This window comes from Pinus tabuliformis, chromosome 6, assembly GCF_031772625.1.
Source record: "Pinus tabuliformis cultivar Carrire ecotype Pingquan chromosome 6, CPIR1, whole genome shotgun sequence".
NCBI lineage: Eukaryota > Viridiplantae > Streptophyta > Pinopsida > Pinales > Pinaceae > Pinus > Pinus tabuliformis.
In genome coordinates this window covers 1,850,206,583-1,850,278,671 of record NC_142292.1, presented here as the reverse complement: position 1 = coordinate 1,850,278,671, position 72,089 = coordinate 1,850,206,583, and the positions used below count along the sequence as shown (strand labels likewise).

General features: G+C 39.2%; 1 non-coding gene and 1 pseudogene across 2 annotated transcripts; both read left to right on the top strand.

Moving 5' to 3' along the window:
• Positions 1–11,938: 11,938 nt before the first annotated feature.
• Positions 11,939–12,019, top strand: LOC149266409 (small nucleolar RNA SNORD24). The gene has a single exon (XR_016261316.1). It is a non-coding gene; the product is annotated as a small nucleolar RNA SNORD24 (small nucleolar RNA).
• A 3,074-nt stretch (positions 12,020–15,093) lies between these two features.
• LOC149266408 (dnaJ protein homolog 2-like) lies at positions 15,094–52,653 on the top strand (annotated as a pseudogene). The gene is made up of 6 exons (XR_016255138.1): positions 15,094–16,585; positions 19,346–19,761; positions 40,898–40,908; positions 49,855–49,879; positions 50,276–50,952; positions 52,534–52,653. The product of XR_016255138.1 is annotated as a dnaJ protein homolog 2-like (transcript).
• Positions 52,654–72,089: the final 19,436 nt, after the last annotated feature.

Sequence of the window (72,089 nt, the reverse complement as noted above, 5' to 3'; positions counted from 1 at the left end):
CTCTTGAACATGGCACTTATCTGCTTTTCTGTCTGGGTGGGGACATCTCATCTTGTTTTTCACTTGCCTCCATGGATTTGGGTGATCCTGTTTGACCTCTCATCTGCTCATTGCCTCGTCACCATGACCTTTGATCCATTGATGTTAAATACTGCCAAGTCCACTGTCGTGCCGCCGATATGTTCAAGAGAAGTTGACCTCTGCAGAATAACAACCTCCCTCTGATAGCTCACATAATTCTGATTTACCACAACATTCTTCCTCTGTCTCGTGTCGATGATGTGGGAAACACTATGGCCCACCTTCGATCAAGGTCACTTCTTGTCGACTTCAACTCATTATCTAGGAAGTTGATCTAGAGACCCCCTTCCGGTGCCTTGGAGCCTGCATGCCTCAATGGCAGGTTCTTCACGTTCGACGTGAGGTTTTCATCATTGGCCTCTGATCGAATGATTCTACGGGTGTTCGACGCCAGCTCACTGATTCACACGTCGTAGATTGTACCTATAGTACCTTGAGGGCCATTGTAATTATTGGTGGTACCTCTTGCGTTTGTTAACAGTGTTCATTATTGACTGGTAATCAGACGATGTTCATGCATGTTCGACTTCAACTCATGTATTCACATGCTTGAACTTGTACTTTTGTTCAGGTCGAGATGGAGCGCAAGACCCTGGATTTTGTCTGTTGGAATCCAAGCTACGATTTTGTGGATTATTGTTACATGACTCATTCACTGGATGGCTGCGACCATGCCTGAGTCTATTCATCGATCCTCACCAGATGGTTGCGCCCATACCATGGATCTAGATTATTATGTACTCTGTTATGGATGGCTGCACCCATACCACATATATCATGTACTTGAGCTATCAGTTGTATCTCTCTATGCAGATTCTCCGGCGACAGCTGCATGTGTTCTTGTAAAGCATTTCACCCCTCTCTCTCTCTCGGGCCTCGTGCTTTAGGGGGCATCTGTTACACAGTAATTTGTCACCATTTGTCACCGTCCCTGTTACCCCTTTCCCGCACTTTGGAGGACTCATTCTGGGACTTGTGAGAAGTGATATAACTTGAAAACACTTGCATTATGTTCCCTTAAGTATGGACTTCATATGCCTTGAAGACATCTCCTGCAAAATATCCTTAAAAAGTTCCCTTTTTCCATTAGCGCGGATCCACAGTGTATCACCCGCGCCAATGGGGGAAATCCTCCAAAGAGGGCACGCCAATTGGTGCTCTGTCTCAGAGTCTTACCCGCGCCAACCAAGTTTGGGAGAGCTTTTTAACAAACGCACGCCCAAAAGTTTTTTCCTTTCGACTCATGAAGCTTTTCAAGGATAATGCCAATCTCATGGATGTCGAGATTCATCGTATCTCTATCCATAAGAGTTTTCGAGGATAATGCCAATCTCATGGATGTCTGGATTCATTGTATCTCTTCCTCCTCCTCCATCTATAAAATCTTGTTTTGTTGCATTTGACAAGCTAGTTTTTGAGCATAGGGAGAATTATACTGTCAGAAGTCTAAGAGGTTGTTGTAAGAGTCTTCTTTGCATTCATAATCAAAGAGAGAGAGGCTTGTTCCCAATCCCGACAAGCTTTGCAAGACATATGTAGCTGATCACCCAGCCAAAGGAGGATTTGACGTCAGAACTATGGTTGTATTCTCCTTTGTTGATTATCAATAATAGATGACTATCATTATGGTTCCATTCTTGTTGTTCATTGTGATGATGTTGGAATTATATCTTTTCTGACTGATATATAATTGCATCTATTGGATTTTATGCTTGTATTTGTGTCGTTATTTGCATGTGCAGGTGTCCATTCACGGAGATCATGAGGATCGTGACCGGCCGGAGCAAAGGAACGGGAGTGTCAACTCTTCTACAACACTAGCGTTGGAATCCAAGTAGGCTCTCATAATCCACCTTTAATTTGCAATTAGGAACTTGCGTGATAGCATTGTTTGATTGTTGCTAGACCCATTTTGGGCTAGTGGGGATCACCTCTGTCCGCAGAGGGGATTTACCTCTCCAACAAGGGGTATTTCCTAGATCAACCCAGGAAACTCAGAAGACTGATAACTAATCCCCAAACTTCAAAAGAGACCAAATCAAAAATCAAGACAAGAGTAAACAAGAAAAGAACAAGGGCCAAACTCCCCAGCAGAGTCGCCAATTTGTGATGCAGGAAAGTGTTCCCTCTATGGACAGAGGCAACCCCTCTAGCCCTAGAGTGGGTCTAGTCACAAACAAGGACAGATCAACAAAATTTTTCCTTAAACAGTCATAGTTGGAGGTCTACCTCAACCGGTGGTCGATGGAGTTCCTTTGTGCTGCTCCAGCTTCCACTTCCTTCTCCTGACAAGTGATCAACCTGAAACAATGCAAAGGAAATACAACAAAGCACATAACCGGAAAACAACAATGATTTATTTACTCATAAAGTCAAGAAGTCATGAGCTATCAAGTACATTACATACAATAGGAAAACATCATTGATTGTATTAATAATGAAATAAGAGTAAGCTTACAACCAAAGTCTTGACGTCACAAGCCTTCTCAGAGGTATCCAACCAGCATGTTCCTCAAGCATTCACTCTTTGAAGATGGATCTCCCAATATATAAGATCTCTCTCACTCATAATTTTTACATAAGATTAAGGGCACTTCACAACCTTCCACAAGCTATCAACAATCCCACACTTGTCACACTCACACCAACTATCTAACAAACTCACAAACACTAACAACACTGCTCAACTAGCCAACTATCAGAAACTAGAAATGCATAGCAATGGTGAGAGTTTAAATAGGAGAAGGAGTCTCCATGAAAAGTGGAAGGGTGGGCTTATCTCCAAGGAAGGTAGCACAAATGACGGAACAACCACACCAGAGAAAGGAGGGCGATACAAACTATGCCAATAACCAGGTTTGGAGTCATCTGGAAGGTTGACTGTTGGAACAAATTTGCCCAATCTAGATCATCGCGGGGGCATAACTGATCTATAGCGCTAACATCGCTATTGAGTAATGCAGCCAGTCAGGTCATCACTAAAGATTACAAGTAACCTCGCGCTGGGACATGAAATCGGACCATCACGGGAATAAGATGTACTTCCACGCTGGCAGTGCATCTGGACTGTTTATGAGCGCCCTTCAACGCGTATGTTTAGTCCATAGTCGCGGTGAGGCAGATAACGTAGGAAAAGTGGGTCATTTGGCAACATCAAAGAGCATTTGTCTAATATGAGCATGTTTGACTTGGACACATGACATAGTAGAAGGACTGGAGTGAAGACAGTGACAAGTTACTGTGTAACAGATAGGAACAAGGGGCGCTAAAGAAAAATTCTAGGTATCCACAACAAAGGGGCATTGAAAAAATATATGCTTGATAGTTTCCTTCGAATTGCCACATAACACACATCGGGAAGGGTCGCTAATATTCCTTTTCTGTTAATTTTCTATCATAGAGATTTTCTCGTGAACCATTTCCCAATAGAATATAGTAGTCTTAGGGAGCCCATCACCATTCCAAATCTTTCCCCAAATTTTAGATGGGGGTGGGGGGGGTGGAGGATTCTTGATTAAGAGAGTGTAACCATCTTTAACTAAATGCTTTTTGGATTTGCCACCTAGCCAAGCACGACTGTCTAATTTGCTTATAATGATTGGAGCAAACCGTTTTAGACTATTAATTAGATTATTAATCAAAGAATTCCAATGCTTCAACAAGTGATTGGGTAGTTCCAGAGGCAACCATTCGCACCACAAATCCTGATCATCCCAATAAGAAATATCTACTAGACAAGAAAAACCATGCTCTACCATCCAACTTGAGAATTCCTGGACAAGATGAGACGAGAAATATGTCCAAAGGTGGATGCATTTCCCATTCCCTAGCTGCTAGCCAAGATGATTCAGAATGAGAAATGACGAAGCTTTGCACAGTCTCCAAATTTTTGAACCTTTACCTTCCCATAATTCTCCTTTCGGTCTGATAAGTCGATTTTTGTGGAAGTATTTTCTTGTAAAGGCCTTTTTCCACCACTCGTTGGAGTCTGAGAAAAGCCTCCAAACCAGTTTTGCCCGTAGTGCCAAATTCATAAGTTTTGGATCCTCGATTTCTAATCTGCCCATGCTCTTTGGTTGTTTATTGAGTTCCAGTTGACAAGATGGAATTTGTGATCGTTACTCTTGACCCCTTGCCATAAAAACTTATGAATTGGCCTGCTTATTTTTTGGTTTATATATGTTGGTGCTAAAAGATCATAACCGAGGTACATCGGAAGAAAGGAGAGAACAAATTTTATGAGGATAATTCTCCCATCCAAGTTGAGCCATCTTACTCTTAGGAATGCACTATTTTCCTTATTTTCTAGAGAACAATCTCCCATTCTTCCCCAGCTGCATGCGCAAAGGAGATGGGAATCCCAAGATAGTTGAAGGAGGTCATATGAGCATCCATAGGGAAGTCCAAAAAGTGAGCGATTTCCTTCACCATCGTCAATGGACAGTTCCAACCAATCAATTGAAATTTCAGTTAGTTTATCAATCCCCAAGATAATAGAAGATACCATTCTAGAATATTTTTGAATCTTGAAGCAATCACTAGGGAGGCTCCTCCAATCAAGAGGGTGTCATCCACAAAATGAGAGTGATTTATTTCCAAACATTCCTTGCATTACTTAGACTAGAGAGAGAACCGACCAACCACTCAGATTTTAGCATACAACTCAAGGCTTCAGCCATGATAGTATAAAGAAGAGGTGACAAGGGACAACCTTACCGAAGGCGTCTAGAGGCAGAAAAGAAGGGGGACGGTTGTTCATTTATCAGGGGAGCAATCCAAGGGGAGTCAATACAAGAGTTAATCCATAAAATGAATTCATTTCTAAATCCTAGCTTTTCCATAACAAGAAAAAGAAAGGAGTGATTTTCTCGATCGAACATGTCTTCCATATCTAATTTGATAACCATTCCAACTTCTCTCGCATCTTTACTAGAATGCATTGCTTCCTGAACTAGAATGATGTTATCGGGAATGTTCTGATGTTGCATGAAACCACCTTGATTCTCAACGATAATGGAAGGGAGCAGAGGTTTAATCCTGTTGACAATGATTTTCATCAATGTTTTATAGGAAGAATTACATAGTGAAATAGGTTGAAATCTTGAGAAGGAGCTGGGGTTGGCCTCTTTTGGAATCAGGGCCAGAAAGGATGAATTTGTGCTTCCCCCGAGCTTATTTTTGACTCTGCTATGGTTCAACATTTTGATAAGTTCCTTCTTGATGGCGTTCCATAATATTCGATAAAAACAAATAGAGGATCCATCCAGGCCTAGTGCCTTCTCAGGTTCCAAGGTCCATATCACACTTCAGACTTCTTCTTCCATAATTTCACTTGTAAGAGCATGATTGGATGGAGGGGGGATGACTTGAGGCATTGCCTGAAGAAACTCGAAGGCACTTCCTAAAGGAATATTGTCTTTATTGAGAAGAGATTTGAAAAAATTATAGGCCTCCATTTTAATTTCTGCAAAGGAGCTAACTTTCTGCCTTCCATCAAGCTTTATCTCCCTTATTCTGTTCTGATTCTCTCGAGCCATCGCCTGTTTGTGGAAGAAGGAAGTGTTGGAGTCCCCAACTTTCAACCAAAGACTGTGATATTTAAGCCTCCACAAATTTTCTTCTTGCCTGCTAAGGTTAAAGATCTGAGAGGAAAGGTCATTTTCCTTTTGGATGTGTTTTTCTTCAATCTGAGCTTCCTCCATCATCTTATAATTCTCTTATAGTTCTTGAACTTTGTCTCTCCTTTTTTTCCCTGGGGGTTGGTAATTCTCTTTGAGCCACTTTGTCAACTCTTTTTTGACATTTTTAGCTTAGTTTCCCAGACATAACTAGGGAGCTATGGACTTGGCAGAACCAGTTCCGCCTTACCAGATTCCCAACCTCTTCAGATTGGCACCAGTCTGCGTTGAATTTAAAGGGCAGTGGTCCAAGATTTCCAGTATTCTCCATTATGATCATAATGGGTCGATGGTTTGAGTCTCCCTGAGCTTCAATAGTCGAGGATCAGTCTAGGCCTTTGAGGAGCCACCTATTGTGCAACCAGAAGTGGTCCAGGCTAGCCGCAATAAAGTGGTCCCTGAACCATCTATTATACCATGTATATTTCCCAGATTTAGGCTTGATATCAATCAAATCACATCTCTCTATTGTTTCAGCCATTCTATCTCTGAATGGATCCCTATTCGAAGTCCCTCCTCTTTTCTTTGTCATATTTAAAATTGTGTTGAAGTCCCCTCCCATTATACTGTTAATGTGGTAGTTCCTCTCGTTTAGAGCTTCTAATGAATCCCATAATTCAACCTTTTCGCTGTATAGAATTGGACCATAAATATTTATGAAGGGAATTATTTCCCCTGAATCTCTTTCCTCTAGGAGAGCCATAACCCAGGACTTCGTCTTTATTTATTCAACCAAGGTGAAGTTCTTGTTTGACCAAAATATGTCGAGCCCTCCTGAGGCTCCCCTTGAAGACTGAACTGACCCAGAGCTATCTCTCCAGAAATTTCCAGCTGCTCTTAGAACCTCCACTTCTTCTAGCTTTGTTTCTTGAAGAAACACCACCAATGGAGATTCTTGTTTGATTATGTCTCTTACTGCTAGGATTTTAGCAAGGTTTTCTAACCCCCTTATGTTCCAGGATATTACTTTTATTACTTATGAATGGAGGGGGAGACCACCATCCTTTCCTTCTTTGTCTATCTATTTCCCTTTAAGAGTTTATGAGATTATTGTTTGGTTCCCAAGCTTTTTGTTAGTTTTTCTTCTCTTTCTCTTTGTTCCCTCTTGTTTGGCCTCCCTTTTTTCTTCGAGGGATCAGTTTCCTGACTACTACATTTGTCAGCCCAGGATAAATTTTGAGACATATTCCGGGTGACAACTCTTTCTGAATCCTTGAGTAGACTGCCAGGAATGGAGCTTGGGATGTCAAGGGTTGAAACTGTTTTCAGAGGGGTGACTTCACCTTGCCTTCCTTCAAATTACTTTCCACTACTATTTCACCTTCTTCAATTACTTGAACCTCCTCCATGATTGTCCTTTTGATTTGGAAGGGGAGTTTCCATTTCCATTTCATCGTCACTTAATACTTTGAAGGGGTTCAAGGAGGAAGGAGCAGTGTTGCTGGCAAGCTTGGGAAGAGAGGCCACCAAATATTGGAAGGTGACATCAAAAAATGAGCTAGGCGAGGATGGAGGGGGGGCCGACCCCTCCTCAGAGGCCATGTGAACAACCGACTGATCACAGTTCAAACCAGGACTCGCACGTCAACTCACTCCCGCCATCTCCCTTCTCTCAGTTTCCCTTGTTCGCTTCACATTATTGCCAACAAACAGTGAATCAAGCTAGTATTGTTTGTTGCAAAGAGGATCACAATCCTATTTGACTCACTGAAGAGGAGAACCCACTTTGGTTGAGATGTTTAGAAGATGACAAAGTTAGCTATCATTTTGGGGAGGAGTTGTTTATGTTGTGTGGTACTTTCAACTTAATTATTTGAAATGGTCTAGATAGATGAAGAAGGCATGGGAACTTCACTTGTAACACATACAATGGCGCAAATGTCGTTGACTATGTGATTTGTTCACAAAGCTTGATAGAAAAGATAAACGAAGTTAAAATTGGAGAGCATATTTGGGACTTAAAATCAAACCATAACTCAATTTATATAAAATTATCATGGTTAGAAGAAACACAAAATAAGAGGAAAACCCAAGGTTCTCGACAATCACTGTCGAGGGGAAAAGTCTTCTAACAAAAGAAAATTGTACTATCTTCAAGACAATGATATAAAGATTAATTCAGAATGAGAAAATTGGTTTCCAAAGCTTCAATAATCATTAGTTAACAAATATAATTCAAAGTGCACTTGAGAAGTGCAAAAAAGCAAAAAATAGGGAATCACAATCAAATTGTTTTCTTGTAAATGATTGGTTTGATGAGGAATGAAAAATGGCAAGTAGAACCTTGAAAAAGGTAAGCAAGGAGAAGATGAATGTAAAGTTATATAATAATGTCTTAAAAAGGAAAAAAGATGAGTTCATGCAAACAAGGTGAGAAGGGTTAATATATTTACGCAAGAATAACCCAAAGCTTTTCTAGCAGGAAGTTCAACCAAGGAAGAAGCAAACCGAAAATAATATTACAACGAATCAATATTTTGACTATGCAAGACAACTATATGATAAATAATTAGAGGTTGAGCGTCCCCCATGATCAACACAACTACAAAGATTTTCACATTACAGGAAGTGGAGATTGGAATTAAGAAGTTGAAAACAGGAAAGGCAAAGGACTTGGTTGAGCTTCAAGCAGAGTATCTAAAATGGGGAATGAACACTCTTGCACCGCACATCATGGAAATATTCAACAACATCATTCAACAAGGGTTCCCAAAAGATTAGACAACTAGCCTAGCAATATCTCTTTTTAAAAGTGGAGACATTAATAATCCTTCTAGCTATAGAACCATTATGATAAATTCTTTGTTTGCAAAGTTGTTCGACAACATGGTAGAAAATAGAATTAGTAAGTGGGTAGCAGTAAAAGAAAAGAGGCAAAAGGACAAGCGAGTTTTAGGCCAAAGCATTCTATTGTCGATCATGGTATCACACTGAGACACATTGTTGAAAAGGTTTGGGGGGACAAAGAAGAAGTATTTTATTGCTTTGTTGACTTCAAAAAGGCATTTGACACAGTCCCTAGAGATAAGTTGTGGCGTAGAATGGAAGAACTTGAAATTCCTTTGCATTATAGAGTCGTTTTCCATAGGTTCTATGAAGAGGTGAAATCAAAATTAGAACTTCAATAGACATTTCAGAAAGCTTTAGAAGTGATATTGCAGTCAAGCAAGGTTGCCCTTTATCCCCTGCACTTTTTGGTTTATATATTGATAAACTGGAAGAGTGACTAAATCAGCAAGGTGGAGATGGTGTTTGGTTGAGGGAGTTTGTGATAAAGCTTATTTTATATGCTTATGACCTTATATTGATTGCTAAATCGGCCCACAGATTGCAGATGCACCTATATGCCCTTGAGCATTTTTTTTGAACAATGGGGATGCAAGTTAATACTAACAAGAGCAAAATAATGATTTTATCTAATAGAAGGAAGCAGAGCCAACATACATTATTCTTAAAAGAAAACACACTTGAAGAAGTAAATGAGTACAAATACCCCATGACTGATTTCAACAACACGCTTAATTGAGAGGACTGTAGAAATAAGAGAATTCTAGGAGGGTCGAAAGCATTATATGCTCTTCAAAACATATGTAGAGAGGCATAGTTATGGGATCAGAAAATGATTAAAGTGTTTTTTTGGACTCCTAGTTTGCCTAGTGATGCTATATGGGTGTGAATTGTGGGCTAGAAGCACCCTTGTCTGCTATATGGGTGTGAATTGTGGGCTAGCAACACCCTTGTCTCAAAATGGAAGCAAATTGAGAAAATCCAAAAACGCTTGATCATGAGCAAGTCCAAAATAAAAAGTTTGGTTCCTTATGAGATAATGTTGAGTAAAACAAGAGCAACTCCCATTAAAGCAATTGCTATGGTGTGACTCATAAGATATCTAAAAAGAATTGAGAAAATGGGAGTAGGTAGATGGCCTAATGTTATCTTTAATGAAGGCATGAGTGAAAGAAAGAAAACATGGATGAGACAAAACTACACATGGATCCAAAAATGGAATATCTACCTCAATGTCTATCCCATAAATAGAAAGGAGCTAAAGAATTGTGTTATGGAGAAGTTCCATTAAAGTGTATGAGGAAAATAGTTGGATAGAAAGAAGAAATACTATATTGAGGAATTCAACCCTACGTGTGACCTCTAACAAAAAGAGTACATTAGAGCTAGCATTTCGCAGAGGGTAAAGGTTCTTATTGCTCAATTAAGAGCCAACTCGCGTCAACTTTAGTGTGAAAGAAGATGGTGGAAAAGACCTAAAGAAGCTTGGGCAGAACGAGTGTGTACATTTTGCATGTCTGGGGCAGTTGAACGGAAAACATTTAATTTTGGAATATGATGCGTTCAGAGACATTAGATAAACTTATTAGCATTGGTTCCTTGGAATTGTCTTTTTAGCGATGGGATTAATCGAAGATTGGACCACCTCATCATCAATTTGAATAAGAAAATGATTGAATTGCAAAAGGCGAAAAGTAGGGAATTGGTGGTCCCATAGACTATTTTTAGTCTGGTGGATGTTAAAATATCATTTCATTTCATTTCCTACCAAATGTCTCTGGGTCTTGGGCCATTAATTAGTTTTCTTACGTCTGAGGAAGAAGAGCTCCTAGCCAAGCAAAAATAGTTTTAGGGCATTATATAATAATAATAACTTAATTAATTTATATGTTTTTTTATTAATTTTGATAATACAATTTTATCATAAAATATTGTTTTGATGCTTATTATGGATTAACGCTATCCTAGTGTGGTATCTAATTACCAACTAGCCTAGATCCACCTTAACTCTGAATTCAGAGGGATCAAATCTCTTGAGGTGAAAACCTTTTTTATAGTGAAAAAATTTGATCCCTCTCAGAGCTTGGTAGATGTGAAGTTGAGATAAATCTAGGCAGGCTTAATTATTAACCTAGACTACATTAGAGAAGAATACCATGGGAAAATCCATGGGTTAATAATACCACGAGGAAAATAGGCAACATTCGAGAAGAATGCCGTGGGTTAAAAATACTAAGGGAAAACCATTTTATTTTATTTTATTTTGTTTTATTTTGACTTAGTCAAAATGTTAAACATTACAACATCTCTACCATAGTGGGCTCGAGATCTTGACACAATCACTGACCAACCTATATCCATCTTAACTCCTAATCTACCAAGCGTGGAGAGAGAGATTTGATCCCTCTTAGGGGTTGGTAGATCGAGAGTTAAGATTGATCTAGGCTGGTTTAATTTCTCCCTTTAAATAGGCTACGTTCCACATGAATACCATGAACCAATTTTATTTTTATAAGTTATTTTTATTTTATTGCTAAAGACTTCTTATTTCAACTTAAAGTAGATAAAAACTTATTAAATTTTTTAAAAATAAAAATAAAATAAAATAAAAAACTAATAATTATAATTATCAATAAAATATCTTAACTTTATCACATTATATTAAAATAAAAAATAAAACAAAAAATTAATAGTTATAATTTATAATTAAAATATAATTATTAATTAAACCTACTTAAATAAAATCTAAATTATAAAGTTAAAAGAACAACACAATGACCGTAATGTTGGGTGGTTACCCAATACTATGCAAACTCTGTACACCATCAAAACTACCCATACCACAATTAACATAATCATTTTTGTTAAAATTTTTTCATGGGGTTTGAAAGTGCTTCTTGCATTACAATCTGCTCCTAGCTGAAAACCCTACTTGGACCACAAACCCTAATAGAATCCACAAACCCTAATTTTTTTGTTAAAACTTTTTCATGGGGGTTGAAAGTGCTTCTTGCGTTACAATCTGCTCCTAGCTGAAAACACTACATGGACCACAAACCCTAATTTTTTTTGTTAAAACTTTTTCATCGTGTTTGGAAGTGCTTTTTGCGTTACAATCTGCTCCTAGCTTAAAACCCTACTTGGACCACAAACCCTAATTTTTTTCGTTAAAGGCGCTCAGACTCTTCAAACATAGAGGCGAGGGGTTTGTCTTTACAAGTTCGAAGGGCCGAGGTTCGAAGCTTGTGAGAAAGCCGCATCCATCGATGCCTCTCTGCAACAAGTCAATGGTGATATGACTCCAGTTTGTTTGATTACTATTACAGAGATGTTTTGCACTGTTAGCCGTGAGGGAAAAACAGCTTGTTTGTGTGTATGCACAGAGAGGAGAGGGCCAATGATGTCAATAAATATTTGCTACTCTTGATGGCTTTGCCACCTGACGACACTCATCCACCAAGATCTCTGAGGCCTTCTCCTCTCATGCGTGGAAACCCTGTAAAGCCGTGCCTCATTAACTGCATTACAGCCTAGATTAAGGTTCTGTATTGAATTTTAGGTAAGTGTCTCTTGCAAATGCCTTCTAAATTCTCAGGCTTTGTGTGGTGCAGAGATATGCGGCAAATTCATTTTCCCCTTTTTTCTTTTGTGTGTTTTTGATATGGTTATGGATGTGAGCTCTATCATGTTTTGAAAAGCTCTGATGTTTCCTCAGCAGATGATGACTTTAACTCTCTTCTGTATATCAATCTGATGATTCCGATCAACAAATTTTCACTTGCGCTCTGATGCTGAGAAATGTATTTATTTGTTTATATATTAAGTTTTTTTCTATTATTAAATGCGCTTAACTGGTCATTGCCTTGCCGGTGAAAGCGGGATGCTGTATCATTTACGGTCTCTCTGGTAACATGTTTCTCCCTTGTGCTTTCACGGGTGCCAAGTGTAAAACCCATGTGATTTTGATTTTAAATGGCTCGTTTAATTGGGCGTTGTCTTGTCCGTGGAAGCGGAGTGCTGTAACATTTATGGTCTCTCTGGTAACATGTTTACCCCTTGTGCTTTCGCGCGTGTCAAGTGTAAACTACCTAGAGTAAGCCCCATGTGCTTTGATTTAGATAGATTACTCCACTCATTGCCAAATAACCAAATGTTTCTCTCAGATCTAGGAAGGGTAAACTTCTCTATCAGGGCTAAATCGAGCAGGTCAAGAAAATGGTTTGCTATGCATATTTGCATTCAGTTTGCATTGCCATTCAATATATCAATGCAGGGGTCGGTCTGATCCATGTCAGACAGCCTTGATAATGATGTTTGCTTAATCTGTTATTGCCTTTCTTCATGCAGGTTTCTTCAGGTAAGTTCAGTAGTTGGTCAAGCAGCTATGTAGACTAATTTAATAACTTACATGAATGTCATCTGTAAATTTCTATTGGACATCTGAAAAGTTATGTTTTTTTTTGGTTTTTTGTTTTTTTTTTTTATTATAATTTATTCAATTATTTTATCATGCAGTTAATTTGATTTATTTTCGGGCTTCGAATGCCTGCCTTTATTTTGATTTTGCCAGAGTTATTTACAAAAGCAAGCTTCAGTTGTTTTGATTTCTCTCGACGTACTGTATTTTTGATTTTTTTTTGGAAACTTTTATTGATGCCAAGACTTGAGATGTTTCATTTGTTTGTGTTGAGTCGGTCCATGGATCTTTCATTTTCTGGAAGTTCCCAAGAATGAAGTAAATGGCATTCATCGATTATTAACATTAGAAATTGTGTCAGATATGCCACAATCTTAGTCAATTTTCTTACTTCCACTAATGGCTTGTTCATTGTTCACTGTTAAAATGCCACGCTGTCCAGATGATCTGTAGACGGTAGGCCAATGACATCCCCATTTCACCAAACAGGGATCTTTGGGAAAAATGAGTTTTCTTTCTATGATTACAAATTATAAAACCTCTGTGCATGTCTGAAATCAGATTTCTTGTTCGAGATACATCAACACGAATGAATAGGCTTGCTAAGCTAAGGCTTGTTTGTTCATTTTATGATGCCCAGAACTTTAAATAAACACGCAACTCTGTAAGCCCAAGTTGCTGCGGCACTCAAAAGTCTGTTTGCTTTAGGCAGAACATTACCCCACGGCATCACTGAATTTGGCCAGCTATATACATCTGCATGATGCTTTGTGAATCATGGCTGCTGTAGGAACCGCCAATCACTGTGAGACCAAAAAGGATAAAAGCTTCATTGAGAATGTAAATTGCTGTAGGTGTTTACGAGGGTTGGAAGAATATAGCTGTGAGTGTATTATCCAACGTTTAATAGAGCTAAGAGAACACGGTAGAAGAGTTGCTGTAGTGCGTGGTTTGAACAACTGAATTCACACCATTCCAGGAAGCAGTCAAGACTTCTAGTAAGCAAACAAATGACAGGGGAATTTATAACAGTTTAATAACAGTTTCAAACAAGCTATGGAGTGTAAATGACCAAGTATGATTAGGTAAATCTATTCCCTCTAATGTCTAATGATTTGCTACCATTTTGAATTCTGATAAGCAATGCCATCGGGCTGTCTTTTGATCGATTTTATAAAGAGCGCAACCCAAGCTGTTGTCCCAAATCGAGCCCTTCCTCTGCTTTCATCCTGAGATGTGAAGAGAGCCCTTCCTCTGCTGTCACATCCTGGGATGTGAAGATATCCCGATCACATAATTCATGAATCAATTAGACCAGTGATAACATAATAGATAGTTTGGGTCGTAGCTTTAATTAAAGATCCCAGCAAACAAGCAATTATGGGATTGGCTGTAGTTTGTGGTGAAACAATGAATTAATGATACACAGCTGATTCGATCGAATCAATGTTAAATTGGTAAAAATCATATTGCAACTGATCACTTTGACCACATTGTGTACGGTAGCATTTATTGTATTTTTGATTTTTGAAACAGCATTTGATGGAGATTTTATTTTTGCTTAGGAGATTATTACAAAAAATGTGAGTCATATAATTCTCGACAGAGGTTTTAATACATTCTTGCTAACAGGAAGTGTTGTAGATGGAAATTTTTTTGCTAGTGTGAATCCATGGCTTCTCATCATCTAATCTTTAATTATAAGCAGATTGCCTCTTGAAACTCTCTTGATCTATTGTTGCTTGCTCTTCTTTCTTCCAAGGATCCCTTCATCAAATAAAGTATCCTCTCTTATGGAACTCATTTTTTGGTCATGTGTGAACAGAATCAGAATCAATGGCTTCTATCGTCTAGTATTTAATCTTAAGCAGATTGCCTCTTGAAACTCTCTTAATCTATTGTTGCTTGCTCTTCTTCGAAGTTCAAATTTTGTCTCTTTTTTATCAAATAAAATATCATATCTTATGGAACAATTTTGGGTTCATGGGAAATCTTTTTCCTTGATCATTTGTAGACAAAATCAATGACTTATTGTCATCTTCTTTAATCTTAAGCAGATTGCCTTTTCAAATGGAACAATCTTGCAGAATCAGAATCAATGGCTTCTATCGTCTAGTATTTAATCTTAAGCAGATTGCCTCTTGAAACTCTCTTAATCTATTGTTGCTTGCTCTTCTTCGAAGTTCAAATTTTGTCTCTTTTTTATCAAATAAAATATCATATCTTATGGAACAATTTTGGGTTCATGGGAAATCTTTTTCCTTGATCATTTGTAGACAAAATCAATGACTTATTGTCATCTTCTTTAATCTTAAGCAGATTGCCTTTTCAAATGGAACAATCTTGGGTTCATGGGAAATCTTTTTTCTTTCTCGTTTGTAAACAAATCAATGACTTATTGTCATCTTCTTTATCTTCTCTAATCTTAAGCAGATTGCCTTTTCAAAGTTGCTTAATTTATTGCTTCTCCTCTTCTTTCCAAGTTTAAATTCTTTGTTGCTCTTCCTATCCTCTTTCATCAAATAAAGTGTCATGTATCCTGTCTTATGGAGCTGTCTTACAAGATCAACCATCAAGGTCGTTTCACCTTCTAGAAGCCTTTTGGCCATTTACTCTTGATCAAGGTCTTTTCACCTTCTTGAAGCCTTTTCGCCTTTCACTCTAATATAAGAGGGAATATTCCATACCCATTTTTATCACCAATAAATCTTCATCCACTTTTTATTTTTATTTAAAAAACACTTTCCAATGAATAAAATCTACACCACTTTTTATTTTATTTTAATTTGCTTTTTATTTAAAAAAACACTTACATAAATAAAAAGTCTATTGATTGAGTAAAATGTTAAATCGACAACTCACTTCATGGGCAGCTGTCTTTGTAAAAAGAAATTACTCAATAGGACAAGCTTAATTAATCTGGGACACTCAAATTAGACTCCAATTTCTTCCAATTGGAATCTAGGACACTCCAATTTCTTCCAATTGGAATCTGGAACACTCAAATTAGACTCCAATTTCTTCCAATTGGCTCCTATATCTTTGATGTCTTATCTTTTCGCTTGTCTTAGCTTTTCGTTTGACAATAAGAGCATGATGCATTGCTCAACCTGTTACACTATTAGGGTGGAGCTCGACTCCATGACCACTCATGCAAAAAGTGGGCTGGATTGACTCCAGAGAGATTCTATATAGTCAGATTACTCTAGAGCAGCGATCAAATTTGAAGGGCTAGTCAGATTGAGCAGTGATCAAATTTGAACGGCTAGTCAGATTACTTGAGAACAGCAATCAAATTTGAAGGGCTGGTTGCAGCTATCAAATTTGAAGGGCAAGTCTTAATTTCATTATGTTCATGCTGCCCTTCCATAATGAAAAGATTAAAAAACAAAATCTATTTCAATTGAAAACAATATATTATCTTCAGATTTCATTTTTTCAAGAAAAAAAACTAGCAAATTTTTCAAAATATACCCCATTTCACATATGCACATTTCATTTTCACAAGTAACAAAACAAGAAATATTTGTGTTAATGAGAACTTGTTACTTATAACAGAATTTTCAAAATATACCCCATTTCACATATGTCTTCATATTAATTGTTAAAGTGGAGACTAAATGTTAGGCCCCTATACTACTAGTGTAACCCCCTATTGTTGTTAGTATAACCCACTTGTTATATTGATGTACCCATGTAGTGACCATATTGTTACTATTGTGCCACATAGAAGCCCACTATTGTTATTATTGTGCCCTTACATTATTATTGTTATGTCGGCTCTGATTATGTTATAACCCCTTAGACTCCTATATATAGAAAGGAGGTCTTTTCATTTGTATCATCCAAGAATTGTTCATTTATGTAATGTAAAGGAGGTTGCCCCCTCGAAGAGGCTGAATTCTAAGGCGTTGATCTTTCTTTTCTATCTTTTCTTGAGCTGGTTTCATAACATTTGGTATCAGAGGTTTGGATTCTAGGGTTTCGCTGCTCCAAACAGGTCATCGTGGCATTTTCGCTATAACTTTTTTTCTGTGACGTTTCAGAAGTCGCAAAAAAAACCCATTTGAGAAGAATTGGCGTTGAACCTCGGCTCCGAATTGTAGAGCTTTTAGCGCGATATTTTCGGAGATATGATCTGAGGAAGTTGGTCCTTTTGCAGACTCCTGAATTACACTCAAAACAGGTGACCTGCGGAAAATCGTCATAACTTTCTTTCTGAGCATCAGATTGAAATTTCGTAAGAAGTTACAGAAAGAGGACAGACTTTAGTTTCTGTTTATATATTTTTTAGAGTCAAAGGTTGAAACAGTGACACGTGGCACTTCTTACAAGTTCGCTCTACTGAACTAGTCTATAATCAGGTCACTGCGGGAGATTGTGCATAACTCTTTTGTGGAGAATCCAATTTGGATCAGACTTGGGGCATTGGAAAGAGGACACAGAGGGCTACTACAGGTCAGAATTTTAGAACTTAAAGATCTGAAAGTACAAAATTACAGTCGTTTCAAGGTAGAGCTCCTAAAATCAAGAAAAAGCAAGATGAGGAAGTTTGATGGCAAGGATCCAGTAAATTGGATACTTCAGATGGAGCAATATTTTGATATACATGGTGTTCAACTGTTACAAAAGGTATGTATTGCATCTTCATATTTAGAACCAGATCAATTTTTATGGTACAAAGGGCTTTGTTCTCGTAAAAAACTTGTTACGTGGTCAATTTTCACGGAGGAAATGATAACACATTATGAGGATACAAAGAGCAACACCTTCTTTAGAGCAACACCACAACAATTGGAAAGAGTAAAAGGTCTTTGTGACATAATGGAAAGAAAAATTATGGAAACCAGGAAGCGTACTCCTCACAACTATAAAGATGAAAGTGTTGTTTCTCCTAGCCTTCCACAACCTAAAAGGGTTACACCACAACAATTGGAAGAAAAAAGAGAAAAAGGGCTTTGTTACAATTGTGATAGCAAATGCACTAAAGGTCATAAGTGTGCTGAGAAGAAGTTATTTTACATAGAATATGAAGAGGAGGAAGAAAAGGATCAAGAAACATCAAAAGAAGAAGATATACGCCAGGACCCCATCCCAGAGAAAGAAGAAATGAATAAGACCATATCCTGTAAAGCATTGGCAAGAATTACCACTCCTCAAACTCTCAAGATAGAAGGACATATCAAGAAGAAAAAGGTGCAAGAAGTGAAATATCACATCGAGAAAGAAGAAATGAACCCAACCATATCTTGTAATTCAATGGACGAAATTACCACTCCTCAAACTATCAAGATAGAAGGACACATCAAGAAGAAAAATGTTCAAGGAGTGAAAGATCACATCGAGCATCAAGAAATGAATCTGACCATATCTTGTAAAGGACTGGAAGAAATTACCACTCCTCAAAAGATAGAAGGACATATCAAGAAGCAAAAGGTTCAAGCAGAGAAAGATCACATCGAGCATCAACAACAAGTTCTCCAACTTTTAAAGGATAACGCCACTTTGGTGCAAAATCAAATGAAACAAAAGGTAGATCAACATCGTAGTGAAAAATGTTTTGATGTAGGTGATTGGGTATTTTTACTGCTACATCTCAAGCAAGCTATTTATGAGAAGGAAATGTTGGCAATACTACATGCACTTAAAAAATGGCGACCTTACCGAATGGGAAGACTCTTCAAGGATGAGGATGTGGAAGCATTGTTTTGTGCTATTTATATTATCCAACCAGATTGGATAAACGAAGCAAGGGATGAATGGAAGAAGGATGAAGAAGTATGGCCACTTATTCAAAAGTTGCAAAAGATCCCAATTCAAGCAATATTGCCAGAAATTGAAGAGGAAGGAAAAATCATATTGGAACATGGAGCAGTCACAGAAACAAGAACCCGACAGCTACGAAATCGATCAATTTCAGAGTATCTCATCAAGTGGAAGAACTTACCCGCTGAATATTCCACATGGGAGGACAAGAATTTTATATAGAAGCATCAAGAACTACTCAAGCGTTGAGGACAACGCTTTTTGAAGGAGAGGGGCATGTTAGGCCCCTATACTACTAGTGTAACCCCCTATTGTTGTTAGTATAACCCACTTGTTATATTGATGTACCCATGTAGTGACCATATTGTTACTATTGTGCCACATAGAAGCCCACTATTGTTATTATTGTGCCCTTACATTATTATTGTTATGTCGGCTCTGATTATGTTATAACCCCTTAGACTCCTATATATAGAAAGGAGGTCTTTTCATTTGTATCATCCAAGAATTGTTCATTTATGTAATGTAAAGGAGGTTGCCCCCTCGAAGAGGCTGAATTCTAAGGCGTTGATCTTTCTTTTCTATCTTTTCTTGAGCTGGTTTCATAACACTAAAGTCTTAACAATGTTTGGGCGTGCACCAAAAAGGAGTGACAACACAAAGTATTATGATATTTTGGGTGTGTCAAAAAGTGTCACACCTAATGAGTTGAAGAAGGCTTATAGAAGAGCTGCCATAAAGGATTGGCTTGGGATTATGAAGTCTTGAGTGATCCAGAAAAAAGGGAGATATATGATCAATGTGAAGAAGATGTGTTAAAAGAGTGAATGGGAGGAGGTGGTGCTTCCCATAATCCCTTTGACATATTTGAGTCATTCTTTGGAGATTCTTTTGGAGGATCTAGTTTTTGAGGTGGTAGCTATAGGGATCGAAGGCAAAAGCAAGTTGACATTGTTGTACATCTTATGAAGGTTTCACTCAAGGATTTGTACAATGGAACATCCAAAAAGCTATCACTCTCTAGAAAAAAGTATATGTTAAGCTATCACTCGAGAAATGTTATGTTTAAAATTGTTGATGGTGTTGGACTTACTAACATGTCGCGAGATCTCTTCGGTAAGAAGTCACAACAAGACCTTAAATTGTTTGGAGTAGGAGTCCCCCTAGTGGGTAGTGTAGTATCGCCTTGATGACAGTCACAAAGGTAAGTAAGATGTCCTTGTTGGAAGCAAGAGTGTGACCTTGTTGCATGTTAGCATGTTAGGGAGGTGCATGAAAGACTCTAACACACAGAAAGGGAGAGGAGTGTGCTTTTTAGAAGCTTGTGATAACACAGCTTGAAAGGGAACGCACGAGTTGAAAGACATCAGGAGATAGAAAACAAAATAATCGACAATCCAAAATGATAGTTATACCAACAACACGCTTCAATAAGATTCATACAAACACATGTAGAATAGTCCATTCATACATACGTAAATTACAACTACATACATTGTTAGAGTAACCAGAATAGCTGAACTACAATAATAATAATATATGCATGGAAAGTGTTGTTTCTCTTATATTAAAAGAGTGATGGAAAGTGTTGTCTCTCTTATATTAAAAGAGTGAAAGATCCAATCATACATGCAACAATGATAACTACTAGTTCCAATAGTGGAACGTTACAATCAGTGCCTCTTGCTCCTACAAAGAGATGTACTCACTTTGCACTGTGAAGAAGCCAAGGCTCGTTTCAATACACTCCAAGCTTTCTCTAAGTTATACTTATAAGAAGCTTTGCTTCGAAGGTTTGATATATAGCAAAGAGTGGAGTCACCCATGATATTTTTCTTTTGTGATTTTTCAACTTACACCTGATTGTTTACATTTTACGATTGACACTTGGTCTTTCACTTTACAACATGTTTATAATACAATTTGCAGATGTACCCATGTGAGGCAAAAATGGGTTTGAGTAAGCCATGCAAGACATCACTTAGACTCGGACAACTGCGGGAATACTAACTCGTAGACATCCTCTTGGTGATTAATGGTGCGAATTGATGCCAAACTTGGTAGTTTGCTATGGTGTCCATGTACTCCATGGCGAGATCCTTCTGAAAGCGAACTCATGCTTCCATTGCATTTGGATACACTGATTTGACCTCTATCCAACTTGTCATATAGAATGCACATCAAGGTCTCATGTGCAGCTTGACCAGTGACATACTGGTGCATAATGTTTGCGCCCATTTACAAATTTGTGTTGGTGTCTATGTGTATCCATTGCTCGAAGTACATGTTTAGCTCTAGTCAGAGTTGGTTATTTGCTTTCGCCTTAGTGAATGTGCCAATGGATGGGATCACATGTGCGCGCACAATGACATTCATGCTCCTGAACACTTTTGCATGTGAACCCTGTAAGATGGTGATGCGTTGTGGGAATTCTTCATAGTTTTGGGTTTAACTCTGGATGTGTGCTTTCAACTCCACTAACTGCCTTTGGCTTCATCATCTTTGGCCCATGCATTTCTTGTGTATTTTCAAGAACGAGTGGTTGTGTTTGATGTGTGCAAACATCCATCTGCATTGGCTGATGCTACAAAGGCATATGCTGAAGCCACCAGCTCAAGTGTGAGATTCTTCTTCATCGCTGAGAATGAACACATGGCTAAGGAGTTACAAACAACAAAGCAGAGAGGAGCAAGCTACAACATCTGCCACAATAGAGTTGAAGAAAGCAATACTTGATGAAGAATCGTCTCTCAAGACATTCTTGCGAAAGTTGTACTTCAGCTTCGCCATTGCCCATGCATCTCATGTGCATTTTCAAGAACGAGTGATCGTGTTCAATGTGTGTAAACATCCATTTGCATTGGCTGATACTACAAATGCATATGCTGAAGCCACTAACACAAGTGTGAGATTCTTCATAGTTGAGAATGAACACATGGCTAAGGAGTTACAATCAACAAAGCAGAGAGGAGCAAGCTACAACATTTGCCACAATAGAGTTGAAGAAAGCAATACTTGATGAAGAATTGTCTCTCGAGACAATCTTGCGAAAGCTGTACTTCAGGTTTGTCACCGTGCATAACTCAGTTGTCCATCTTAATGGTTGGTAGCACCGTTGTGTTAGAAGAGCACACATCTTGATAGAGATACACATTGTTGATCACATGTAGATAGGGACAATGAGGTACAAGGGAGCCTTGTACTTGCCAAAGATGATGAAGCCAATGGCAGTGGAGTTGAAGGCACACATCCAAAGTTAGATTCAGAACTATGAGGAACTCCCACAACTCATCACCAACTTATAGGTTTCACATGCGCGAGTGTTCAGGAGCATGGATGTCTGTGTGCACGCATGCAATTTCATCCATTGGCGCGCACTCATTGAGGTGAAAGCAAAGAACCAAGTTTGACTGGAGCTGGACATGTACTTCGGGGAATTGATGCGCATAGCTATCAACGCAAATTTGCAGATAAGCTATGCACTGGTATGTCACTGGTCTGACTGCACTCAAGATTATGATACACATTCTATATGACGAGTTGGATAGAGGTGCCAAATCAGTGTCCTTGGATGTAATGAAGGCAAGAGTTCACTTTCAGAAGGATGTCACCACGGAGTATGCGAACACCATTGCAGACTACCAAGCTTGGCATTAGCTTGCTACCATCGATCACCAAGAGGATGTTGACGACATAGTCTTCCCACTACTGTTCGAGTCTTAGTGATGTCTTGCATAGCTTACTCGAACCCATTTTTGACTCACATGGGTACATGTGCAGATTATGTTGTAAACATATAAAGTGAAAAACCAAGTGTCAATAGTAGAATGTAAAGAGTCATGGGGGTAGTTGAAGAGTCTTAAAGGGGAATGTCAAGGGTCACCCCACCCTTTGCTATATATAGAACTTCATATCTCATTGTATTGTCTTTTTGGAGCCAAGCTTCTGATAGGTATAACTTAGGGAAAACTTCTCCACAGTGCAGAGTGAGTACATCTCTTTGGAGGAGCAGGTGGTAGTCACTGTAACGTTTCACTATTGGGGTTAGTCGCTGTCATGGTTGTATGTATGATTGGATCTTTTACTTTTTTAGTATAACATAGTCAACATGTTTCATGCGTATATTATTATTATAGTTAGACTATTTTGTTTACTCTAATGATGTATGTAGTTGTAATTTACGCATGTATGTATGGACTATTTCGTATGTGCTTGTATGAATTTTATTGAAGCGTGTTGTTGGTATAAATCATCACTTTAGATTGTCGACTATTTTGCTTTCCATCTCATGATGTTTTTCAACTCGTTTGTTTCCTTTCAAGCGACGTGCTATCATAGGGTTCTAAGGGGCGCACTCTTCTCCTTTTCTGTGTGTTAGTGCTTTTCATGCACCTCCTTGACTTGTTGCAAGGTCACACCCTTGCTTCCAACAAGGGTATCTTACTTACTTCTGCGCGCAACTGTAGTCAAAGCGATACCGTACTATCCACTGCTGGGACTCCTATTCTAAACGGCTTGAGGTCTAGTTGACTCCTACTTCAGACAGTTTGAGGTCTAGTTGGGACTTCTTACTGGGGAGATCCCCTAACATGTTGGCAGGTCCAACACCGTCAACATTTCTGGCGCTAGGAGAGCCAGATGACAAGTTGAGTTCTCACAATCTCTTTTGAATTTTCGTAAATCTATCATGGAGTATGTTGCAGTTCACCCTCCACAATGTTTGTCCACTAGACATATCTTTGAAGTCGAGAGGGAGTTTTGGGCTGACTTGTCACAAATCACGTATGATGGTGAAAGCGAAATGGCTTGGCCTGAGCACTTAGATGACTTCCAGGCACTTATGGAGAATGTGGAAGGTTTTAATGGAATAGAGGTTTGTACGCTGCTTGCACACAGACTTCAAGAATACCAATTGCTATGGTGTCACATGTTGTCTCATGGTCTCGCATGCTGCATCTTTCTTTTTACCATTTTGATCTTGAAGCACTTGATAAAAGAAAATGTTACAACAACGAAAGGCCCCGCATGAATCTCTACCAGAATTTTGGCAACGCTTTTGTTTTCTCCCTTTTCAAGCTTCGAAAAGTCAAATGGAATTCCAATATCTTACATATACGAGTATGTATGTATCAAATCACTCTGTCCCAAATTGAAGAAAAAAACTCAGTTCAACATACATCGGTGATGGCGCTGCGCAACCACAAGTGGACATAGTTGCTATGGCAAGTGACTGTCCACATTCCTCTCATCAAACAATGCCACTCATGCAAAGTGATGTGGGAGAGCGTTCACATAACTCTATTCAATTGTCACATCCTCCCACTGTCACTATTAATTTCTGCGCAAATTTGGTTGGGTAGCCTATGGGTTATCATTTGAACTTGTTACCTCAATCTCTGTCGCTGCATTCTGCTGATCCTCCAGATTGTACATCTTGTGTTCTTTTGTTTTAGACTCTACGTCTGTTATGAATGAGGATCGAGCTATCGATGGAGTCGATGTTGTAAAACCAACCCGCGTTGTCATTTATGGTAAGTATGGCTGGGAATTTGAGCATGAATCTGCGGTGAAGGATGGCGTCGTTATGTCTGCGCATCCTCCGCTTTTTCCTAACATCCTTTGTGATCTTTGATTTTCCTTGTGTAAATACATCCACAGATGCATCTACTTTTGATCATTCGCAGAACACACTCGATGTCAGTCCATCATTTGATAGCGAAAAGAACAAACCTTTTGTTGAGAATCCATTTGATTTTTCATCTATTGTTTTTTGAAACGTAGAGGGTGAACATTCTTGCTTCTCATATACCCTTTTGTATGATTCATCAGAGCATGGGGATGCCGATGAAATCATTGATTTTCGTGATCATCGCTGTCGTGATCTCTTTACTCTTATATTCGATCATGATGTTGATTCAATTGTTGTCGATCTTTCAAAGCCCCTTGTTTATGATGACCTATTTGTTGATGAAGTTGAAACTCCGTACGCTGTCGAGGCACTTCAGCTCGCGCTGATGATTATGTCAGGGCTTTGCTGTGCCAAGGTTAGTTTCACTTATGATCAGGAAAGTGTTGAAACACCCAAGGCTCCTCATTACTCATCTGTATACAATGAAGATCATTCCAACACAGATTTTTCTTCCTCCACCTGAATCACATGACCCTATCACTCACGCATTGGAGGAATCATACACAACAAGCACTCTTGCAAGACGTAAGTTGTGTCTCTTTTTCATGTTTGCTTGTCTGTCATTGTCAAGAGAGTGCACATGCTTATCATCTGCACGTAGTGTCACAACACCATGTTAAGTCCACAGAGTGCTTGTCTTGTGCTTTCACTCTTTTTTTTTGTGTACGCGTTTAAATTCATAATTTGTTGATCTTTATTTTTTTATCTTTCCTGTTTGCTGGTTCACTTGACTGTCTTTTTTGCGAACCATGCCTTTACCCACATGGGTCAACCAATGCGCCGATGGCTGCATTGGAAATATCACTTCACGTGGCCAGTGCCATGCATCGATAGTTTAGAAGTAGGAGTAGTGTTTGCTTTATGTAATGTTTGCTTGCATTATATCCTTTTGACCTTCAATGCTTCAACCTGTATGACCCACATTGCATTGTGAAAGATCATTGCGCGAGAGTTCAGTTCAATTGGATCCATGGGGCATGTCATTGCATGGTTGCTTTGTTTGTTTGTTTGCTTCCTGTTTTGATTACTTGCTTTTGCGCTTTGCTTTATTTTTTGTTTGCTTGTTCACATCCGTAGGTTAGTTTCACATGATGTCGGGTGTGACTCTTAAGATAAGCAGGGCAAAGTACAAGAGGACTTGTACAACTATCAACACTTGGTTATTTGTCGTCCTCTCTCTTTATGCAAAACTTGTTGCCTTTAGTGAATGATACACTAGTGGAAAATATGTTTTTTTCAAAGTGAATCTTGGTGAATACACAACAATTGCGCTCTAAATAGTACCACCTAGTCTAGGCGGTTGTTTTTTGGGTTAACCCTTGTCAGCTCAGTGAAGTAGAGTAAAGTGAGGGGAAAAACCTTAACAAGTATGTCAGAGGTATATATAACATACTTCTCTGAAAGAAGAACTTCTTCTGCTCTTAATAAGTCGGGTTCCCTCTTCCGCATCTGAAATAAGTGCATATGCATAGTTCTATGAAAAATGAAAAAAAAGAAAAAAATGAATAAGGCAAAAGAAGAGAAAGACTTCATGCGTAGAGAGGGGAATGCAAGTAACTTCGCTGTGGTATTGAACTGACTCACTGGCAAGAGAGCGATGCTTGTGTTCCTGCGTGTCTCTCAGGGTACTGTTTAGGCCTGTTGGCAGTAGAGCAACACTAGAGATGAAACTTAAACTTTGACAGTCATATTACTTGTGCACCAATATACTCTTCTTCTCTAATCGAAACAATTAAGTTGACTTGGCTTGGAATGTGTGCTGACTGATCAAAAGCATGACAAGTGCTACACCTTTTTCATTCAAGCTAGTATAGAAATCACGATGATCAAAGAATCTATCAATACTTCCAGAGGAGTTAGACTTGCTTTTCACGAAAGAAGGTCCATTTAGAGCGTTGGAGTTCTACTAGCGTGTCGCCAATATTGTAGTGGTTATAACCATCCTCCAAAATTTTGCCTTAGCTTTGTTTTGGAGCCTCCCTACCAACCATGCTTAGCAGTATGTCTTACACTGTCGAGGTACTTATGCTTTTAGTTGAGTTTCTTTGGCTTATCAGTGTGTGTTTGCTAACTTGTTTGCCTTTCACCCGCACGCTGACTTCTTGTGACTTGGTCTTTAACCGGTTCTTGTGCTGACTTGGAGAATTGCGCAAAACTAGAGGGCAACTAGCCTTGCTCTCTGGAATTGCACAATGCATCATGGCAACTAGCATTGCTCTCCAGAATTGTGCACAGCATACAAACTGCCTTCCCTAAGAAAATTGTGTAGAGTAGCCCATCACTGGGCTTGCTCTCAGAATTTGTGTAGTTTTGGTTGGCAGCCTTGGCTTTAGTCCAGAAATTGCGCAAAACCTGAGGGGTAACCAGAGCCACTCAGTGCAGAAACTGCGCAGAAGTCATCCCAAGGCTTGTTGTCTGTTGCATGTGCTCACAGGTTGAGCAGTTCCCTTCAGGATTATGCAATCTTGCCTTGCATGCATGGGCAACTTTTAGCAAAAAGTAAAAAAACAAAAGCATCCCTAGATTTTAGGGATCTATTTTTTAGCAGTTGGGGGTTATATGCAAAATCTGTTTTAAAAACCTCTTGCTAAGTGTTGTTTTTTTTCTAGATTTATGGCATGTGTGTCATAAGCTTCGATTTTGTCAAACTATTTATTCGATGCTTCAAAGCTCATTTTTCACTTCAATCTTGGAGCTCTGGCATTCCCAACACATCTAAGAACCTTCGATACACTCAGCGCAATGTTTTTTGGGTAACTTCGTTTTTCATGCCTCTTGCTATTTTTTTTTGTTTAATTTTTTTTAATTGGGTTTGTGTGAGTTTTTTTTGCTTGGTTTCATTGAACACTTCTTGTCATTTTAATGCATGTAAATCTATAGAAGCGGTGTTTCGAATTTTGCATTGCATTTCTTTGCAGTGTCATGCATGACACTGTCTCTGCATTAATAGTCGTCGTTGTGGCAACTCGCTTCACACACTTTGTTGTTTTTCTCTCTTATTGAATCATGCACTCACTGATTGCATGCATGTTCATTCACTCATGTTTGCATCCAATTTCGCACATGCAATCAGTCCTTACTTCTTTTTAGTTCCCTGTCGGTAGGTTTGTGCTGTCTTGGCCTGGACTATGTCTTGCCCAACTTGCATTGCACATTTCTGCGATGGAAGGCCTTGCCTTGCTCCCAGGAATTGCGCAGAGTCTGCCTCACACTGGCTTCCTGGGATGTGTTCTGCACAATTTTGAAAGATAGTGTTTCAGTTGGCCCCCGGGATTGCGCAGTGCAATTTTTCCCGGTAGCAGTCATGCTGACTGAAATTGGGTATTGCGCAGTTCTAGTTCTCAGCATTCCAAGATGTACTATGCTCTGTGCATATTCAGGAGTCAGTGAGCTCACTGGCAGTCTGGATTGTTCTCTGTGTAGTTCTCGCAGTTAGTTTCTCAGCCTCTCCCAACGAAAATTGCGCAAATTTCCAAGTCAATCACTCAGGTTTGTTGCATGCAAGTTTTCAAGTTGTTTTTGGTTTTCAATTGACATTTTGCTTGCCATGAGTGTTGCTCTATTTCCAGGTATCACATGTGTTTATCAGTGTCTCAGTAGTACATGTACAATGGCTTCAAAGAGAGCAAGGTCAAATGACACTATTGAGAGCGCAATTGGAGATGTGGTCGAGCAAGTGTCTATGAGCTTGCCCATCTATTGAGATACTAAGCTGTTCATAGACAAGGAGATCAAGATTACACGGCAGGACATCAATGACATATTTTCAGGCACCTTTGAGGAGAATTTGGAGGACCGCATAGTCTATGTCAACATACATAAGTCTGGCTTGTACCAGGTTGCATGCAGGTACCCTGCATTTCCATGTGCGGGCATGATCCACTAGATTGTTTCACATACAGATCCAAAGACAATGATGTTGAGCAGTGTCAGTGGAACATAACTTGCTACTTTTTGGGTAGAGAATTTTCAAAAGATGTACCACTTTCCACAACTGATGAACACAATGGATGCACTCTTCACCAATCCTAGCAATAACACGAATTCAAGAGACATCTTGAAGAGTACGGTGAGAAAGTCGTTTAAGTTCAAGACGACACCCAACTAGGTATACAAGACGAAGACATTGCGGAATGCTTATCAGTTCTTGGTCATCTTCGCATGCTGCTTATACGGCCAAGATAGTACAAATACCTTCCCGAAGAGTTGGGTGATTGTGTTGGATCAGCTGACGAACAAAAGAAGACCTTTCAATTGGTCCGACATGTTGGCTCTCCAGCTGAAAGGGCAAGTAACAGATGCCTGACATCCGCCGCCCAAGGGTCAGCGAGCAAAGCTCTTCATGTTCGCCTACATTATTGATGCAATCTGTGCCCGTCAACAGTTCCCTGGCTTGGGTTGGGCATTGACACTTTCAGAAACCTCTACACACATCTATTGTAGGTTGTTTTTCGAGTGCAACTTCCATGGAGTTAAACTACAACTGTCAAACCATTTTGTCACCACGATGTATAGGATGATCTTTGCGCAGGATCCACCTTGCATGTCATAGGCAACACTGGAGGCATTGGTTAACATAGCATATTGGTATGCCTCACCCTTTGGTACCTTCATCCGGATGTACAATGTGGAGAAAGCTCCGCATGTTTTACCAAAGTTTGCCATAGACAAGCTGGTCATGCAAGAGGTTGCATACCACATCTCGACAGGGTTGTCAGCAAGATTGTACAGGGAGAAGAAGACACCTTGACTCGCTCTTCCTTCGCTGATCGAGTTGTATGAGATCCATAATATCAAGCATGCTGAAGCCGAGACAGAAGAATTCAAGAGATTCACCTTCGGCACTAGAAGTTTCAATCCATGACCTGCATTGCTTAGTGGAGGGCCATTGTGTGAGAGTGTACCATCCTTGGACCATGGGGCATGACATTGATCTGAGGAAGACCCATGGAGATATTGCTACAACTCTTCAAGGTTCAATGAGCCAGTCAAAGTGGCTATAGAGTGGTTAGCAACGCACAAGGTAACAACATCTCAAAGAGTAGCAACATGAGCAACAACAAAGGGTAGTAGACCTGCGCATGATAAAGGCAAGAGGAAGGTTGCTGACAACGCAAAGGCACAAAAAATTTTCAAGTTCAAGGCAGATCCACTTGTATTAAGAGCAGTGTAGGAGATTGAGGCAAAGAAGTAGGAGATTGAGGCAAAGAAGTGACAACACAACAGAAGGATTGCACAAAGACAAAGGAAGAAGCGAAAACTAAAGGAGGCAGAGAAGAAGTTGTGAGAAGTGAAACAACAACTAAGGGAAGAACAAGAGCTACGTAGAAAGAAGGAAGCGCAACAGGGATATGAACAACAAGAAGCACAATATGTACACATTGATGAAACTACACAAATACAGGTTATTGACTCATCACAACTAAAAATAGCAAACATGATGATAAGTCGTAGGAGCAGGACTTGGACACAGATGTGGTTCAACCACAATAGGATCATGATACATACCTCATTCCCAAGTACCAAGAGGTCATTCCACGACTTCACCAGATCCAGGAGCAAAGCAAGTCCCAAGTGATCAAGGGGACACTGAAATTCTTGAGGATAATCTGGAAGTAGATGTGCACAACATATCCTTTGATGAGTCACAACACACAGTTGCGCAGTAGTGCAAAGTGCCCACTCCAGATGCTCATGCATCTCCTCTGCATTTTCAAGAACGGTGATCGTGTTCGATGTGTGCAAACATTCCGCTGCATTGGCCGATGCTACAAAAGCATATGCCAAAGCCACCAACTCAAGAGTGAGATTCCTGATAGCTGAGAATGAACACATGGCTAAGGATTTACAAACAACCAAGCAAAAAGAAGAGCAAGCTACAACATCCGCCAAAGCAAAGTTGAAGAAAGCAATACTTTATGAAGGATCGTCTCTCGAGACAATCATGCAGAAGCTGTACTTCAGATTTGTCATCGTGCATAAGTCAATTGTCCATCTTAATGGTTGGCAGTGGCGCTGTGCTAGGAGAGCATGCACCTTGATAGACATACACTATTGTCAATGACATGCATATATGGACAATGAGGTACAAGGGAGCCCCGTTGTACTTGCCAAAGATGATGAAGCCAAAGGTAGTGGAGTTGAAGGCATGCATCCAGAGTCATATTCGGAACTACAAGAAATTCCCACAACTCATCACTAGCTTACAGGGTTCAAATGCACGAGTGTTTACGAACATGGATGTCATTGTGTGCACACATGCGATCCCATCCATTGGCACACTCACCGAGGTGAAAGCAAAGAACCAAGTCCGACTAGAGCTAGACATGCACTTCGAGCAATTGATGCACATAACAACCAACATAAATTTGCAGATGAGCTATGCACCAGTGTGTCGTTGGTCCAACTGCACTCAAGACCATGATGCTCATGCTATATGACGAGTTAGACAGAGGTGCCAAATCAGTGTACCCGGAAGCAACAGAGGCAAGACGAGAACACCATAGTAGACTACCAAGCTTGGCATCAGTTCGCTACCATCAATCACCAAGAGGATGTCGACGAGTTAGTCTTCCCACAACTGTCCGAGTCTTAGTGATGCCTTGCATGGCTTACTCAAAGCCTATTTTTGTCTCACATGGGTACATGTGAAGATTGTATCGAAAACTTGTAAAGTGAAAGGCCAAGTGTCAATAGTAGAATGTAAATAGTGATGTGTAAGTTGAAGAGTCACAAAGGGGAATGTCAAGGGTCATCCCACCCTTTGCTATATGTAAAACCTCATAACTCATTGTATAAGCTTTTGGGAGCCAAGCTTCTGATAGGTATAACTTAGAGAAAGCTTAGAGTGTATTATAATGAGCCTTAGCTTCTCCACAGTGCAGAGCGAGTACATCTCTTTGGAAGAGCAAGTGGAAGTGACTGTAACGTTCCACTATTGGGGTTAGGGGATGTCATGGTTGTATGTATGATTGGATCTTTCACTCTTTTAATATAACATAGCCAACATGTTTCATGCATGTATTGTTATTGTAGTTCGACTATTCTGGTTACTCTAACAATGTATGTAGTTGTAATTTACGCATGTATGTATGGACTATTTCGTATGTGTTTGTATGAATCTTATCGAAGCGTGTTGTTGGTATAAATCATCACTTTGGATTGTCGACTATTTTGCTTTCCATCTCGTGATGTTTTTTAGCTCATGTGTTCCCTTTCAAGCTGCGTGTTATCACAGGGTTCTAAGGGGCACACTCTTCTTCCCTTATGTGTGTTAGAGCCTTTTATGCACCTCCCTGAGTTACTGCAAGGTCAAACCCTTGCTTCCAACAAGGACATCTTACTTACCTCTGCGCACAACTGCAACTAAGGCGATATCGTACTATCCACTGCTGCGACTCCTACTCCAAACGGTCTGAGGTCTAGTTGGGACTTCTTACCAGGGAGATCCTTTGACATGTTGGCGGGTCCAACACCGTCAACATTTCTGGCGCTAGAAGAAGGGCCAGAGGACAAAATGAGTCCTCACAATCTATTTTGAATCTTCATACATCTATCGTGGAGTATGTTGCAGTTCACCCTCCACAATGTTTGTCCAACAAACATATCTTTGAAGTTGAGAGGGAGTTCTGGGATGACTTGTCACAAATCATGTATGATGGCGAAGGCAAAGTGGCCTGGTTTGAGCACTTAGATGACTTCCATGCACTCATGGAAAACATGGAAGGCTTTAATGAAATAGAGCTCTGTACATTTCTCGCACACACTTCGAGAATACCCATTCTATGGTGTTGCATGCTGCCTCCTAATTGCATGCACTCATTCAAACAATTTAGTGATCTAATAGAATTTTTTTCACCATTTTGATCCTGAAGCACTTGATAAAAAATTGTTACAACAACAGAAGACACCTTATGAATCTCTACCAGAATTTTGGCAGCGCTTCCGTCTTCTCCCTTTTGAAGCTCTGAAAAGTCAGATGAAATTCCAATATCTTTGCATAGATAGGAGTATGTATGTATCAAATCACTCTGTCCCAAAGTGAAGAAAAAACTCAAAACCCGCTCAACATACTTTGATGATGGAGCTACACAATCACAAACGGACACAGTTGCTGTCACAAGTGACTGTACGCTTTCCTTTCATCAAACAACTCCACCCTCATAGAGTGATGTGGGAGAGTGTGCACATAAGTCTGTTCAACTATCACATCCTCCCACCCTTACTATTAATTTCGGCGCAGATTTGGTTGGGAAGACCATGGGTTGTCATTGCACTTGTTGCCTCAACCTACGTCCCCGCGTTCTGCTAATCCTCTAGATTGTACTATCTTGTGTTCTTCCGTTCTGGACTCCACACCTGTTGTGAACGAGGATTGAGCTATCGATGAAGTTGATGTTGCACAACCAACTTGCGCTGTAGTTTACGATGAGTATAACTGGGAATCTGAGCATGAACCCGGTGAAGGATGAACTCCTTCTATTCGTGCCTCATCCACTTTTTCCTGACATTTTTGGTGATTACGATGTCTTTGATTTTCCTTGTATAGATCCATCCACAGATGCATCTACTTTTGATCATTCGCAGAACACACCTGATGTCAGTGCATCATTTGACACCGGAAAGGACAAACCTTTCATTGAGAATCCCCTTGATTTTTCATCTATTGTTTTCGGCAACATAGAGGGTGAACATTCTTGCTTCTCAACTACCACTCTGTATGATTCATAAGACCATGAGGATGCTGATGAACTCATTTATTTTTATGACCGTAGCTGTCATGATCTGTTTACTCCTATATTCGATCACGATGTTGATTCAATCAATGTTGATCTTTCAAAGCCACCTGTTTATGATGATCTATCTGTCGAAGTTGAAATCCCGTAGGCTGTCGAGGCACTTTAGCCCGAGTTTATGGTTATGTCGGGCCCTCGCTGTCCTGAGGTTAGTTTCACTTCCGATCAGGAAAGTGTTGAGATACGCAAGGCTCCTCATCACTTATATGTATCCACTGAAAATCAATCCAACACACAAAGTTTGCTTCCTCCACCTGAATCACATGATCCCATCGCTCACGCATTGGAGGAATCATACACAACAAGCACACTTGTAAGACGTAAGTTGTCTCTCTTTCTCATATTTGCTTGTCTGTCACAGTGAAGAGAGTGCACATGCTTATCATCTGCACACAATGTGTCACAACACCATGTTAAGTCCACAGAGTGCTTGTCTAGTGCTTTCACTCTTCTCTTTTTCTGTGGAAGCTAAATTCAGATAGTGTTGGTCTTCATTGTCCTTTTCGTGAACCATGCTTTCACCAACATGGGTCAACCAATGCGTCGGTGGCTACATTGGAAATATCTTCACATCAGCAGGCCCATGCACCATTAGCTTAGGAGTAGGAGTAGTGTTTGCTTTATGTGTTGTTTGTTTGCATGCACGTTTTGTTTGTTTGTTTGATTGCTTGCTTGCCTACTTTGCTTAGTTGCTCTGCTTTTGCATTTGCTTTTGGTCTTTGCTTTGTTGTTTTGTTTGCTTGTTTACATCTGCAAGTTAGTTTCGCATGAAGTCGTGTGTGACTCTTAAGACAAGCAGGGCAAAGTACAAGGACTTGTACAACTATCAACACTTGGTTATCTGCCATCCTCTCTCTTTATGCAGAACTTGTCTTCAGTCAATGATACATCAATGGAAAATACGTTTTTTTCAAAGTGAATCTTGGTGAAAACACAACATTTGCGCTCTAACTAGTACCACTTATTCTAGGCGGTTGTTTTTGTGTTAAGCCTTGTCAGCTCAGTGAAGTAGAGTAAGGTGAGGGGGAAAACTTTAACAAGTATGTCAGAGGTATATATAACATACTTCTATGAAGGAATGACTTCTTATGCTCTGTAAGTCGGGATCCCTCTTCCGCCTTTGAAATAAGTGCGTGCCTACGCACAATTCTATGAAAAATTGAAAATATGAAAAAATTTAAAAATTGAATAAGGCGAAAGAAGAGAAAGGCTTCCTACGCAGAGAGGTGATGAAAGTAACTCCGTCGGGGAATTGACCAAGTCCGCTGGCAGGGGAGCGATGCTTGTGTGCCTACGTGACTTCGTCGAAGTACTGTCCAAGCCTGTTGGCCGCAGAGCAACACCAGAGATTAAACTTAAATTCTGACAATCATATTACTTGTGCACTGATATACCCCTCATCCCCAATCAAAACAACTAATTTGACTTGGCTTGGAATGTGTGCTGAACAATCAAGAGCATGAAAGGTGCTACATATTTCATTCAAGCTAGTGTGGAAACCACAATGACCAAATAATCGAACAATACTTCCGGAGGATTTAGACTTGTTTTTCACGAAACAAGGTCCATTCAGAGAGCTTGAGTTCTACCAGTGTGTCGCCAATGTTGTAGCAGCTATAACCATTCTCCAAGATTTTTCCTTAGCTTTCTTTGGAGCCTCCCTACTAACTATCTTTAGGAGCATGTCTTGCACTACTTAGGTACTTATGCTTTCAGTTGAGTTTCTTTGGCTTATCAGCTCGTGTTCGCTAACTTGTTTTCCTTTCACCCACATGCTGACTTCCTGTGACTTGGTATTTAACTGGTTCTTGTGCTGACTTGGAGAATTGCGCAACACTGGAGGGAAACCAACCTTGCTCTCCGGAATTGTGTAGTGCATCCTGGCATCCAACACTGTTCTCTAGAATTGCGCAGAGCATGCAGGCTGCCTTCCCCAAGAAAATTGCGCAGAGAAATGCATCACCGGGCTTGCTCTCAAAATTTGCAGTTCTGGCTATGGTAGCCTTGGCTTCAGTCTAGAAATTGGGTAGAGCCTGAGAGGCAACCAAAGCTACTCAACACAGAAACTGTGCAAAAGTCATCTCAAGGCTTGTTGTCTGTTGCATGTGCTCACAGGTTCACTGGTTCCTTTCGAGACTCTTGCCTTGCATGCATGGGCAACTTTTTAGTAAAAGGCAAAAAGCAAAAGCATCCTTAGATTTTAGGGATCTATTTTTAGCGACTGAGAGTTACATGTAAAATCCGTTTTAGAAACCTCCCGCTAAGTGTTGTTTTTCTAGATTTGTGGCATGCGCATCATAAGCCTCAATCTTGTGAAACTATTTATTTGATGCTTCAGAGCTCATTCTTCACTTCAATCTTAGAGCTCTTGCATTCCCAACACATCTAGGAACTTTCAACACACTCAACATAACATTTTTCGGGTAAGTTCGATTTTCATGTCTTTAATTACTTTTTTGTCGCTTTTTGTATTTCAGTTTGTGTTAGTGTTGTTTGCTTGGTTTCATTGAACACTTGCTGTCGTTTTAATGCATGTTACCCTGTAGAAGCGTTTTTTTTGAGTTTTGCATTGCATTTCATTGTCGTTGCATGCATGACACTATTTCTGCATTAACGGTCGCCGTTGCGGCGACTCGCTTCACACACTCTGTTGTTTTCCCCTTACTGAATCCTACACTTACTGATTGCATGTATGTTTATTCACTCATGTCTGCACCCAGTTTCACACATGCATTCAACCCTTATTGCTTTTCAGTCGCCCTTTGGCAGGTCTGAAATGACTTGGGTTGGACCTTGCCTTGGCCGGCTTGCACTGCGCATTTCTAGGATGGAAGGCCTTTCCTTGCTCCTAGGAGTTGCACAGACCTTGTCTCACATTGGCCTCCCAGGATGTGCTCTGCGCAATTTTGAGAGACAATGCCTCAGTTGGCCCCAGGATTGCGTAGTGTAATTTTCCCGGGTAGTAGTCATGCTGACTAAAACTGCGCATTGCGAACTTCCAGTCCTCAGCAGGCCAAGCTGGAATGTGCTCTGCGTAGTTTCAACAGCCAGTGAGTTCAGTGGCAGTCTCGATTGTACTCTGCACAGTTCTAGCAGTAAGTCTCCCAGCCTCTCCTAGTGAAAATTGCACAAATTTCCTAGGCAGTGACCCAGGTGTGTTGCATGTCAGTGCTTAACTCGCTTTTGGTTTTCAACTGACATTTTGCTTTCCATGGGTGTTACTCTGTCTCTAGGTATCACAGGTGTTCATTAGTCTCTCAAAAGTACAAGTATAATGGCTTCCAAGAGAGCAGGGTCAAAGGACATCATTGAGAGCGCAATTGGAGATGTGGTCGACTAATTGTCTATGAACTTGCCCATCTATGGAGATACTAAGTTGTTCATAGACAAGGAGATAAATATTACACGTCAGGACATCAAGGACATCTTTTCAGGCACCTTTGAGGAGAATCTGGAGGACTGCAAAGTTTATGTCAACATACACAAGTTTGACTTGTACCCAATTGCATGCAAGTATCCTACATTTCCATGCGTGGACATGATTCGCTAGATTGTCTCGCATATTGATCCAGAAACAATGGTGTTGAGCGGTGTTAGTGGAACAAAAATTGCTACCTTCAGGGTAGAGAACTTTCAGGAGATGTACTACTTGCCACAACCAATGAACACAATGGATGCACTCTTCACCAATCCTAGCAGCAATGTGAAGTCAAGAGACATCTTGAAGAGTTGGGTGAGAGAGTCGTCTAAGTTCAAGACGACACCCCAGCAAGTATACAAGACGAAGACACTGTGGAAGGCTTATTAGTTCTTGGTCATCTTCTCATGCCGCTTATATGACCAAGAGAGTACAAAAACCTTCCCGCAGAGTTGGGTGATTATGTTGGATCAGATGGCGAACGAAGGAAGACCTTTCAATTGGTCCGAAATTTTGGCTCTCTAGCTGAAGGGGCAAATAACAAATGCCTGATATCCACCCAAGGGTCAGTGAGCGAAGCTCTTCACGTCCGTCTGCATTCTTGATGCAATCTGTGCCCGTCAATAGTTCCTTGGATTGGGTTGGGCATGGACACTTTCAGAAAACTTTGTGCAAATTTATTGCAAGTTGTTCTCCAAGTGCAGCGTACGTGGAGTATACTACAACTATCAGACTACTTTTTCACCCCAGTGTACAGGATGATCTTTGAGCAAGATCCGCCTTGCATGTCACATGGAGGGATGGAGGCATTGGTTAACATAGAAGATTGGTATGCATCACCCCTTGGTACCTTCATTCGGATGTGCAATGTGGAGAATACTCCACATGTTTTATTGAAGTTTGCCATGGACAAGCTAGTCATGCAAGAGGTTGCATACCACATCTCAAAAGGGTTGTCAGCGAGATTGCACAGGAAGAAGAAGACACCTTGTCTTGCTCTTTCTTTGCAGATCGTGTTGTATGAGATCCAAAATCTGAAGCATGCTAAGGCCGAGAGGGAGGAATTCAAGGGATTCACCTTCGGCACTAGAAGTTTCAATCCATATGACTCGCATCGCTTAGTTGAGGACCACTGTGCGAGAGTGTATCATCCTTGGATCCTTGCTACAACTACTAGAGGCTCAATGAACCAGTCAGAGTGGCTGTAGAGTGGTTAGCAGTGCACAAGGCAACAACATCTCAGAGAGCAACAACATTAGCAGTAGCTTTGCGCACGACAAAAGCAAGAGGAAGGTTTTCAATAACACAAAGGTAGAGCAAAGTTGCTGGTACAAGGCAGATCGATTTGTAGTAAGAGAAGCTTTGGAGATTGAGGTAAAGAAGCGACAACGCAACAAAAGGATTGCACAAAGATAGAGGGAGAAGAAGAAACTAGAGGAGGAAGAGAAGAAGTTGCGGGAAGTGAAGCAATAACTAAGGGAAGAACAAGAGTTGCGTAGAAAGGAGAAGGAAGCGCAATAGGAATAGGAACAACAGGAAGCACAGTATGTGCACATTGATGAAATTGCACAAATACATGTTATTGACTCATCACAACTGACATATACCAAATAGGATGAGGAGTTATAGGAGTAGGACTTTACTCAAGAGATTGAACATATGTTGGAGCAGATGGTCACGGATGTGGTTCAGCCATAGTAGGATCAAGATACATACCTCATGCCCAAGGACCAAGAGGTCACTCCACTGGCTTCACCAGATCCGGGAGCAGAGCAAGTCCCAAGTGATCAAGGAGATACTAAAATCCTTGAGGACAATCCAGAAGCAGATGTGCACAACATATCCTTTGACGAGTCACAACACAGAGTTGTTCAGTCGCGCATAGTTCCCACTCCTGATGCCCATTCATCTCTTGCGCATTTTCAAGAACTAGTGATCGTGTTCGATGTGCGCAAACATCCAGTCGCATTGGTCGATGATATAAAGGTATACGTCGAAGCCACCAGCTCAAGAGTGAGATTCTTGATAGTTGAGAATGAGCGCATGGCTACTTGTTAGAAACGACCAAGTAGAGAGAAGAGCAAGCTACAAGATCCACTAGAACATAGTTGAAGAAAGCAATACTTGATTAAGGATCGTCTTTTGAGACAATCATTTGGAAGCTGTACTTCAAGTTTGTTACTGTGCATAAGTCAATGGTCCATCTTAACGTTTGGTAGCAACATTGTGCTAGGAGTGCACGCATCTTGACAGACACACACACTGTTGTCGATCACATGCAGATATGGACAATGAGGTACAAGGGAGGCCTGTTGTACTTGCCAAATATGATGAAGCCAAAGGCAATGGAGTTGAAGGCACGCATCCGGAGTTAGATACAGAACAATGAGGAACTCCCACAACTCATCACCAACTTAAAGGCTTCACATGCACGAGTGTTCAGGAGCATGGATGTCATTGTGCGCACGCATCTAATCCCATCCAATCCCATCCATTGACACACTCACCGAGGTGAAAGCAAAGAACCAAGTCTGACTGGCGCTGAATATGTACTTCGAGCAGTTGATGCGCATAACCACCAACACAAATTTGTAGATGAGCTATGCACCAGTATGTCGCTGGTCCGACTGCACTCAAGACCATGATGCACATTCTATATGACAAGTTGGATAGAGGTGCCAAATCAGTGTACTTGGATGCAACAGAGGAAAGAGTTCACTTTCAGAAGGATCTCACCACAGAGTACGGGGACACCATAGTAGACTACCAAGCCTGGCATCAGTTTGCTACCATCGATCACCAAGAGGATGTCGACGAGTTAGTCTTCCCATAGTTTTGTAAGTCTCAGTGATGTCTTGCATGGCTTATTCAAGCCCATTTTTGTCTCACATGGGTACATGTGCAAATCGTATTATAAACATGTTGTAAAGTGAAAGACCAAGTGCCAATAGTAGAATGTAAACAATCACGTGTAAGTTGAAGAGTCGCAAATGGGAATGTTAAGGGTCACCCCACCCTTTTCTATATATAGAACCTCATAACTCATTGTATAGGCTTTTGAGAGCTAAGATTTTGATAGGTATAACTTAGAGAAAACTTGGAGTGTATTGTAATGAGCCTTGGCTTCTCCACAATTCAGAGTGAATACATCTCTTTGGAGGATTAGGTGGCAGTGTCTGTAACGTTCCACTATTGGGGTTAGTGGTTTTCATGGTTGTATGTATGATTGGATATTTCACTCTTTTAATATAACAGAGCCAACATGTTTCATGCATATATTGTTATTGTAGTTCGACTATTTTGGTTACTCTAACGATGTATGTAGTTGAATTTATGCATGCATGTGTTTGTATGAATCTTATCGAAGCGTATTGTTGGTATAACTAATCACTTTGGATTGTCGACTATTCTGCTTTCCATTTTGTGATGTCTTTTGGCTCGTGATTTCCCTTTCACGCTGCATGCTATCACAGGCTTCTAAGGGGCGCACTCTTATCCCATTCCATGTGTTAGAGCCTTTCATGCACCTCCCTGACTTGCTACAAGGTCACACCCTTGCTTCCAACAGGACATCTCATTTACCTCTGCGCGAAACCGCAGTCAAGGCGATATCGTACTACCCACTATTGGGACTCCTCCAAACGCTCTGAGGTCTAGTTGGGACTTATTACTGGGGATATTACCTGACATGTTGGCGGGTCTAACACCATCAACATTTACAGTGCTAAAATGAGGGCCAGATGACAAGCTAAGTTCTCACATTCTATTTTAAATCTTCGTACATCTATCATGGAGTATGTTGCAATTCATCCTCTGCAATGTTTGTCCAACGGACATATGTTTGAAGTTTAGAGGGAGTTCTGGGATGACTTGTCAAAAATCATGCATGATGGTGAAGGCGAAGTGTCCTGGCCTGAGCACTTAGATGACTTCCATGCACTCATGGAGAACATGGAAGGTTTTAATGAAATAGAGGTCTGTACACTGCTCTGACACACACTTCATGAATACCCATTGATGTGGTGTTGCATGCTGCCTCCTAATTACATGCACTCATTCAAACAATTTAGTGATCTAATAGAATATGATTTTCACCATTTTGATCTCGATGCACTTGATAAAAAAATGTTACAACGACGGAAGGCCCCACATGAATCTCTACCAGAATTTTTGCAGTGCCTCCGTCTTCTCTCTTTTGAAGCTCTAAAATTCAGATGAAATTCCAATATCTTTGGGACAAATATGAGTATGTATGTATCAAATCACTGTGTCCTAAAGTGAAGAAAAAGCTCAAACCCTGCTCAACATACTTTGATGATGGAGCTGTGCAATTACAAGCGGACACAGTTGCTGTCACAAGTGACTGTCCTCCTTCATCTCATCAAACAACTCCACCCCCGCAAAGTGATGTGGGAGAGTGTGCGCATAATTTTGTTCAATTGTCACTGTAGGAATTTATAGGGTAAGTTCCTCAGATAGAACACCAAAGGACACCACTCACAAACATATCACAGATCGATACACCAGTGTTCTTGATTTGGTTAAAACCCTCAATGAAGGAAACAATCCATGCCCTGAGCCAACGCGGCCACTTCAAGAAATTTATTAATAAAAGAAAGAAAATTTACATAAGCTTCTCTCATGAATGGTCACCCTACAAATGACCCTCCATGCTCTTTAAATAGAGATCATGGACCAATCGGGTGTTAAGCTGCGGATCAAGTGTCGGTAATATCAAGGAGAGAATGAACCGTCAGATCACTTCATGTCTAGAACATATCGTGACCGTTAGATTGTAAGTTACAACAATACATAGTAAAGAAACACAATTTACCTAACTCTACACTAGACCAAGTTATACTTAACTATTTCCTATGTGTCAGAATATCCTAACATCCCCCCTTAAGAACAACTTGGGATAGGATTGAATGATGTACAAATATAACACAATAAGAGAAAGAAGGAGGCATTAGAGCCTATCCCCCTTAGTGACAACTTCCTGAACTCCAACCATAAATATAAGTTTAGTAAACTTTGCCTCTGTGAGAGCCTTTGTAAAGATGTTTGCAACTTGATCACCAGTTGAACAATATTGCACTTCAAGAACATGGTCATGTATGAGCTTTCCAATGAAGTGCTTGTGTAGTTCAATGTGTTTGCTGCGATGATGTTGGATTGGATCTTAGCATAGTTGAATGACACTTTGATTATCACACCAAAGTGTAGTCGGTTGTTGCTGCTGAAATCCAAACTCTGACAGGATCTGACAAAGCCACAAGGCTTCCTTACTAGCTTCTACAATGCCATGATACTCTGCTTCTGCTGAAGAAAGAGAAATGGCACTTTGTTTCTTGCAAGCCCATGTAATAGGTCCAGAACCAAGAGTGAACACATAACCTGCAATAGACTTCCGATCATCAGGGTCACCAGCCCAATCAGAATCAGTGAAACCAACCAATAGAGAAGATGTTTCTGCACTGTAATGAATCCCAAAATGAATTGTACCACTAACATAACGAAGTATTATTTTAGCTGATTTCCAATAAATTTCATGTCGGTTTTGCATGAACCGAGCAATAAGGCCAACAAGAAAGGAACGGTCAGGACGGGTATGGGTCAAATACAAAAGTTTTCCTACAAGCTCACGGTATAAGGTAGTATCAACTTCAAGGGAAGTACAAGTGACTGAAAGTTTGGCTCCAGACTGAAAGGGAGAAGGGGATGGCTTATAGTGTTCCATGTGAAAGTGGTGTAGAACATCATAGGCATACTTGGACTGGGAAGGGAAATACCTCCCTTGGATTGCAAGACTTGAAGACCAAGAAAATAATGCAAGTGTCCTAAGTCTGTGATTTCAAACTTGTTTTTTAGGTTGGACTTCACATGGTTTATAAGGTTGGGATCACTACCAGTAAGGATAAGATCATCAATACAAAGAACAAGAATGATAAGAGACTTACCCACTTTCTTGGTGTAGACAGTGTTGTCAGAATGACACCTAGAAAAGCCAGTGTCTAAAAGAAAGCTATCCATTTTGGCATACCAAGCCCGAGGGGCTTGCTTGAGACCATAAAGGGATTTCTTACGCCGACATATAAGGTTGGTGTCTGTTTGTATAAAGCCAAGAGGTTGTTCCATATAGATTTCTTCATGCAAGAAGGCAAATTTAACATCCATATGACGAACTTCCCATTTGAAAGAGGCAGCAAGGGAAATAACAAGGTAGATAGAGTTCATTTTGGCAACAGGGGAGAAAGTTTCAGTATAGTCAATCCCTTCAACTTGTGAAAATCCTTAGCAACAAGACGAGCTTTATGTTTATCAAATTTTCCATCTAGTCCAAACTTGGTTCTGTAAACCATTTACATCTAACAAGTTTTCTTTCCTTTGGAAGAGGAACAAGATCCCATGTATCATTTGCCAATAATGAACGATATTCTTTATTCATAGCTGCGTCCCAATCTGGATGGCCTGAAGCCTATGCAAAGGTGTTAGGATCATAATTCACTAAAGCTTGAGCCAGTAAAGAAGAGACTCTATCAAACTAAGAATGTGTACGCCGCTGATCTGTAGGATCACCTGCAAGAGAACCTGCGAGATCTCAAGTAGAATGGACCCATCTTGGAAGCTGAGGAGACGAAGGAGGATCATGAGAAGGTGGGGGAGGACTGTCATCCTCGCTGTCACCATCTGAAGAAAAAATATTTTTAGAAGTAGAAGGGATAGAGAGAGGTGGCACATCCACTGAACTAGGCTCGTAGGCCGATATATTTTTCAGCAAACTTTACATCTCTTCTAATGATAACATTTTTGGATTTAGGTGAAAAAAGTCTATATCCTTTGACATCTTCAGAATATCCAACAAAAATACATTTTTCACTCTCAGGTTCTAAGGCTTTATGTTTCTCATCGGGAATATGGGCCCATGCTTCACTTCGAAAAACACGAAAGTGGCTTACATCTGGTTTAATTGAGCTCCATGCTTCTTTTAGAGTGATATTCTTTAAAACCCTAGTAGGAGTGCAATTTACTATGTAATTTGCATAGTTAATTGCTTCTGCCCAAAATGAAGATTAATTCCTTTAGATTGAAGCATACAATTAGCCATTTCCTTTAAGGTGCGATTCTTCCTTTTAGCTACACCATTTTGTTGTGGAGTATATGGAACAATATGTTGCATTTAAATTCCATGCTCAGTGCAAAAGTTGATGAATTTTTTGATAACATATTCTCCGCCATTATCATATCTTAGCTTAAGAATTTGATGTCCAGATTGTTTATCAACAAAGGCCTTATAGGCCAAGAACATGTTAAATACTTCACTCTTGAGTTTTAAGAAGTATACCTAAGTGTGTCTGGAGAAATCATCAATGAAAGTTAAGAAATACTTGTAGCCATAGAATGAAACAACTGGAAGTGGACCTTATAAATCACTATGCATAACGTGTAAAGGGGTTGAGGTGTGTCAAGATGCACGTTTTTCAAAACTATCCCGATGATGTTTTCCGAGTACACATCCGGAACAAACACCATCTATGCAAGATAACATAGGAAGATCTGTCACCATATTTTTTTTACATATATTTTGAAGGGAGTGATAGTTTAAGTGACAAAACCACTCATGCCAAAGTTTGCTCACTTCATCATTATGAGCAAGAAAGGCCGAGGGAAGAATTGATGACCCAAAGTTGTTAAACTTATACAAGTTTGTAGAATCATTAGCAATGCTAGTAGCTAAAATCTGTCTAGGATCTCTTAGGTCCTTAATTACAACATCAATGACTTTACCTTCACCTGAATGAGTTATCAGAGATACAAATAGAAGATTGCAAAATAAGGTTGGAACACATAATACATCGTTAAATTGACCATTGTCTAGATGAATAGTTCCAGTCACTACAACACTAAGAGATCGATCATCACCAACATATATATTTTTGGTGTTACAATCATTTAAAGAAGAAAACATGGCTTTGTTTTTGGCCATGTGATAAGAAGTTCCAGAATCAATGAGCCACTCTTGAGAATGAGAAGAAGAAGATACATTTAGTGCATAACCAGACCGAGATGCTTCACAACCACATGCAGAAAGTGCTATTCCTGAAGATGAAGTTGAAGTTGAAGAGTGCTCCAAATGGATGTTATGCTTCTTTATTGCTGCTTCTAAGACATCCATCTTCTTAAAGCATTTGGATTCTAAGTGGCCATCTCGATTACAAAAGTCGCAATGTCTATTAGTGTTCTTCCCTTTGTTTTTATTTGCCTTATCATTTTGTTGAATTGATTTTTCATTTTGAGACTGAAAGTGCTTAGGACCATTCTTTTTACAATTCTGCTTCTTAGGATTCTTTGAACTTGGTTGCTGCTAGGCGGCTAAGACTTTCTTAGAAGAGTTTCCAAGATTAAAAAGCCCAAGATGTAAGAGTTTTTCTTGTTCTCTTATTAAATAATCACAAAAGACATCAAAAGAGGGGGACTTGTAGGTTTGTCCTTGAGAAATAAAAGCTTCTCTAATAGAATGGAAGGTTGAAACAAACACAGAGTAGGCTGGCCCTAACTTTGTAAGAATGGAATAGATAAGGTTACCATCTTCTTTCTTGACCTTAATACCTTCCAAGAGAAGTCTAAGGGTATTGAAATTGGACAAAAACTCTTCAATGGAAGAAAAAATATTGGGGTCCAATGTAAGCAACTCATTTTCGAGTTGATGGGCTCTAATTTCATTTTTAATTCCAAAAACTTTACTGAGTTGTTTCATTGCTTCATTAGGGGTATCAAGTTCTGCGATATGGAATCTAAGGTCTGGAAAAATAGACATCCCTATCAACCCACATGCTTGATCTTTCCTATTTGGTCGTCTTATCTTCATCTTTAGGTTTAGATTCTTGGCTTGGGGCTATTCTATAAAAACCTTTACTTCTAAGTGAATCCACAATGTAGGATAACCATTGTAAGTAGTTGATGCTGTCAATAATAACTTGGCATGGAATTTCCATTTTAACAAAAACTGAAGCTATAGATACTGAACTAAGTGTTCCAATGGAAATATCTCAAAAAATTAGGCCGTTTAAAAAAAACGGCTTTGAAAACGACTTCTGGATGAAGAAGTTATGGCTTTTTGAAGAAAAGTTGTTGAAGATGCTGGTGAAGTACGTGAATGTGCGGAAGTGAATGATAATGTTATATTTAAAAAAAAATCCCCACTCCTTCCAAACTTAATCTAATTATCTCACTTATTTTTTTTTTATGTGACCCACTTTTATAAATAAGTGAAAGTCACTTTTACAATGGTACTTTATGAGATACCCACTAAATTGTAACTTAAATAAAAGATAAAAGGAGTTTAGAATTATAAGTGACTCACTTTTATAATGGGCGAGAATACTTTTACATAAAGTAACTTTAAAACATAAGTTACATGTGCTTTTTGAAAAAGTAACTGAACAAAAAGAAAGAATTGAACATAAGACCTCTATTCTCATAAAATAACTTTCGATCAAGTGAGCTAGTTTAAAATATTGGTAATTTTTGGAAACGAGGAAGGGTTTTTTTTTAGTCACCGAATCTTTGGAGTGCATGCTTGCTTGAAAAAACCATTTTTTCCTACAAAACAAAAAACCACACAACCCAACACGGATATGAAAAAAACCAAACCTTATGGCTTGAAGTTAGCTTTCGGCGGAAACTAAATATTTTCCTCAATGTTTCTAATTTTCCGAGATCACACTAAGGCGGGGCGGAAAAGAGAATACGCATGAGAAAATCCTTCATTTCCGTTTCTGATTTTCTCAGATCGCATAGAGTCACAGGGAAAAGAGCATACGCAAAAATGAAAGGTATAGATCCGGTAATTAAAAAACATAGAGCTAAATAAACTGAAATAAACAAAGAGATGAATAACTAAAACTGCAAATAAAGGTTGTATACCTCCAGATCTTTAAAATGACGTAGCTAGGGCTACCAAAAACATTTTCGCGTGAAACGAAGGGGTTTCTCACTGGAACAGATGCTCCTAACACAATAGAGCAATCCTCTCAACCCGAAAGAAGTAAAAAACAATAGATCTAGGAAATGTCAGTCAGATGCAGTTGTACCGGCTTCGGATTTGGCTCACCAACGGATGCAACCCTAAAATAGATTTGATACCATGTAAGAATTTACAGGGCAAGTTCTTCAGATAGAACACCAAAGGAAACAACTCACAAACAGATCACAGATCAATACACTAGTATTCTTGATGTGGTTAAAACCCTCAAAGAGGGAAATAGTCCACGGCCTGAGCCAACGCGACCACTTCAGGGAATTTATTAATAAAAGAAAGAAAATTTACATAAGCGTATCTCATGAACGGTCACCCTACAAATGACCCTCCATGATATTTAAATAGAAATCATGGACCAATCGGGTGTTAAGCACAGATCAAGTGTCCGTAATACCGAGGAGAGAATAAACCGTCAGATCACTTCATGTCTAGAACATATCATGATCGTTGGATTGTAAGTTACAAAAGTACATAGTGAATAAACAAACTTTACCTAATTCTACACTAGACCAAGCTATACTTAACTATTTCCTATGTTTCGGAATATCCTAACAGTCACATCCTCCTACCCTCACTACTATCATTTTCTGCGCAGATTTGGTTTGGAAGCCCATGGGTTGTCATTTGCACTTGTTACCTTAACCTCCGTCCTCGCGTTCTACTATTCCTCCAGATTGTACTATCTTGTGTTCTTCTGTTCTAAACTCCACAACTGTTGTGAACGAGGATCGAGTTATCAATGGAGTTGATGTTTCACAACCAACCTGCGCTGTCATTTACGATGAGTATGACTCAGAATATGAGCATGAACCTGCGGTGAAGGATGACCTCCTTTTTTCCGCGCCCTCTCTGCTTTTTCCTAACATCTTTGGTGATTCTGTTGTATCTGATTTTCCTCGTGTAAATCCATCCACAGATGCATCTACTTCTAATCATTCTCAGAACACACCTGATGTCAGTCAATCATTTGACAGCGGAAAGGACAAACCTTTCATTGAGAATCCACTTGATTTTTCATCTACTGTTTTCAGAAACGTAGAGGGTGAACATTCTTTCTTCTCATATACTGCTCTGCATGATTCATCAAACCATGAGGATGTTGATGAACTCAATTATTTTTCTGATCATAGATGTCGTGATCTCTTTACTCCTATATTCGATCACAATGTTGATTTAATCATTGTTGATCTTTCAAAGCCACTTGTTTATGATGATATATCTATCGATGAAGTCAAAACCTCGTAGGATGTCGAGGCACTTCAGCCTAAGCTGATGGTTATGTCAGGCCCTCGCTGTACTTAGGTTAGTTTTATTTCCGATCATTAAAGTGGTGAAACACCCAAGGCTCTTCATCACTCATCTGTATGCACTGAGGATCAATCCGACACACAAATTTCACTTCCTCCACCTGAGTCACATGATCCCATCGCTCATGCATTGGAGGAATCATACACAACAAGCACACTTGTAAGACATAATTTGTCTCTCTTTCTCATGCTTGCTTGTCTGTCACAGTCAAGAGAGTGCACATGCTTATCATCTGCACGCAGTGTGTCACAACACCATGTTAAGTCTACAAAGTGCTTGTCTTGTGCTTTCACTCTTTTTTTTTTTGGACACATTTAAACTCGAAGTGTGTTGGTCTTCATTTTTATATCTTTCAAGTTTGCTGGTTCGATTGACTGTTCTTTTCGCGAACCATTCCTTCACCAACATGGGTCAACCAATGTGCCGGTCGCTGCTTTGGAAATATCACTTTATTTTTGCAGGCCCATACACCTTTAGCTTAGGAGTAGGAGTAGTGTTTGCTTTATGTCTTGTTTTCTTGCATGCATGTTCGCTTTGTTTGTTTTCTTTCCTGCTTTGCCTACTTGCTCTGGTTTCACATTTTCTTCTGCTCTTTGCTTTATTGTTTTGTTTTCTTGTTTACATCTGTAGGTTAGTTTCACATGAAGCCGCGTGTGACTCTTAAGACAAGAAGGTCAAAGTATAAGATGATTTGTACAAATATACACACTTGGTTATCTGTGGTCCTCTCTCTTTATGCAAAACTTGTTGTCTTCAGTCAATGATACACCAATGGAAAATACATTCTTTTCAAAGTAAATCTTGGTGAAAACACAACACTTGCGCTCTAACTAGTACCACCTACTCTAGGCAGTTGTTTTTGGGTTAATCCTTGTCATCTCAGTCAAGTAGAGTAAGCTGAGGGGAAAAACCCTAACAAGTATGTCAGAGGTATATATATAACATAATTATCTCAACGAACAACCTCTTATGGTCTCAATAAGTCGGGATCCCTCTTCTGCCTCTGAAATAAATAAGTGCCTACGCACAGTTCTATGAAAAAATGAAAATATGAAAAAATTGAAAAAAATGAATAAGGCGAAAGAAGAGAAATGCTTCCTGCTCAGGGAGGTGATGCAATTAACTATGTCTGGGGATTGACCAGGCTCACTGTAAGCAGAGCGATGCTTGTATTCCTGTGTGACTCCATTGGGTCACCGCCTAGGTCTATTGGCAGCGAAACAACACCAAAGATGAAACTTAAACTCCAACAATCATATTACTTGTGCACCAATATACCCCTCATCCCCAATCGAAACAACTAAGTCGACTTGGCTTGGAATGTGTGCTGACCGATCAAGATTATGGCAGTTGCTACATCTTTCACTCAAGCTAGTGTGAAAACCACGATGATCAAAGAATAGAACAATACTCTAGGAGGAGTTAGAATTGCTTTTCATCAGTGTGTTGCCAATGTTGTAGTAGCTACAACCATCCTTCAAAATTTTTCCTTAGCTTTGTTTTGTAGCCTCCCTACCAACCATCCTTAGTAGCATGTCTTGCATTGCCTAGGTACTTATGCTTTCAGTTGAGTTTCTTTGGCTTATCAACGTGTGTTCGCTAACTTGTTGCGTGTTATCACAGGCTTCTAAGGGGCACACTCTTCCCCCCTTCCATGTGTTAGAGCCTTTCATACACCTCCCTGACTTGCTGCAAGGTCACACACTTGCTTCCAACAAGGACATCTTACTTACCTCTGCGCGCAACCTTAGTCAAGGCAATACTGTACTACCCGCCGCTGGGACTCCTCCTCCAAATGGTCTTAGGTCTAGTTGGGACTTCTTACTGGGGAGATCCCTTGAAATGTTTGTGGGTCCACCACCGTCAACAAAAGTGTAAGGGGAAATGCTCTAAATCTGGTGCTTTTGGTTGATGTATGGTAGTCAGTAGTTTAAACTTTCCTAAATGAAAATTTATAACACACTTTCCAATAAAAGTTTTAGTGGAGTTAAACATGTTAATGCAATGGTCAAATTTTGAATGTTTGGAAATCAAGTAGATTAAGTGTCCTGTTAGGTTTGAATGTAAAATCTAATGAAATCCAACGATATCACACACTCATTTAAAACATTATGACAAGAATTTTCACCAAACTTTCTTATAAGATTGATTGTTTACCCATTTCCCAACTCATCAGAACTTGGTAGAACTTTTGTTGTGTAAGAAATTGATATCCAATATTCTATTATAGTGTGTTTAAAGCCTTTCCAAGAGTAAATTGTCCCTATATTGTATCCATCAAATTTTAGCATTAGATTCTGTTATATATTGCTTTGCTATAATGAGATGCCAAGATTCTGGTATGAAGGTCTCTATTAGGCAACTAGTTCCTGGGATGATACAACAAATGCAACATGTCTTCCCTGATTGTAGAGGCTCAGGCGAGACAATCAGTGACAAGGATAAGTGTGGTCACTAGTAGTGTAAATGGAACAAAATTGTTCAAGACAAGAAAATACTAGAGGTACATGTTGAGAAAGGAATGCAGCATGGACAAAGGATAGTGTTTCAGGGTGAAGTTGATGAGGTGTCGAACACTGTAACTGGGAACATTGTTTCTGTACTGCAATTGAAAGACCACTCTAAGTTCAAATGAAAGGGTGATGATATCTATGTTGAGCACACACTAAATTTGATAGAGTTACTGTGTGGATTCCAATTTCCCCTTACTTGCCTTGATGTAAGGCCACGAGAGATAATCAAACCTGGTCAATACAAAGTAATAAATGAAGGTATGCCTCAATATCAAAGGCCTTTCGTGAAAGGTCATCTGTACATTCATTTCAATGTTGAGTTTCCAGATTCTAGAGCGCTTTCCCCAGAACAATGTAAGACATTGAATGCTATCTTGCCACCACGTCCAGCTGCTTATATGATAGACATGAAGTTGGATTAATGTGAAGAGACAACTTTGCACAATGTCAATATTGACGCAACCTTAAGGCTACCACAACCAATATACCTTATCCGGACTCATTTTCCCCTTAATGTCCCTTTAAAGTTTCATACTCACACATATGCATTCAGAAGCGTTTTATAGGCATTTAGCCTTAAAACCACAAATGGATAAAAAATGACCCAATAATCACCCCGCTGAACACCCCTATTCCTTTAACAATTATCCCTTTTCCTATCGGAAATGAAAAGCCTTTGAAAAAGCTTTAAAACTATGTTTTTCCCTTTCGGGACCAAAATACCCTTGAAAATGTTAAAACAACGCTTTAACGCCTTTTCCAACAATCATATGTGTATTGCCGTAGATCGAGATTTGGTCGATCGGACGGCTCAGGTTCAATCGCTAAATCGGCGATCGACAGTCTCAATGGTTTGCACTATCGGCGCTATCCCTTTGGCGGAGGTCTGATGCAATTATCGCTAATCGCTATCGGCGATCGCAATATGCCGCTTTACAATATACCACCTCCACTCCAAAACCCCGATGCAATATGTCGCAATTGGAAATCGCAAAAAGTTGGGTCTAGGCCTTTGACATACACCGCTTCGATGGTGTGATGCGATTATGAGTCCGGACCCGATATGAATCAAAGCTTCCGTGCATAAATTTTCAAGTCCGCCTTGCTGAGTCCACTAAGTGTTTTAGCGTGATTTCTCCATATAAATGGCATTCGGCGATACAACCAGGTATATACACTAAGCGATGTGATTTGGGTTTCTACGGACCCGATAGCACTCAAAACCTCTGTCTAAAGGATTTGAGATCCAAATTCTCAATTCAATTGTGCTTTACGCCCGATACTTAGTGTATTTGGGTTTTCTACCTGCGAAACCAGAAAAACGAAATGTACTCGCCAGCACAATGTTTCCATTGTAAAGTATGAAAACACAACTGGCATCAAGAGCATCCACATATAGATAATAAACAAGCCTTCAAGGCCTCCATGGGCCAATTATATAATTATGCTCACAACACTGGTTATCCACAATAAACAAATAATAGAGTCTTCGGCCTTAGGCCAGAATTCACAGGTAAATAATTCTAGCTCAAAAAGGTGCATCAATTACATGGTTCCACACTCAAATCAATTCTATGATACAAACATAAATACAAACTACATTTTGAGGCTCTCTGCCCTCTCTCTGGCCTAATTATTCTAGTTAGTGGCCTTCTCTTCCTACGCTGCCCGTAGGCTTACAAATGCTCTCCAATCCTCTCTTCCTGTCTCGCCTCCTCCTTTCAGAAAAGAAAGGAAACACATATATGTAAGCTAACCATCTCCTTCACAATTGAAGGAATAAATTATACATTTAGATTTCAAATTCTATCATAATCTAAACAAACTAGACTACTTAGCTTGATCTCCACGTAGGGAGGATCGATTTTCCATTTATTCCCAATTCTATTCAGAATTAGGAAACAAATTAACCACTTACATAATTGAAATTAATACAATTTAAATAACCAATTCTTCCTCCAACCTTTCATTAGCCACAACATGTGACCACTCCATCACATTGCTGGCTAGGCCTAGATGCTCCTGCATCAAATATTGAGGATGAACTAAGAAGGAAGCAACAAAATTAATAGCAAGAAGCATATGAAGAGGATGACGAATCTCAGGATCACCGTGTGCGATGTGCACAACAATTATTTAGGCTAGTTTGTGAGAGGTGACTGTGTGCAATGTGCATTGTATTTTGTGATTAAGGATCTTCTTGGAAGTTCTATTGAGTTGAGATCAAGGGGAATAAGTAGCATAATTCTTATGAATTCTTTAACAATTTAATGAATGATTACAAATGGTTGCGTTGATTCGTTCTATGTGAAGCGTGGATCTAAGTTTAATTCATCAAATTGAGAAGTAGATGCAAGACACATGGTAATAGTGCTCATCTCGTGGAATAGACAATTAATATCGCCCAATTGGAAATACATTTTTTGCATAATGTATTTGTAACAACTTCAACTTGTAAATGGTGTTGACAAAGATAGTCAAGTGAGTCTATAACTCATAGGTCAAAGATCGATTCTCTAAGGATTTCTCCATGTTAAGTAATGTAAAAAAAAAAAAAAATCAAATTTCTGGTTGTTGAGTCATTGACCAAGGTGTGGTCAATCCATGAGATTTGGTGCAATTACAAATGGGAAATTGTCATTGTTTGCATACTGAAATGCCCACTCCCAGTCCCAGGTATACTCCATTATTTAATGAGATTGAATGATGGTAAGGATTTTTGTCTGGTTATACGGTGTCTCTATAAAATAGAGTAAAAATCCATTTGAGACCAAGGTTGTAAGGTGATAGAATTCACATGACCAAATATTTGCTTTTGGGTTTCAGACTTGACATACAGATGAATACTCTTTTGGGTTTTAGACTTGAAATGCAGGTAATTTCTGTATGGGGTTAAAACCTACACCACCCCTACTTCTAAAATCATTTTGAGAATTGAGGAAATTCCTCCATTAGATGTGTTTTATATCCCTACCCATAAAGCTGTCATCAAAAGGCAGAGGAAGAAAGGAAAGTTAGATGCTGCAACTATTACCACTCCCGACAATGAACCAATGTACATTGTCTGGAAAGATTCGCCCATGGACCCATCTGAGAACCTTACGAGACTGTCGCAATTTGTGGAAGCCTATGCTACAACGACTATTGATAAAGCAACAGAGGTTCAAATGCTACTAAGAGAAAATGAACAAAATATCCTGCTGTTGGAACAACAATTAGAACAAGAAAAATCTAACCAAAAAGCAGAGTTACAAATAGCCAAAATACAACAGGAGTTTGAAAAGATGCAAATACAACATCAAGCCAGCCTAGCAGAAAAGGATGCATGAATTCAAGCTATGACAGAGAAGTATAAATATATACCACAAATTGATCATTTTGTAAAAGAAGCACTCAACCTTAACGCCCAACTAATGCAACAAAAGGAAGTTCTGTGCTAGAAAATCTCACAAATAAATCCTTATTAAGAGATCAATGATAAACTAACAAGCCAAGTCGTCGACATGAGACTTGAGTATGAAAAATTCCATAAAAGGATTTCTAACTTTATCACCTGGTAAGAATCAGAAGATGGTAGAAAGGTTGATTTGCCAAAACTAGAGGAATCACATAAAGAAATTCTATTTGCAGACTAGGATTCTAAGCTCAAGCAAGCAGAAAGGGCAACAACGGTCGTGGCAGCAACAACAAACAAAATCATTGAATCAATTAACGAAAATCTACATGGTGCCAACCTAGTTGCAGAATCTATACCAGGATTTCTTTCAAATTCCAATCAACTAGAGTAGCAATGGAGACAAGCAGCAAAGGAAAGAGATGAGGTGATTAGACAAATGAGTAAGTTGAACTATGAATCATACTAACAATTCTTAGTCAAACCATACAACCAATGGATGACCTTGAAATGCCTAACTACCTCCACACAAAAAATGGTGCTAGCGCTGACGAACACTATATTTACTGCACAGTTGAAATTTGTGATCGAAAAACCGACACAACTCAAACCAACGATAGATATCTGCGATCTTAAGGATAAAATGCAAAGGAGTTAGTAACTTTGTTTTATTTTTATTTTTGTTTAGCATTGTCTAAGGAAGGTCATTTAAACCTGCTCAACTATTTTTGTAATAATCTATTTTAGGACCTATAGTTTTAGTATTTAAACCCCTCTCATGCATTTAGAGAGAGGTCCAAAATTTTTATCTGAAATATTCTTCAAAACATGCACTTCTGTACCTTTGAGGAGGTTCTGGTGGAATGAATGGAACATTATTCAAATTAGGTCGATATTGTTGAAACACATGAGAAAAACTTATCATATATGGTACTTTTATCTTGTGATTCTGTTTTATTTGTGTTAGGAAATAACTTTTCTTCAATTGTTTTATGTATGAAAGTTTGAATTTGGTTAGCATTATTGCACTTTCGTATGGTGTTGGCTTTAATTTTCTGCTGAATACATGAACGATTCTATCTGCAATATATCTTTCACAATCATTTTGGCTAACTATTTATCCAAAACGATTATTGTTAAACAATTTCACTTCTTATTGCAGTTGAATGATCTTTATTACCAATTTCTATAGGACATTATTGCAGATTGCATACTTTACTTTATTCCCGAGCATAGTTATAGTTTACTAGTGTTTAAACTCGGACATATGCATGTATTCAAATAGTTTAGATTAGATTAAACTTAGCTTAATCATCCCCCATTACATCATGTATCACCCCATCAACACTATCAAAATATATTTTTGGGAAACTGGTCCAATTATCCCTAGTCGGAGCCACTACACCAAATGGAAAAGGAGCTGCCAACCAAGGTCCGGACCAGGTGGTTTTACCCCATGTTGTAGCAACGATTTTTGAGGCTTCAACAAGTCCCAAATGCACATGGAGGATTATGAATTTGAGGCCCAACCCTTATTAATATGAACTTAGGGAAAAATGGTTTGGAGGTTTATATCAAGACACACATATTGGTATAAAGAAGTCATCGGGTGCAAGTATTTCTTTGTTGATAGAGAAACTGACCTAGACACTCCAAAACCTACTTGAGGAGGTTCCTCAATATGAAAATTTTTTGTAGCCTCAACGGGACTAATAAAAGAACACATTTATTGGTCTCCATGGAGTGGGAAGGATGTTCATATCTAGTCAAATCAAATTCAAAGCAACCAACCATTTGAAAGGAGCCATGACTTACATCCTCTAAAGAATGGTTGTCTGTGTTGGAAATAATACTTAGAGGAGGGAGTGAATCAGTATTAGTCAAGTCAATAATCTTTTTATTTTTCATACTCAAATTCATATACGCTACTTCTGAAGGTAACCCGCGTGTGCACACAACTGTGTTTAAGGAAACGAGCATATATCCAACAAAATAATGATTCAGTTAATTCATCATATGTTGATATTTAATTTGTGCATCAGTGCTTTATTAAACATTAAACAGTAACCATGTGCAGTTAATAACAGAAAGAACCATCACACATAAACAACACACATGAACACCAAGATTTAAGGTGGAAACCCAATGTGGGTGAAAACCACTTGCTGCTGTCGTCTCTGTCTTCTTTTAATAATAAGAAAATATGTTTACAACATTGTACTGGTGCAGACTCATACCAGTACGCAGGCTTCTACCTATAGAAGGTTACTACCTTCTCTCGTTCTCCAGCTTCTACTGGAAGGGAGCTACAACCCCCTAGCCCTTGTACTAGCTGATATGTTTACTAGTATGTAGGCACCGAACTACAGAAGGCTACAAGCTTCTCTCTTCCTCTAGGGACCACGTTTCATAAATTTTCAGACTGGATACTCCTGGAACACAACACCATAATCTGAAGGCCACGTTTCATCGAATTTTCATACTGGACCCATCAACAAGATTGAAACTCAAAATCAATCACCACTAACAAATACATCTGCATCAACCAATCACTGAAACTCAATCATCATTCTTTGAATCAACCACAGCTGAATCAATCAACCCATGAATCTCTGACACAAATCAATCAAACACTTACTAAACCTCTGGCACAACTGAATCAAGCATTCATTTAAACTTAATCAAATTCAATCAATCAACTGGAACATATAGATCATTGTAACCAGTACACAGATTTGAACCCAAAACACTGAATCATCATTCAGAACCAACTGTAACCTAAAAACCATGCATCAGAGTGTATACGCAGCTTGGAAGAGCCAAACTAGTGTGTATATGCAACTTCATATAGATCTGTAAATACTTACTTGCACTTCCTGACTTCAGACATACCCAGATCATCACATATAAAGGATAAAACATGTGTTAGCAATCAGATCTAGCCCATTAGATCACATAATGATAAGTCATTATGTTCCTGATCCATCATTAGATCTCATCCATCACTACTAAAGAAAATCACAATCAATCAATATAAACACTGTCACCAGAGCATAAAGCAAAACCCAGAACTCTGCATCAACAACGAAAACCAACTGTAACTTCAAACATCATAGTTCATAAGGTATATGCTACTTCGATGTGTCGAACCGGTGTGTACACGTGCTTTTACCAAAGCGAAACAACGTACATATCTGTAAGTACTAACTTAAAACATCAGAGACATTCCAAATTGCAGTCATACCCAGATCATATCATTTACAGAATAAAACATGCATCAGTATTCAGATCTAGATTGTCCATGATCAAACCACATAATGGTATTACATTTAAGGCTTTATGATCCCGATCCATCAACCATCATCAACAACATAGGTGCATCCTTAGATCAGATCAAGCAACACATCAGAAGCTCATAACTTGCATATATGATCTAACACTTCAGAAGATATTCAATACTTGCACACCTAGCCTAATGATCTTATCCTCCTTTTATAGTTTTAGGCCTTCCTCAATACCATGGACCAAAACCACTTAGGACCAATGCCTTGGACCAAATACCTAAGGTCAATACCTCAAACCTGATACCTTGGACCAATATCATCGATCAAAATACCATGGACCAAAAGCTTAGTTTTCCAAGGTATACACGCTTTTCCTTCTGTGAAAGTGTGTGTGTACGTTAGACGGTCCTTTTGTTCTGTTAACCTGTGTGTATACACTGCTTGGTCAAGGTGAACCTACGTATACCTCTCTTTCTTCATCCTTTGAAGTCCGAGCTGCAATTCTTTGCTATTGTCATGCTGTACTGAGATCTTTCATCTGAGAGAGTTGCCTTCTGAATTGATTCCTTAAAACTTCCCTGCGTTTCATTACATCCATTCTCCCAACAAAGTGGGGATATACCAAACTTGACTCGTCCACCCAACCAAGTGGGGATATACCAATTGTTTATAGATGACAGAAATATAGCAATTATTACATCATCCTTCCCATGGATAGCGGGGGTACAAATTACATCATATGACCAAAAGGGAGTCAACAAAAGACTACAAAGACAAATTATTACATCATGGGTCTTGATATGCCCTTACATCGAATTATATACATGATATTTATAACATAGACCAAATATCTAAACAAGACCATGAAAGACATCAACAAATAGCATGATTTGCTCCATAAGCATCTGTCAACAACATCCAGACTAACAACCTGTATATATCCATCTTTAGTTCCCAAGATATGATTGTGTAAATATCATCAACCTATGACAAAGTATGTCTGCATATAGATATCAACTCATCCTCTTGATCTCATCAAGATCATCTCTCTTTGTTTCCTTCCAACACAAAATCATTCACACCATATCATATGTGAAAACACCATAGTCATCACATTATGATCTTTCACATCATCATCAAGAACTACATGATCTTTCCACAAGAACCTTTAATATATCAACCATGTATCATCTCTAGGGAACATCCCACATCTAATAAGCATCAACCATGATAATAAATATATGTGAGTATGTTATGCTCTTAACCTACAAGACGATACCAAAATACCAAATATGCGAAGAAATATACCCAGAACTTAGAACAATGAGAAATAACATCAAGTATTTTATTATTCAGAACGCAATGTTCACTTGCCTCTTCGAGGGGGCAACCTCCAATAGGGCTCAATTACAAAATAAGACACGATGCTCCTCGAGAGGAGTCTCTATCCTTTATATAGGATTCATACATGCAATACCATGGGGAAAAACCATGGTTCTTATTAATACCATTTATCTAATACCATGGCCCATTTGCAACTAACTGTGGTCCCTTCATTAAATGCGGGTTAACCACTTACAATTATTAATATGGGCTTTATTGACTCTTTACTTAACTATAACTATGACTCAATCTTATTACATAAATAAGGGGGTTAGGGTTGGACCCTCACATGTCCTCCCCCATAAGAATAACCTTGTCCTCAAGGCTGAAGCTATGGAAACTGTTGAAGGATAGTGTCTAGTTCCCAGGTTGCATGTTCCGGAGAGATGTCTTTTCACTTGACGAGGACTTCCTTGATCGTGCGGCCACGCAGGTGCCGTTCTCGGGTGTCAAGAACCTGTTCAGGTTGGAGCCAGATTGACCCTTCTTCATCCACTTCAGGTAGACTGGTTTCAATTCTGCAATGGTTCCCAATCACTTTCTTGAGGCATGAGACATGGAAGACTGGATGGATTTTTGTAGTGGGTGGCAAAGCTAGCTTGTAGGTGACTTCTCCAATGCGCTGAAGTACTTGATACGGTCCATAGAATTTTGGAGATAATTTATGACAACCCTTGTCTTTGAGTGATGTTTGCTTATATGGTTGCAACCTCAAAAATACCTGATCCCCTTCTTGAAATTTGCGTTCTGAGTGATGTTGATCTGCTTGTTGCTTCATGTGGTTTTGGGCTTGATGAAGATTCTTTCTAAGGTGGGCCAGCATGGTTGTGCGGTTCTGTAGAAGTTGATCCACTTCTTGTACCTTCGAGCATCCCTTGATATAAGAAGTAGGAGAAGGAGGGAGTTGACCATAAACTGCTTCATATGGAGTCATTTTGGTGGTGGCATGATAGTTGGTGTTATACCACCATTCGGCTAGAGGTAACCACTATACCGAAAGATGTTGCTTTTCTGAAGTGAAACACCTAAGGTAGGTGTCTAGACATTTGTTGACTGCTTCAGTTTGACCATCAATTTGTGGATGATAGGAAGTACTGAGTTGTAGTTGGGTACCTTGTAGCCTGAAGAGTTCCTGCCAAAAGTTACTGGTGAAGATCGGGTCACGTTCAGACACAATGGAAGTGGGCATGCCATGCAATTTAAAGATCTGATCCATGAAAGATTGAGCGACCACAGTTGGTGTAAAAGGGTGGGGTAGGGCGCAAAAATGATCATACTTAGAAAGTCTGTCCACAACCACCATGATGACTGACTTGTTTCCTGACTTTGGAAGACCCGTAATGAAATCCATAGAAACCTCCATCCAGATTGAGGTCGGGATGGGCAATGGCTGTAATGTGCCTGGGGATTTGACTGTTTCTCCTTTGTGGCGCTAACAGATGTCGCATTCAGCTACAAAAGTAAGAATGTCCTTTTTCATGCCTATCCAAAAAAATGATCTTCGAGTGCGAGCATACGTCTTCTGAAAGCCTGAATGTCTTGCAGTGGGAGATGAGTGCAACTCCGCCAAAATGCGACTTTTGAGGGTGGATGTTGGTGATATTACGACTCTGTCCTTGTAGAGAAGAATCTCATCCTGCCACGAGTAGCCCGCTGTGGAATTTGGATCCATCTGTAATTGATTAATGAATTGGGAGAGCCAGGGATGTGAAAGCCATTCCTTGCGAGCCTCTTCAATCCATTCTGGAATGGGAAGGGAAATTGCTTGCAAGGTACTTTCCTCCTCAAATTGGTGGTATAACGCATCTGCTACAATAATTTCATGCCCTTCCTTGTAAATTATCTCATAATCATATCCCAACATTTTGGTGAGCCATTTATTTTGTTGTGGTGAGGATAGGCGTTGCTCCAAAAAATATTTAAGGCTTTGATGGTCTGTGCGGATTTGGAAATGTCGCCCCAATAAGTATGGTCACTAGGTATCTACTGCATGTAAGATGTCCATCATCTCCTTCTCATAGGTAGATTGTCCCTGATTTTTCCCACTTAGTTGTTGGCTCGTGAAGGCCAAGGGTTGACCTTCTTGGATTAAGATCGCCCCAATACCCATACCAGAAGCATCACATTCAATCACAAAAGATTTGGTGAAGTCGGGTAGTGCTAAGACTGGAGTGGAACAAACGACATGTTTGAGAGCTGTAAAGGCCTGTTGTGCTTCATCATTCCAGTGGAATGAATTTTTCGTGAGGAGTTGGGTGATGGGCCTAGCAATGCGACCATAATTTCGGAAAAATCTGCAATAGTAGCCTGTGAGACCCAAAAATCCTCTTAAGCTCTTCAAGGTCTTTGGTTGAGGCCAATCCTGCATTGCCTGGATCTTTTTGGGTCCACCCTAACACCTTCACAACCCATAATGTGTCCCAAATACTCAACTTCTTCCATGCAAAAAGAGCACTTGGAGACATCTTGACAAATAATTTATGCTTGTGGAGCAGTTGCAAGAGCAGATCTACATGATAAATATGTGTGGCCCATGTGCGACTGTAGATGAGGATGTCATCAAAGAAAACAAGGACAAATTTTCTGAGAAATGGCTTGAGCAGGTGGTTCATAAGGCTTTAAAAAGTGGATGGGGAATTACAAAGACCAAATGGCATGACCAAGAACTCATAATGGCCTTCATGAGTTCGGAAAGTAGTCTTTGGAATGTCTACTTCTTTCATGCGAATTTAGTGGTAGCCCGAGTGAAGGTCGAGCTTAGTAAAGAATTGAGCCCCATTTAGTTCATCCAGCAAATCATTGACAACTGGGATGGGAAATTTATCTTTGACCATCAACTTATTGAGGGCCTTGAAGTCTGGACACATACACCATTCCCCATCTTTCTTGAGCACCATGACCACCGGTGATGAATAAGGACTAATGCTGGGATGAATGACGCCTGCTTCCAAGAGTTCCCTGATTATTTTTTCAATTTCATTCTTTTGGGCAAACGGATATCTATATGGGTGCACATTTTGTGGTTGGGCCCCTGGGACCAAAGAAATGCTATGATCATGTTCCCCTCTCGAGGGTGGAAGCTCATGAGGCTTGTCAAAGACTCACAAATGGTTGTTTAAGATTTGTTGCATCTTAGGATGAATATGAAGAGAATTGGGTTCGAAGGCCTGGATGGCATTAAATTGGGATATAACTCCATGGGGGCCCTTTTTTAACAATTTTTCCATTCGACGTGAGTTGATGATAGAGGGAGCTCCCGCCTGGAGTCTGCGGAGGGTATGTGTGTGGTTGTTCTGCTTAAAGCTCATATATAACTCCTGGAAATCCATTGTGATTGGACCAAGTGTGTGAAGCCATTCGACATAGAACAATGAGAAATAACAACAAGTATTTTATTATTCAGAAAGCAATGTTCACTTGCATCATCGAGGGGGCAACCTCCAATAGGGCTGAGCTCAATTACAAAATAAGACCGATGCTCCTCGAGGGGAGTCTCTATCCTTTATATAGGATTCATACATGCAATACCATGGGGCAATACCATGGTTCTTATTAATACCATCTATCTAATATCATGGCCCATTTGCAACTAACTGTGGTCCCTTCATCAAATGCGGGTTAACCACTTACAATTATTAATATGGGCTTTATTGACTGTTTACTTAACTATAACTATGACTCGATCCTATTAAATAAATAAGGGGGTTAGGGTTGGACCCTAACAGAGTATCAACCTATCATCATAAGGTAAGAACTCATCGTCATTATGTGACTAAGTAAGCCATTTCTTCGCATATCCATGTCTTCAAATAGCTATGTCTTTATGCGACTTGCAATAACACCATTCTCTTGGCCAACCAACAATATTCAACTTAAGTAATCATCCATGTATCCATCATACTGTATATCCATCAAAGAGATATCAATATGTATCTAGCAAATCATGAGCTCATGGTCATTTGTCAAGATTTCTTGATATCATCAACAACAACACTCCTCAACCATGTGAGAACCAAGAACTATAGGAATCCTGCATCATAGCCGCACCATATGAACGTTATGCATATTTGAAGGCATGATGATAGCAACATAAAAGAAATAAGTGGCTCATCATCAAATAATGAAGTTGTGTACTCAATCTTTGTACTTCTCCTTGTCCTTATTAAGATCACTATATATGGATCATAAAACCATTCACAATCATCTGAATACCAAACATGCGATCCCAAGTATCATTTGAGATTTTATCATGGGAAAATCATAACCGTAACATAGCAAGATGTATCATTTAGCCATATAAGCATAATCATCATTGATTAGGTACCAAAGAATTCTAAACATAATTTCAATAATGCTTCAGAAGCATAAATGTTCTCCCCCTGAACAGGTTTCACCTGTTCACTGTCAGATCTGATCATTGCATAAATCAATAAGAAGTATGCAGGTATCATCATAAATTAGATATAGATCAAGTTATTAACAACTTGTGAGGATCAAAAACACTTCTAAATAACATCCACAGACTGTAGTCATCTCTCATTTTGACAAAAAAGATAACTGATAATTGTTTGAATCATATCAAATCAATTTTTCTGAGTTTGTTCCACTGCATTTTTCTCAAACCACATATACGCGACTGTGCAGCTTCAAACTCGCGTATATACGTGACTTGTCTTCATGAAACTTGTGTATGAGATTTAGAACATTTAAGTTTCACACTTTCATCTCCCCCTGAGTCTGTGTTATGAAACCAGCTCAAGAAAAGATAGAAAAGATAGATCAACGCCTTAGAATTCAGCCTCTTCGAGGGGGCAACCTCCTTTACATTACATAAATGAACAATTCTTGGATGATACAAATGAATATACCTCCTTTCTATATATAGGAGTCTAAGTGGTCCCAATACAATCAAAGCCTACATAACAATAATATTGTAGGGCACAACAATAACAATGGTGGGCTTCTATGTGGCATAATAGTAACAATATGGGCACTACATGGGTACATCAATATAATAAGTGGGTTATAGTAATAACAATAAGGGGTTACACTAGTAGTATAGGGGCCTAACATGCCCCTCTCCTTCAAAAAGCGTTGTCCTCTACGCTTGAGTAGTTCTTGATGCTTCTATATAAAATTCTTGTCCTCCCATGTGGAATATTCAGCGGGTAAGTTCTTCCACTTGATGAGATACTCTGAAATTGATCGATTTCGTAGCTGTCGGGTTCTTGTTTCTGTGACTGCTCCAGGTTCCAATATGATTTTTTCTTCCTCTTCAATTTCTGGCAATATTGCTTGAATTGGGATCTTTTGCAACTTTTGAATAAGTGGCCATACTTCTTCGTTCTTCTTCCATTCATTCGTTGCTTCGTTTATCCAATTTGGTTGAATAATATAAATAGCACAAAACAATGCTTCCACATCCTCATCCTTGAAGCATCTTCCCATTCGGTAAGGTCGCCATTTTTTAAGTGCATGTAGTATTGCCAACATTTCCTTCTCATAAATAGCTTGCTTGAGATGTAGCAGTAAAAATACCCAATCACTCACATCAAAACATTTTTCACTACGATGTTGATCTACCTGTTGTTTCATTTGATTTTGCACCGAAGTGGCGTTATCCTTTAAAAGTTGGAGAACTTGCTGTTGATGCTCGATATGATCTTTCTCTACTTGAACCTTTTTCTTCTTGATATGTCCTTCTATCTTTTGAGGAGCGGTAATTTCTTCCAGTCCTTTACAAGATATGGTCGGATTCATTTCTTGATGCTCGATGTGATCTTTCACTTCTTGAACATTTTTCTTCTTGATGTGTCCTTCTATCTTGATAGTTTGAGGAGTGGTAATTTCATCCATTGAATTACAAGATATGGTTGGATTCATTTCTTCTTTCTCGATGTGATCTTTCACTTCTTGCACCTTTTTCTTCTTGATATGTCCTTCTATCTTGAGAGTTTGAGGAGTGGTAATTCTTTCCAATGCTTTACAACATATGGTCTGATTCATTTCTTCTTTCTCTGGGGTGGTGTCCTGACGTATATCCTCTTCTTTTGATGTTTCTTGATCCTTTTCTTCCTCCTCTTCATATTCTATGTAAAATAATTTCTTCTCAGCACACCTATGACCTTTAGTGCATTTGCTATCACAATTGTAACAAAGCCCTTTTTCTCTTTTTTCTTCCAATTGTTGTGGTGTAACCCTTGTAGGTTGTGGAAGGCTGGGAGAAACAACACTTCCATCTTTATAGTTGTGAGGGGTATGCTTCCTGGTTTCCATAATTTTGCTTTCCATTATGTCACAAAGCCCTTTTACTCTTTCCAATTGTTGTGGTGTTGCTCTAAAGAAGGTGTTGTTCTTTATATCCTCATAATGTGCTATCATTTCCTCCGTGAAAATTGACCACGTAACAAGTTTTTTACGAGAACAAAGCCCTTTGTACCATAAAAATTGATCTGGTTCTAAATATGAAGATGCAATACATACCTTTTGTAACAGTTGTACACCATGTATATCAAAATATTGCTCCATCTGAAGTATCCAATTTACCGGATCCTTGCCATCAAACTTCCTCATCTTGCTTTTTCTTGATTTTAGGAGCTCTACCTTGAAACGACTGTAACTCTGTACTTTCGGATCTTTAATTTCTGAACTTGTAACCTGTAGTAGCCCTCTGTGTGCTCTTTCCAATGCCACAAGTATGATCCAAATTGGATTCTCCAAGAAAAAGTTATGCACAATCTCCCGCAGTGACCTGATTATAGACTAGTTCAGTAGAGCGAACTTGTATGAAGTGCCACGTGTCACTGTTTCAACCTTTGACTCTGAAAAATATATAAACAGAAACTACATTCCGTCCTCTTTCTGTACCTTCTGACGAAATTTCAAACCGATGCTCAGAAAGAAAGTTATGACGATTTTCCCCAGGTCACCTGTTTTTAGTGTAATTCAGGAGTCTGCAAAAAGACCAACTTCCGCAGATAATATCTCCGAAACTGTCACGCAAAAAGATCTTAAATTTGGACCCAAGGTTCAGCGTCAATTCTTCTCAAATGGGTTTTTTTTGCGACTTCTGAAACGTCACAAAAAAAAAGTTATAGTGAAAATGCCACGATGACCTGTTTGCAGCAGCGAAACCCTAGAATCCAAAGCTCTGATACCAAATGTTATGAAACCAGCTCAAGAAAAGATAGAAAAGATAGATCAACGCCTTAGAATTCAGCCTCTTCGAGGGGGCAACCTCCTTTACATTACATAAATGAACAATTCTTGGATGATACAAATGAATATACCTCCTTTCTATATATAGGAGTCTAAGTGGTCCCAATACAATCAAAGCCTACATAACAATAATATTGTAGGGCACAACAATAACAATGGTGGGCTTCTATGTGGCATAATAGTAACAATATGGGCACTTCATGGGTACATCAATATAATAAGTGGGTTATAGTAATAACAATAAGGGGTTACACTAGTAGTATAGGGGCCTAACAGTCTGTTATGTCTGTACACTGTGCCATGCCACATTTTGCTAACTGTACTTCCTTCTTCTTCCATATCTTCGAGTGTGATGATGTTTTCTCCTTTTGGTATGGTGCCCGCAATTTCCTCTTGCATTCCTTTGCTATATGTCCAAACTCGTTACATGCATAACATCTTACATATTTCATATTTATTCTATAGCAGTCAATGGCTTTGTGACCAAACATATTGCATTAAAAACAATATCCCTTGAAGTACCCGGAAGCTGATGATCTTTCTATGTGATGGTCTTGAACCATTCTACTTCCGCATATTGCTGCTACATGTACAAGATTATGACATATAAAACATTCAACATTATTCATTTGAGGAAATAACCGATTATCACTTCCATATTTAGGAGTAAGAGATTTTATTTGAAGATTTTCTTTCCTTGGTTGTTGATGGAGTTGACCTCTAATCTCCTTGTTGAGCATTTCAGCTTTTACATTAGAGTTCCTTGCCTTAGCTTGTGAGCTAGATTCACCTTCAACAGGTTCACGGAAACCAAGAAAAGATTTGATGGCAGGAGACCTTTGACTACTAAGAGTATCATCCAAAATCTTAGTACTATCTTGAAATCATAAAAGCTTATCCTTTTCTTCTAATTTACATTTTAGTATATTTATCTCAAGTTGATATTGCTCTTCCTTTTCAAGATACTGTTTTTTCATGATTTCTTCAGCTTTTCTTCCTTCTTCCACTTTTTTCCTTAATTCGAGAACTTCATTTTCTTGTTTTTCAAGAGATTGGAGTAATTCTTCATTCTGCTTATTTGATTTTTCAAGATCTTCTTTTAGAGAGAGGATCTTAGCTTCAAGACTTTCATAGTAACTGAATCTATCATTGAGTTTCTTGATTTTTGTGCTCCTTCTATTTACTTCATTTCTTAATGATGTCACTTCATCCTGCAACGTTGACATTGATCTTCCTTTTCCTTGTTTCATTCCTCTAGTTGAGCTTTTAGATTGGTAGCTTCATCTTTGAAGGCATATTCCCTTTTTTCCAATAGATCTTGTTGATCTCTAATTTTGTCTGTAAGCCTTTTAATTTCTGCCTCTATTTGATATCTTTCTTTCTCACCCATAAGAGAAAATTGAGTTGATTCGCTATCACTTTCATCATCTTCAAATGGATGGAGAAATGTATCACCAGAGGATAAAAAATTCATACCTGATAGTTCTTTTGCTTGTTCATCTTCATTCAGAGGTGATTCTGAATCTGAAGAGTTGCTTCCACATAATCCCAAATCGATTATCCCACTGCCATAGTTCCTTTGAGATGTCTTCTTTTTCTGAGGTGCTTTATTCTTTAGCTTCTTTCCCATTGTTCTACGGATCTCCTTCAAGAAATCAAGCTTCTACCAAAGGACCTGATCTGATACCAATTGTTGGAAATAATACTAAGAGGGGGATGAATCAGTATTATTCAAGTCAATAATGTTTTTATTTTTCATACTCAAATTATTATATGCTACTTCAGTGAAGGCAACCCACGTGTGCACGCAACTGTTTTTAAGGAAATGAGAATATATCTAGCAAATTAATGATTCAATTAATTCATCATATGTTGATCTTTAATCTGTGCATCAGTACTTTATTAAACATTAAACAATAACCATGTGTAGTTAATAACATAAAGAACCATCACACATAAGCAACACACATGAACACCAAGATTTAAGGTGGAAACCCAATGTGGGTGAAAACCACCTGCTGCTGTCATCTCTGTCTTCTTTTAATAATAAGAAAATCTGTTTTCAACATTGTACTGGTGCAAACTCAGACTAATACGCAGGCTTCTACTTGTAGAAGGTTACTACCTTCTCTCATTCTCCAGCTTCTACTGGAAGGGAGCTACAACCCCCTAGCTCTTGTATTAGCCGATATGTTTACTAGTACGTAGGCACTGACCTACAAAAGGCTAAAACCTTCTCTCTTCCTCTAGGGACCACGTTTCACAAATTTTCAGACTGGATACTCCTGGAACACAACACCATAATCTGAAGGCCATGTTTCATCCAATTTTCATACTGGACCCATAAAAAACATTGAAGCTCAAAATCAATCACCACTATCAAATACATCTGCATCAACCAATCACATAAACTCAATCATCAGTCTCTGAATCAACCACAGTTGAATCAATCAACCCATGAATCTCTGACACAACTCAATCAAACACTTACTGAACCTCTGGCACAACTGAATCAAGAATTCATTAAAACTTAATCAAATTCAATCAATCAACTGGAACGGATAGATCATTGTAACCAGTACACAGATCTAAACCTAGAACACTGCATCATCATTCAGAACCAACTGTAACCTCAAAACCATGCATCAACGTGTATACGCAACTTGGAAGAGCCAAACCAACATGTATACACAACTTCATCAAGGCAAACCAGCATATAGATCTGTAAATACTTACTTGCACTTCCCGACTTCAGACATACCCATATCATCACATATAAATGATAAAACATGTGTTAGCAATCAGATCTAGCCCATCAGATCACATAATGATAAGTCATTATGATCCTAGTCCATCATTAAATCTCATCCATCATTACTGAAGCAAATCACAATTAATCAATCTGAACACTGTCACCAAAATGCAGTCACCAGAGCATAAAGAAAAACCTAGAACTTTGCATCAACAACCAGAGCCAACTGTAATTTCAAAAATCATCATTCGTAAGGTATACACTACTTCGATGTTTTGAACCGGCGTGTACACATGATTTTACCAAAGCGAAACAATGTACATATTTGTAAGTACTAACTTAAAACTTCAAAGACATTCCAAATTGTAGTCATACCGAGATCATATCATTTATGGAATAAAACATGCGTCAGTATTCAGATCTATACTTTCCATGATCAAACCATATAATGATAATACATTTAAGGCTTTATGATCCCGATCCATCAACCATCATAAACCACATAGGTGCATCCTTAGATCAGATCAAGCAACCCATTAGAAGCTCATAACCTGCATATATGATCTAACACTTCAGAAGATATTCAATACTTGCACACCTGGCCTAATGATGTTTTCCTCCTTTTATAGTTTTAGGCCTTCCTCAATACTATGGACCAAAACCACTTAGGACCAATACCTTGGACCAAATACCTAAGGTCAATACCTCGGACTAGATACCTTGGACCAATACCATGGATCAAAATTCCATGGACCAAATACCATGGACCAAAAGCTTAGTTTTCCAAGGTATATGCACTTTTCCTTTTGTGAAAGTGCTTGGTACGTTATATGCTCCTTTTGTTCTATTAACCTGTGTGTATACGCTGCTTGGTCAAGGTGACCCTGCGTATACCTCCTTTCTTCATTCTTTGAATTCTGAGTTGCAATTCTTTGCTGTTGTCATGTTGTACCGTGATCTTTCATCTGAGAGAGTTGCCTTATAAACTGATTCCTTGAAACTGCCCTGCAATTCATTACATCTGTAAACACAAGTGTCATGCATTCTGTCACATCTGATATGTCTCCCGTAGATTCATCTAGTTACCATATACAAGTGAGTTGTTCTACTACAAGTGGGTTGCCATCAAGTACAACACATGCATTATAATGCCAACAATCTCCTTCTTTGGACTTGACAACACCAAGTCACTCTCCCCCTTTGACATCAGGGCAAAGGGCGGACCAAGATATTCTCCCCTTTGTTATCAAGGTCAAAGGGTTGACCAAATGAAGACTTTCTGTTGGGTCCCTATAATACTAGTGATTACCCCATTAATATTGTAGTTATACCCCTTATTTATATTTTTGTGCCCCTATTACCCCCCATATTGTTATTTCTGTGCCCCATAGAAGCCCCTATTGTTATTTGTGTGGCTTTATATTATTATTGTTAGGTCGGCTGGATTATATTGTGACTCCTTAGACTCCTATATATATACAGGAGGTTTTGTCATTTGTATCATCGAAGAATTGTTCATTTATGTAATGTAAAGGAGGTTTCCCCCTCGAAGAGGCTGAATTCTAAGGCGTGGATCTCTCTTTTCTATCTTTTTGTGAGCTGTTTCATAACATTTGGTATCAGAGCTTTGGATTCTAGGGTTTCGCTGCTCCAAACAGGTCATCGTGGCATTTTCGCTATAACTTTTTTTTCTGTGAAGTTTCAGAAGTCGCAAAAAAAAACCCATTTGAGAAGAATTGGCGCTAAACCTTGGGTCCGAATTTCAGAGCTTTTCGCGTGATATTTTCGGCGATATGATCTGAGGAAGTTGGCCTTTCTGCAGACTCCTGAATTACATTCAAAACAGGTGACTTGGGGAAAATCGTCATAACTCTCTCTCTGAGGATCAGATTGAAATTTCGTAAAAAGGTACAGAAAGAGAACGGACTGTAGTTTCTTGTATGTGTGTTTCAGATTCAAAGGTTGAAACAGTGACTCGTGGCACGTCGTACAAGTTCGCTATACTGAACTAGTCTAAAAGAAAGTCACTGTGGGAGATTTCACATAACTCTTACTTGGAGAATCCAATTTGGCTCAGACTTGTGGCATTGGAAAGAGGACGCAGAAGGCTACTACAAGTAGCAATTTCAGAACTAGAGGATCCGAAATTACAGAGATACATCAGATTCAATATCAGGCTTCTATAAAGTGAAAAAAGGTGTGTAATTTTTTTTAAAATTTTTATGTAAGCTTGGTTTAACGGAATTCAAAGGGCATAGTAAAGCATTATTATCGGTAACTAATGCCCCAAGGAAAGAAAATGCAAACACCTAGTAATGAACCTGAAAGCTCTAGCATGACTCATGAAGAAGAGGAAGAAATGCTACATGATATATCAAAATTACAAGAACAAGTGCAACAAATGTCACGCTCACAAAAGCTAACAGAAGCTAAGATAAGTGGCGTGGAATCTAAGATAAATGGCGTGGAATCTAAGATAAATGGTGTGAAATCTAAGAGAAAGGGCATGGAAACTAAGGTGGAGGATTCGATGGTAAATTTGAAGATATATTTGAAGACAAACATGGAAGAATTGAAGAACTTGCTACAAGAAAGGGTCACTAATGGTGAAAAGGTAGTAAAGGAAACTCATGATGAGAACAAAAGAAATGCTAATCATGATTCCATAGACTCTAATGTTGGATCGAAGACTCACCATGTTCCAAAAATCGATATGAGGAAGTTTGATGGCAAGGATCCCGCCACATGGATATTACAGATGGAGCAATTCTTCGATCTCAATAATGTGAAAAACACACAAAAGGTACGTATGGCAACTTTATATTTGGAACCAAATTAGTTTGTATGGTATCAATGGCTTTGTTCTCGTAAACAATTTATCACTTGGGCAATTTTTACGGAAGAATTGATAGCACATTATGAGGATACAAAAAGCAACACTTTTTTTAGCCAATTGATAAGTCTCAAACAAAAGGGTTCAATAATGGAGCACATTGAGGAGTTCCAAAAATTGAACATAAGGGTAAAAGATATTCCAGAGGAGCATAGGATTGATGTGTTCATAGGGTCTTTAAAGGATAATATCCAACATGATGTGCGCCTTTGGGAACCTGATTCATTAGAGAAGGCATTCAGGTTAGCAAGAAAAATGGAAAGCAAAATTATGGCAACTAGGAAGCATACCACTCACAACTATAAAGATGGAAGTGTTGTTGCCCATAGTCTTCCACAACCTACAAGGTTGACACCACAACAATTGGAAGAAAAAAGAGCAAAAGGGCTTTGTTACAATTGTGATAGCAAATACACAAAAGGTCATAAGTGTGCTGAGAAGAAATTATTCTACATAGATTGTGAAGAGGAAGAAGAAAAGGAGCAAGAAAGGTCAAAAGAAGAGGATATATTCCAGGAACAAAGCCTAGATGAAGAACAAATAAATCCGACCATATCTTGTAATGCATTGGCGGGAATTACCACTCCTCAAACCATCAAGATAGAAGGACAAATCAAGAAGAAAAAGGTAATAGTGTTGATTGATTCAGGAAGCACCCACAATTTTATTCA